General features: G+C 45.6%; 1 protein-coding gene across 8 annotated transcripts; it reads left to right on the top strand.

The window, feature by feature from the left end:
• The first annotated feature begins 20,229 nt into the window (after positions 1-20,229).
• LOC139559104 (alpha-tubulin N-acetyltransferase 1-like) lies at positions 20,230-69,878 on the top strand. Of its 8 annotated transcripts, none has more exons than XM_071374821.1 (13): positions 20,230-20,609; positions 30,972-31,032; positions 31,132-31,223; positions 32,115-32,172; positions 39,667-39,780; positions 41,542-41,643; positions 53,641-53,686; positions 57,993-58,038; positions 60,905-60,979; positions 65,197-65,416; positions 67,737-67,840; positions 68,105-68,177; positions 68,807-69,878. In XM_071374821.1, exons 1-12 carry the CDS (start codon positions 20,518-20,520, stop codon positions 68,136-68,138), a joined length of 1,044 nt encoding a protein of 347 aa, XP_071230922.1. In that variant the 5' UTR covers positions 20,230-20,517; the 3' UTR covers positions 68,139-68,177; positions 68,807-69,878. The 8 variants fall into 8 exon arrangements, with proteins under 8 accessions (XP_071230922.1, XP_071230921.1, XP_071230923.1 ...); XM_071374820.1 differs by lacking the exon at positions 57,993-58,038 and adding an exon at positions 68,485-68,501 and having other exon boundaries at positions 68,807-68,968; XM_071374822.1 differs by lacking the exon at positions 68,807-69,878 and adding an exon at positions 68,485-68,501.
• Positions 69,879-72,089: the final 2,211 nt, after the last annotated feature.

The raw sequence follows: 72,089 nt of genomic DNA, 5'->3' as shown, positions 1-72,089 counted from the left end.
CCTTATCACACAGTTGTCCGGCACAGCTGGTGCTCTCATGCATGCTTCAGTGTTGCTTGCCTCAAAGCGAGCATAAAATGCTTGTCTGGTAGTCCCGTGTCACTGGGCAGCTCACGGCTGGGTTTCCCTTTGTAGTCCATGATAGTTTTCAAGCCCTGCCACATCCGGCGAGCGTCAGAGCCGGTGTAGTAGGATTCAATCTTAATCCTGTATTGACACTTTGCCTGTTTGATGGTTCGTCTGAGGGCATACATACAAATTGTATCCAAACCATTTTTTTTTTTAAATAACTTTATTTTGTACCCTCTTCGTCATATCCAATTGTCTTGTCCAATCGCTGAAACTCTCGTATGGCCTCGGGAGAGGCGAAGGTCGAAAGCTGTGCGTCCTCCGAAACACAACCCTGCCAAGCCTCACTGCTTCTTGACACAATGCACGCTTAACCCGGAAACCAGCCGGACAAGGACATCCCGGCCGGCCAAACCCTTCCCTAACCCAGGCGACACTGGGCCAATTGTGCGTCACATCATGGATCTCCCGGTCGTGGACGGCACTGCGATGCAGTGTCTTAGACCGCTGCGCCTATCGGGAGGCCCCAGTTTTTAATGCTTCAATGCTTCAATTTGCACCAAGTATCAAAATACAAAAATTCTACTTAAACAGGACTATTAAAGAATTTAATTTAAATGTTAAATTGTATTTTTTAATCACAGAAACAATGAGAAAATATGGTCAAATAATGAAATGTTAATTATATAAAGCAGCCCGTGTAATCATCTGCCAGAGAGTAGCCACAATCGGCCCGAGCCCCAAGTAATACATTTGGGCAAGATAACTCACACCGGAATCGGCCCGAGCCCCAAGTGATACATTTGGGCCAGATAACTCACACCGGAATCGGCCCGAGCACCAAGTAATACATTTGGTCCAGATAACTCACACCGGAATCGGCCCGAGCACCATGTGATACATTTGGGCCAGATAACTCACACCGGAATCGGCCCGAGCACCATGTGATACATTTGGGCCAGATAACTCACACCGGAATCGGCCCGAGCACCATGTGATACATTTGGGCCAGATAACTCACACCGGAATCGGCCCGAGCACCATGTGATACATTTGGGCCAGATAACTCACACCGGAACCGGCCCGAGCACCATGTGATACATTTGGGCCAGATAACTCACACCGGAATCGGCCCGAGCACCATGTGATACATTTGGGCCAGATAACTCTCACCAGAATCGGCCTGAGCTCAATCCCCGCATCCTAGCCATTAGTAATACTGCTGAAGGCGGCCGGGACACGGGTCACATGACGTCGGCCGAGTCTGACTCTCAGCCGAGTGCCCCGACTCTCACTCAGCCGGAAACGGCCCAGATCCACTGTGCTAGTTGGGACACCCCCGCCCCTTGTTTAATGTTTCTTCTCTTTCCTGTCGATGCATGGAAAATCCTGCCAGCTCTATATTATCCGTGTCGTCGTTCAGCCACGACTCTGTGAAACATAAGATATTACAGCTTTTAATGTCCCATCGGTAGGATAGTCTTGATCGAATATCATCCAGTTTATTCTCCAACGATTGCACGTTGGCCAATAGTACGGATGGAGTGGAGGTTTACTCACTCGCCTACAAATTCTCAGAAGGCAGCCCGACCTCCGGCCCCTTTATCTCCGTCTTTTCTTCATGCAAATTACAGGGATTTGGGCACGTTCCTGAGAAAGCAGTATATCTTTCGCGTCAGACTGGTTAAAGACAAAAATCTTTGTCCAGTTGGAGGTGAGTAATCGTTGTTCTGATGTCCAGAAGTTATTTTCGGTCATAAGAGACAGTAGCAGCAACGTTATGTACAAAACAAGTTTAAAAAAAACGAGTTACAAACAATGCGAAAAAGCGAACTAAAATAGCACAGTTGGTTAGGAGCCCGTAAAATGGCAGCCATACCCTCCGCCTCCATTCTCAGATGCTTTTGCCTCAACATTGAAAACAGAAATAAAAATGACCCAAAAAATCCCATATCAAATGCAACAGTAGTCATATGATATTAAAAAGGTACTTCAACAGAAAGTTTTATTCAATGTCACGTGAAAGTCACTTTAGCTGGAAAAGCCCATGAAGGAGAGTTGACAGGGAAGTAAAACCTAAAACCGCATTAAATCAAAAGGGGAATTGAAAGATAGAAGTCCATTCTAGGCAGTAAGATACAACACTGTGAAATCACAGCAGGAAGGAACAGACATTATTGTGGAGTATTGGTGTTTCCTTTTTCCCCCCATTTCTATTTTTATTGGTCTTGGTATTGGCCTGAAGGTGACGCGGTACGCCCTTCCTGTCCTAAAGCACAGTATTATGGGACTGTTTACATGACTGTGTCTTGAGAAAGAGTAGAATGAATTGTACCTTTATTTAACTAGGCAAATGAGTTAAGAACAAATTCTTATTTACAATGACGGCCTAGACCGGCCAAGCCCGGACGACACTGGAACAATTTTGTGCCGCCCTATGGGACTCCCAATCACAGCCGGTTGTGATACAGCCTGGAATCGAACCAGGATGTCTGTAGTGACGCCTCAAGCGCTGAGATTCAGTGCCTTAGACCGCTGCGCCACTTGGGAGTGAGAGAGAATGGAAGGAGTGAGAGAGAATGGAAGGAGTGAGAGAGAATGGAAGGAGTGAGAGAGAATGGAAGGAGTGAGAGGAACGTGATCACAGGTGTAATGGTATGACACGTGAAACTGACAGAGAGAGGAGGATAGAGGGACATTCAGAACTCTGACTAAGTGGAACTCTGTGGCTTCCCTCCTTCCTCTCTTTAGTAACCGTTACGCTGCTGCTGGTGGTAGTGGAAGGTGTGAGTGGCAAATATTGGAAGGAGTGAGCTTAAGTTTGTGGAGACACTGCACAACACACTGGTTGTTAAAGTGTTGTGGAGAAACTGCACAACACACTGGATGTTGAAAACAATTTGTGCAGACAAACACTAGTATTCCACAAAAATATCGGATGTATCACAACCATTGTGTCAATTGTGTTGTAGGCCTACATTAGTTGTAGTACGAGATCAGTGAGATGCCAAATCTAGTGCAGACGCATGGTGTCATTTCATTTCCAGTTCAGTGGAATGTAGTAATACATGATTCTACCGTATGGTATTGCTACAGACCGACCACATCAAGGCCACCACTGGGCTGGAACACTGCAGAGGTGTTTACCCACTGAGGAGGTGGGCTTCACCAGAAAGGTAAAACGGGGATGAAAATGGGGCATTTCTAGGTGACTAATTTGACAACATGAAAGGCCAAAGAGAGAGCTTCACATACATTGGTTAAGTATTCAGACTCTTTGACTTTTTTTTGTTACGTTACAGCCTTATTTTAAAATGGATTAAAAAAATTTAAAAAGACTCTATTCTGCCCTGGAATTGCGTTCCCATGCAAAACTAGACAGATAGTTGTTATCTAAGTCTTCAATAAAACTCCCAAGGCATGACTTTTCTTGAATTAATATATTGAAAACGTTTGTTGTTTAACTGCAAAATACAGAAAATAATATACTTTAGTATTCAGTTCACATCGACATACTGTAGCTGTACATTATACATTTCAAATTGAAGTTGCATAAATATAAAAGAACGTGCCAAGGTACCATGTATCTGGCATGATGCCAAACCATATAGCTAATTGTTACTTATATGGTAATTGGCTAACTCCTTTCATTACTCTAATAATGTGCAACCACCTCTGTGCAAAAACATTGCATATTACACTAGCAGAGCTAAGTAGTAGCTGACGGCATACATGAAAGGCAAGGCAATTTGTGTCAGTAAATGCAACCAACTAACATTGATAAGTAAGCAATTCTATCAATAACAAGATTAACATCGCTAGCAATATGCTTGAATCGAATTTACAAACAAATATTTTCGAGTCTGAAGCGTGACAAGTAATAACTGCACTGAAAGACCTGCACCATAGCGTTGTTTTCAGCTGCTTCTCTGCGTGTCTCTTCCTGTTTCCTTACAGTCTAAGTACCAGAAAGCTCCACTAGGGGGCGATAAATACAATGGAACACAATGAAAATCCATTTTAACCACTGTAATAAAATAATCTGTTACCTTCTAACAGGATGGCAGAACACTCCCCGCTTGGTATAATGGAATTGTGCCATTATGAAATAAAACATGTATCAAGAAAACAAATAATGTCCTTTTTATTTTTTATCTTTTGTCTCTAGGATGGATTGGTCTCAGAAAACACCTTAGCAGCTCCTTGCTTGACAATTTTTAGTTCTACTTTCCTAACCTTTGTGTCAGTACTGGGAAAGGTTTTGACCACAAGCCCGACTGGCCAGTCATTTCTGTGCGCCTGACTGTCTTTCAATAAGATAACATCTCCCACCTTTACATTTGGCTTTTCTGCTGTCCATTTCCTGTCTCTGCAGCGTTGTCAGGTACTCCTGTCTCCACCTTTTCCAAACGGTGTCAGCGAGACACTGGACTTGCTTCCACTGTTTTCCATGAAGGTCGTTCATGCTGAAGTATCCAGAAGGGACTGAGGAAGCGCTGGTCTTTTGTGTCAGTAACATTGAGGGTGTGAGAATGGCAGGCATGTCAGGGTCGGTTGACACCGACACTAAGGGTCTCACATTGATTATTGCCATAACTTTAGACATAAGAGTGCTCAAGACCTCATGTGAGAGACGAGTGGAGCCCGTCTGAAACAGCATAGCATCTAGGATACGTCTGGCAACCCCAATGAGTCTCTCCCAAGAATCACCCATATGAGACGAGTGTGGGGGATTAAATATCCAAGTACATCCCTTGTCTGAGAGGCATTTAGTCAATTCTGAGTCATTTGTGTCGATACCCAGTTCCCTGCAGGCACCTATAAAGTTTGTACCTCGATCAGAGCGTAGCACTTTTGCTGGACCACGGATAGAGAAAAAACGCCTCAGCGCGTTGATGAAGCTGGATGTGGACATGGATTCGATGAGCTCGATATGGACTGCTCTAGTAGACATACATGTAAAGATCACCGCCCAGCGCTTGGAGTCTGCACTACCACCTCTAGTGCGACGAGTTATGACATTCCATGGTCCAAACACATCAAGTCCAACGCTGGTGAATGGTGGTTCAGATGTGAGTCTGTCTACAGGTGAGTCTGTCTACAGGCAAGTCAGCCATCTTTTGGTCAACTAACCTTCCTCTAACCTTGCAGCAGGTGACACACTTGTGAATGATACCAGAGACCAGACGTTTGCTCCCAATAATCCAGAAGCCTGCTGCTCGATTGGCTCCATCTGAAAGACGACGGCCCTGGTGAGCCACTTGCTCGTGATAATGTCTTACCAGCAGGGTGGCGACATGATGTGTCCGTGGGATAATGAGAGGATGTTTTTTGTCTTGTGACGTGTCGGCGGAGGATAAGCGGCCTCCCACCCTCAGCAACCCATCCTCATCAATCACTGGGTTTAGCTTTTTGAGTGTACTTTGTTTTGGGAACTCTTTTCCTTTTTCAAGGCATTTGAATTCCTCTCTAAAGGCTTCATGTTGCACACAGTGAATGATTGCTGTTTTGGCTTGTGACAACTCACTTGTAGCGCATGATTTATTACAGTCATGCCGGCCTCTGCAGTTGGTGTTGTCCGCACCTTCATGGAAGGATCTGGCAACATGAATGAGTCGTGCTGTGACTCGATTGAGAGCTTTCCAGCTTGAGAACCTCTCAAAGCGATGAGAGCCGAGTTGAGCTCCAGAAACCTTAGTGGCGAAGACAGTGACGTCTGATCGAATCTCTGCGTCTGCGTGAGGCTCTACAAAAAGGTCAAAATATATGGTCTCAGGCTCTTGTGGATGGTAAACACCAAATATGGGCAGATACCAGCGTTCTTTTTCTCCCTCTAGTGTAAAAGGTTCGGCTCGGTTGTTATCCAGCATCTTTTGCATGAAGTCAATAAAATGACGCTTCATGTCAGTCTTTTTGTCTAAAGTCCTGCGACGTGATGTGAGACGGTTCATGGCCTGCTCCCTGTTATTAGGAAGGCGACGTAGAGTGGGGCGAAAGGGTAGTGGAGCCACCCAGTTGTTTCCATCCTCCTGGAAAACCTGTTCGTCCATAATGTCCAATAAGGCTTTGTCCTCCACTGATGGTGCAGGTTTATCATCGTCTTGTGTTTTGTCGAACACGGAACATCCCAGGCTGTCTGTGTTCACAGTTGTGCTTGGATCTCTCGAGTGTAGAGGGAGAGATGTGTTTCTGAGCTATGCTGCTGTAGTTCTCTTTCCCCTGGATGATGTCAGGGCAAGGGCTTTGTTCGGTAAAGTTCATATTTATATAAAAATCTCAGTATACATTGGCGTGTTATGTTTTTTATGCGACCATTTTTGAAGTATGTTTGTCCTGAACACGTTGACACTGGCTGGGTCGGTGAGCCGTTCCCAGACAGACCTCACCCACGATGACCCACCCGAGGTCGAGTCGCTGTGCATAAGGAGTCTCGTGGGGCCCATTAATTTGCTCTCGTACCTTGTGTAACCTTAAAACTTCTTATGGCTGAGATCCCGCTAACGGGATCGATATGACATCAGCCAGTGAAAGTGCAGGGCGCCAAATTCAAACAACAGAAATCTCATAATTTAAATACCTCAAACATACAAGTATCTTATACAATTTTAAAGGTAATCTTGTTGTTAGTCCTTCCACAGTGTCCGATTTCAAAAAGGCTTTACAGCGAAAGCACCACAAATTATTATGTTAGGTCACCGCCAAGTCACAGAAAAACACAGCCATTTTTCCAAGCCAAAGACAGGCGTCACAAAAAGCAGAAATAGAGATAAAATGAATCACTAATCTTTGATGATCTTCATCAGATGACACTCATAGGACTTCATGTTACACAATACATGTATGTTTTGTTCGGTAAAGTTCATAGTTATATAAAAAAAATCTCAGTATACATTGGCGCGTTATGTTCAGTAGTTCCAAAAACATCCGGGGATTTTGCAGAGAGCCACATCAATTTCCAGAAATACTCATAATAAACGTTGATCAAAGATACACGTGTTATACATGGAATTTTAGATTTTAGAAGCTTTTTTGAAATCTGACACAGCGGTTGCATTAAGGAGAAGTGGCCTTAATGCAACCGCTGTGTCAGATTTAAAAAAAGCTTTACGGAAAAAGCAAGCCATGCAATAATCCGAGTACGGCGCTCAGAGCCCAAACCAGCCAAAAAGATATCCGCCATATTGTGCAGTCAACAGAAGTCAGAAATAACATTATAAACATTCACTTACCTTTGATGATCTTCATCAGAATGCACTCCCAGAATGCACTCAACATAGTTTTTCATGTTGTCTGTCTGTAATTTTTGTAATGACTTGGTGCTGCCTATCTTGGCCAGGACGCTCTTGAAAAATAGATTTTAAATCTCAATGAGCCCTTCCTGGTTAAATAAAGGTTAAATAAATAAAATAAAATAAAACTCCCAGGAATCCCAGTTCCAGAATAAATGTTTGTTTTGTTCGTTAATGTCCATCATTTATGTCCAAATAGCTACTTTTGTTAGCGCGTTTTCTAAACAAATCCAAAGTCACGAAGCGCGTTCACTAGGAGCAGAGGAAATGTCAAAAAGTTCCGTTACAGTCCGTAGAAACATGTCAAACGATGTATAGAATCAATCTTTAGGATGTTTTTAACATAAATCTTCAATAAATGTTCCAACCGGAGAATTCCTTTGTCTGTAGAAAAGCAAAGGAATGCGAGCTACCTCTCACGTGAACGAGCGTCAAGAGCCTGTGGCACTCTGCCAGACCACTGACTCAAAGAGCCCTTATGAGCCCCTCCTTTACAGTAGAAGCCTCAAACAAGTTTCTAAAGACTGTTGGCATCTAGTGGAAGCCTTAGGAAGTGCAACATGACCAATATCCCACTGCATCTTCAATAGGGAATGAGATGAAAATCGACCAGCCTCAGATTTCCCACTTCCTGGTTGGATTTTTTCTCAGGTTTTTGCCTGCCATATGAGTTCTGTTATACTAACAGACATCATTCAAACAGTTTTAGAAACTTCAGAGTGTTTTCTATCCAAATATACTAATAATATGCATATATTGGCAACTGGGACTGAGTAGCAGGCCGTTTACTCTGGGCACCTCTGGGCACCTTATTCATCCAAGCTACTCAATACTGCCCCCAGCAATAAGAAGTTAAGATGTCTCGTCCTAAGAGCAGGAGGATAGGAGCGTCTGGGTCCACAGCTGGAATTTTGTCCGTCATTGGTTGCAGATGATGATACGCAATGTCGGGGGAGGGAATCTCCATCCTATCATCTGGCATCATATCACACTCTATCAGAGTAGGGAGAGTGAGCTGCATGTGTTCATCTATAGACTCCACCATGAAGTTGACGGCTCTCCTGCCTGAAGTCTCTGTTACCCCAGAACAGGTCTTCATGGTGTATGGAGCAGAGTTGTCATTGATGTTGAAGAGATTGAAAAACTCTGTCTTGGCCAGAGATTTGTTTCTCTATTCATCAAGCACTACATACATTTTGACAGCTTTCTCTCTTTTCCCAGCCGGATAAGCTTTGACTAGGCATATTTCTGAACATGATCTTGGATTGACTGCCTCACCACAGATCTCCGTACACTTTGAGATGACAGATAGAAGAGCATCGTCACCTTGCTCCCCGCCATGCTCTTTCTCTGCGGTAGCGGTGTCTGTATTTGAAGGGGCTGGGCCTGGATGCAGAGCAGCCAGATGTCTGTCGCTGTCGCACTCAGAGCACTTGACACCTTACAGTCTTTAGCTCTGTGCTGAGTTGACCCACAACATCGGAAACAAATGCTATTCTCTTTTGAGATATGATTTGCGCTCATCTAGAGTTTTGTATCTAAACCGACAACACTTTTTAAGAGGATGAGGCTTGTTATGTATTGGGCAGTGATGGTCAGGGCTTTCAACCTTTGTCTTACTGGGTTTGGTTTGGTGGTCTGAGGGCTCAGATGACACATCGGTTTTGTATACAGTCACAGGTGTCTTGCTGCTGTACCTGGCAGGTTTCTCACTTTTCATAGACACCTGGTTAGTTGAGGTGTAGAGGGTGAAACTGGGGTCGTTTCTAGTTTTCGCCTGGTTCCTGATGAATCTCGAGAAGAACGAGAATGGTGGGAATGCTACCCGATAGTCCTCCTTGTATTTGGATCCCTGTGCAATCCATTTTTCTTGTAAACTGAATGGAAGTTTCTCTACTATAGGGTTTACCCCTGAGATGTGTCCAGATAAGCGAGGCCTGTAAGGTACCCTTCTACTTTAGCACACTCCAGTTCGAGAAGAATGTCACCTAGTTCTCTTAGTTTGTGATTGTCTTTGTTAGCCAGTTTTGGAAAATCATACATTTTCTTCAACAGTGCATTCTCGATCACTTCGGGTGTACCATAGCACTCTTCTAGTCGTTGCCAGACCATGTTAAGCTCTGCTGTTGCGTTGAAAATATGGACAGATCTAATTCTGTTTGCTTGCTCAGACGACTCTGCCCCTAGCCACTTGGTAATTAGATCTAACTCTTCCCTGGCTGATAAATTCAAGTCTCTGGTCGCATTGAGAAAGGATGCTTTCCATGTCCAATAATTTTCAGGGCGATCAACAAACTTCAAGAGTCCGGAACTCACCATTTCACAGCGTAGGAGGTACTTGATAAGGTCTGGTGCCACTTGTGACTCAGGGAAGCTTTGTGTGTGTGACTGGAAGTGGGCTTGTTTTCCATTTACACCATGCTGCTGTTCATTTCTTTTGAACGGAGAGTCTCTGCTCATGCTCCGTTGTTTGCTACTTTCTAGATTATGGCATACAGCTGGGTCAACACTAAGCTCTTGTTTCTCCACTTCAAATGGACGTTCAGCAAAGTAGGGCCTAGCATGTTGTTGCACATAAGTCCAGTCCAAAGTACTTGTGAGTAAGGGCTGTGTCCCTGTGTCTAGTTCTTTGCGAAGCTCTCTGCGTTCTGATCCTACAGCTTCTTCAAAGGCTGCAGCTCCAGCCAATGCAGCAGCAGCTGTTCTCTCAACTTGGAGAACATATAAACTTGCCTTGAGGTCAGTTTTTTGCTTCAACAAGCTGGCCTCTATTTCTGCCTTTTGTTTCATCACAGCAGCTTCCTTCTCAGAATAGGAGACTTGGAGCACGCGCTGCGTCTGCCTTGGCACGTGCTTTGACGGCTACAGAACTCGCCATTGAGGATCTGCTTGACTGTTTTGATGACCTTGATCTTGTAGACTGAAACTTGGTCCCAATGTGCAGAAGAGGCTCCTCCATCTCTCTCTGTCGAACACTTGGCTCTGATTGTTGCATGGTAGGCTGCTGGTCTTCCCTAGGATCAGAAGCTTTGTTGGCTGATGAACGTAGAAACATAACCACCGGTTATTCTTGTGCTTGAGCCCGCCGTGGTGATTTTATTCACTAATCTGTCCTGGAATTGCGTTCCCATGCAAAACTAGACAACTAAGTTTCCAATAAACCTCCCAAGTGTAACGGCTTTCTTCTTCCTCCTCTGATGAGGAGTAGTAGGAAGGATCGGAAGACCAAAATGCAGCGTGGTACGTATCCATAATGACTTTTAACGCAGACTCGGTCTCAACCTTTAAGTCTTTACTGAAGACTTATCTCTTCAGTAGGTCATATGATTGAGTGTAGTCTGGCCCAGGAGTGTGAAGGTGAACGGAAAGGCTCTGGAGCAACGAACCGCCCTTGCTGTCTCTGCCAGGCCGGTTCCCCTCTCTCCACTGGGATTCTCTGCCTCTAACCCTGTTACAGGGGCTGAGTCACTGGCTTGCTGGTGCTCTTTCATGCCGTCCCTAGGAGGGGTGCGTCACTTGAGTGGGTTGAGTTACTGACGTGATCTTCCTGTCTGGGTTGGCGCCCCCCCTTGGTTTGTGCTGTGGTGGAGACCTTTGTGGGCTATACTCGGCCTTGTCTCAGGATTGTAAGTTGGTGGTTGAGGATTTCCCTCTAGTGGTGCGGGGGCTGTGCTTTGGCAAAGTGGGTGGGGTTATATCCTTCCTATTTGGCCCTGTCCGGGGGTTTCTTCGGATGGGGCCACAGTGTCTCCTGACCGCTCCTGTCTCAGCCTCCAGTATTTATGCTGCAGTAGTTTGTGTCGGGGGGCTAGGGTCAGTTGGTTACCTGGAGTACTTCTCCTGTCTTATCCAGTGTCCTGTGTGAATTTAAGTATGCTCTCTCTAATTCTCTCGTTCTCTCTTTCTCTCTGAGAACCTGAGCCCTAGGACCATACGTCAGGACTACCGGGCATGATGACACCTTGCTGTCCCCAGTCCGCCTGGCCTTGCTGCTATTCCAGTTTCAACTGTTCTGCCTGCGGTTACGGAACCACTACCTGTCCCAGACCTGCTGTTTTCAACTCTTAATGATCGGCTATGAAAAGCCAACTGAGATTTATTCCTGATTATTATTTGACCATGCTTGTCATTTATGAACATTTTGAAAATCTTGGCTCTCTCTAATTTTCTCCTTCTCTCTTTCTTTCTCTCGGAGGACCTGAGCCCTAGGACCATACGTCGGGACTACCGGCCGTGGTGACTCCTTGCTGTCCCCAGTCCGCCTGGCCTTGCTGCTATTCCAGTTTCAACTGTTCTGCCTGCGGTTATGGAACCCCTACCTGTCCCAGACCTGCTGTTTTCAACTCTTAATGATCGGCTATGAAAAGCCAACTGAGATTTATTCCTGATTATTATTTGACCATGCTTGTCATTTATGGAAATTTTGAAAATCTTGGCTCTCTCTAATTTTCTCCTTCTCTCTTTCTTTCTCTCGGAGGACCTGGGCCCTAGGACCATGCGTCGGGACTGCCGCCCGTGGTGACTCCTTGCTGTCCCCAGTCCGCCTGGCCTTGCTGCTATTCCAGTTTCAGCTGTTCTGCCTGCGGTTATGGAACCGCCACCTGTCCCAGACCTGTTGTTTTTCAACTCTTGATGATCGGCTATGAAAAGCCAACTGAAAATTATTCATGATTATTATTTGACCATGCTTGTCACTTATGAACATTTTTGAACATCTTGGCATAGTTCTGTTATAATCTCCACCCGGCACAGCCAGAAGAGGACTGGCCACCCCTCATAGCCTGGTTCCTCTCTAGGTTTCTTCCTAGGTTTTGGCCTTTCTAGGGAGTTTTTCCTAGCCACCGTGCTTCTACACCTGCATTACTAGCTGTTTGGGGTTTTAGGCTGGGTGTCTGTACAGCACTTTGAGATATTAGCTGATGTACGAAGGGCTATATAAAATAAAATTGATTGATTGATTGATTGAGAATGAATACAACAAAAATATAAAACTAACAAAGTGAAACAAAATGAAAACCGAAACAGTCCCGTAACGTGAAACACACAAACACTAAACAGGAAATAACCACCCACAAAACCCAACAGAAAACAGGCTACCTATATATGGTTCCCAATCAGAGACAATGACTAACACCTGCCTCTGATTGAGAACCATATCAGGCCAAACGAGAAACCCAACATAGAAACACAAAACATAGAACCCACCCACATCACGTCCTGACCAACACTAAAACAAAGAAAATACAAAAGAACTAGGGTCAGAACGTGACACCAAGGCGTGACTTTTCTTGAATGAATATATTGAAAATGTTTCTTGTGAAAAAACAAATATTTTCAGAGGCTGCAGCGTGACAAGTAATAACTGCACTGAAAGACCAGCTGCTTTTCTGCGTGTCTCTTCCTGTTTCCTTACAGTCTTTCTAAGTACCAGAAAGCTCCATGAAAATCCATCTTAACCACTGTAATAAAATAATCTCTTACCTTCTAACAGGATGGCAGCACATCCTCATTAATCTAAACACAATACCCCAAATTACAAAGCGAAACAGGTTTTTAGAAATGTTTACAAATCTATTACAAACAAAAAACAGAAACACCTTATTTCCAAAAGTATTCTGATCCTTTGCTATGAGACCCGAAATTGAGCTCAGGTGCATCCTGTTTCCCTTGATCATCCTTGAGATGTTTCTACAACTTGATTAGAGTCCACCTGTGGTAAATTCCATTGATTGGTCATGATTTGGAAAAGGCACACACCTGTCTATATAAGGTCCCAGAGATGACAATACATGTCAGAGCAAAAACCAAGCCATGAGGTGGAAGGAACTGTCCGTAGAACTCCGAGACAGGATTTTGTCGAGGCACAGATCTGAGGAAGGGTACCAAAACATTTCTGCAGCATGGAAGGTCCCCTAGAACACAGTGGCTTCTATCATTCTTAAAAGGAAGCAGTTTGAAACCACCAAGACTCTTCCTAGAGTTGGCCGCCCGGACAAACTGAGTAATCGGCGGAGAAAGGCCTTGGTCAGGGAGGGGAGGGGATTAAGAAACCGATGGTCACTCTGACAGAGTTCCAAAGTTCCTCTGTGAAGATGGGAGAACCTTCCAGAAAGACAACCATCTCTACAGTACTCCACCAATCAGGCCTTTATGTTAGAGTGGCCAGATGGAAGCCACTACTCAGTAAAAGGCACATGACAGCCCGCTTGGAGTTTGCCAAAAGGCACCTAAAGACTCTCAGACCATGAGAAACAAGATTCTCTGGTCTGATGAAACCAAGATTGAACTCTTTGGCCTGAATGCCATGTGTCACGTCTGGAGGAAACCTGGCACCATCCGTACAATGAAGCATGGTGGTGGCAGCATCATGCTGTGGGGATGTTTTTCAGCGGCAATGACCGAGGGAAAGATGAACGGCGCAAAGTACAGAGAGAGATCCTTGATGAAAACCTGCTCCAGAGCGCTCAGGACCTCAGACTGGAGCAAAGGTTCACCCTCCAAAAGGACAACGACCCTACTTCCAATGACCTAAGAAAGTTTTATTCAAAGTGACAGTCACTTTTGCTGTAAAAGCCCATGAAGGAGAGTTGACAGGGAAGTAAAACCTAAAACCGCATTAAATCAAAAGGGGAATTGAAAGATAGAAGTCCATTCTAGGCAGTAAGATACAACACTGTGAAATCACAGCAGGAAGGAACAGACATTATTGTGGAGTATTGGTGTTTCCTTTTTCCCCCCATTTCTATTTTTATTGGTCTTGGTATTGGCCTGAAGGTGACGCGGTACGCCCTTCCTGTCCTAAAGCACAGTATTATGGGACTGTTTACATGACTGTGTCTTGAGAAAGAGTAGAATGAAGGAGTGGGATAGAATGGAAGGAGTAAGAGGAAGGTGATCACAGGTGTAATGGTATGACAAGTGAAACTGACAGAGAGGAAGATAGAGGGGGATTCAGAACTCTGACTAAGTGAAACTCTGTGGCTTCCCTCCTTCCTCTCTTTAGTAACCGTTACGCTGCTGGTGGTGGTAGTGGAAGGTGTGAGTGGCAAGTTTTGGTCCACTAGGGGTTTAAGGTTAGGCCTCCCGAGCTGCGCAGCGTTCTAAGATCCGGGTTTGATCCCAGGCTGTGTCACAACCGGCCGTGACCGGGAGGCCCATATGGGTAAGGTGACTATATACAGGGTCAGTTCTATTACCATATTAACAATGTGTAGGGATACTGGAGTGATGGAGGTAGATATGTAATCATACTATATACAGGGTCAGTTCTATTACCATATTAACAATGTGTAGGGATACTGGAGTGATGGAGGTAGATATGTATAGGGGTAATCATACTATATACAGGGTCAGTTCCAATACCATATTAAAACCTCTTATGGCTGAGATCGGCTAAGATCCCGTTAACAGGATCAATTTGACAACAGCCAGTGAAAGTGCAGGGCGCCAAATTCAAACAGAAATCTCATAATTAAAATTCCTCAAACATACAAGTATTTCACACCATTTTAAAGATAAACTTGTTGTTAATCCCACCACAGTGTCCGATTTCAAAAAGGCTTTACGACGAAAGCACACCAAACGATTATGTTAGGTCAGTACCTAGTCACAGAAATACACAGCCATTTTTCCAGCCAAAGAGAGGATTCACAAAAAGCAGAAATAGAGATAAAATGAATCACCAGCCTTTGATGATCTTCATCAGATGATACTCGTAGGACTTCATGTTACACAATACATGTATGTTTTGTTCGATAAAGTTCATATTTATATCCAAAAATGTTGAGTTCACAAATCCAAACTCACGACGTCCAGGCGAAAGTTCAGACGAAAAGTTCAAAAAAGTTATATTACAGTTCGTAGAAACATGTCAAACGATGTATAGAATCAATCTTTAGGATGTTTTTAACATAAATCTTCAATAATGTTCCAACCGGAGATTTCCTTTGTCTTTAGAATTGCAATGGAACGCAGGTCGCTCTCACATGAGCGTGCGGGATCATCTCATGCCACTCTGGGAGACCTGTTACACAATCAGCTATCATTCACCCCCACTTCCCAGTAGAAGCATCAAACAAGGTTCTAAAGACTGTTGACATCTAGTGGAAGCCTTAGGATGTGCAATATGACCCCATAGACACTGTATATTCGATAGGCAATTACTTGAAAAACTACAAACCTCAGATTTTCCACTTCCTGGTTGGATTCTTTCTCAGGTTTTTGCCTACCATATGAGTTCTGTAATACTCACAGACATCATTCAAACAGTTTTAGAAACTTCACTGTTTTCTATCCAAATCTACTAATAATATGCACACATTAGCAACTGGGCCTGAGTAGCAGGGAGTTTACGCTGTGCACCTTATTCATCCAAGCTACTCAATACTGCCCCCAGCCATAAGAAGTTAACAATGTGCCGGGATACTGGAGTGATGGAGGTAGATATGTATTGGGGTAAGGTGACTATATACAGGGTCAGTTCCAGTACCATATTAACAATGTGCAGGATACTGGAGTGATGGAGGTAGATATGTATAGGGGTAAGGTGACTATATACAGGGTCAGTACCATATTAACAATGTGCAGGATACTGGAGTGATGGAGGTAGATATGTACTGGGGTAAGGTGACTATATACAGGGTCAGTTCCAGTACCATATTAACAATGTGCAGGATACTGGAGTGATGGAGGTAGATATGTACTGGGGTAAGGTGACTATATACAGGGTCAGTTCCAGTACCATATTAACAATGTGCAGGATACTGGAGTGATGGAGGTAGATATGTACTGGGGTAAGGTGACTATATACAGGGTCAGTACCATATTAACAATGTGCAGGATACTGGCGTGATGGAGGTAGATATGTACTGGGGTAAGGTGACTATATACAGGGTCAGTACCATATTAACAATGTGCAGGATACTGGAGTGATGGAGGTAGATATGTACTGGGGTAAGGTGACTATATACAGGGTCAGTTCCAGTACCATATTAACAATGTGCAGGATACTGAAGTGATGGAGGTAGATATGTACTGGGGTAAGGTGACTATATACAGGGTCAGTTCCAGTACCATATTAACAATGTGCAGGATACTGGAGTGATGGAGGTAGATATGTACTGGGGTAAGGTGACTAGGGTGTACTGGGGTAAGGTGACTAGGCATATACAGTTGAAGTCGGAAGTCTACATACACTTCAGCCAAATACATTTCAACTCAGTTTTTCACAATTCCTGACATTTAATCCTAGTAAAAAATTCTCTGTTTTAGGTCAGTTAGGATCACCACTTTATTTTAAGAATGTGAAATGTCAGAATAATAGTAGAGTGATTTCTTTCTTTCATCACATTCCCAGTGGGTCAGAAGTTTACATACACTCAATTAGTACTTGGTAGCATTGCCTTTAAATTGTTTAAACTTGGGTCAAACGTTTCGGGTAGCCTTCCACAAGCTTCCCACAATAAGTTGGGTGAATTTTGGCCCATTCTTCCTGACAGAGCTGGTGTAACTGAGTCAGGTTTGTAGACCTCCTTGCTCGCACATGCTTTTTCAGTTCTGCCCACACATTTTCTATAGGATTGAGGACAGGGCTTTGTGATGGCCACTCCAATACCTTGACTTTGTTGTCCTTAAGCCATTTTGCCACAACTTTGGAAGTATGCTTGTGGTCATTGTGCAATTGGAAGACCCATTTGAGACCAAGCTTTAACTTCCTGACTGATGTCTTGAGATGTTGCTTCAATATATCCACCTATTTTCCCTGCCTCATGATGCCATCTATTTTGTGAAGTGAACCAGTCCCTCTTGCAGCAAAGCAGCCCCACAACATGATGCTGCCACCCCCGTGCTTCACGGTTGGGAGGGTGTTCTTCGGCTTGCAAGTCTCTACCTATTTCTTACAAACATAATGATGGTCATTATGGTCAAATAGTTATATTTTTGTTTCATCAGACCAGAGGACATTTCTCCAAATAGTACGATCTTTGTCGCCATGTGCAGTTGCAAACTGTAGTCTGGATTTTTTTATGGTGGTTTTGGAGCAGTGGCTTCTTCCTTGCTGAGCGGCCGTTCAGGTTATGTCGATATAGGACTCGTTTTACTGTGGATATAGATACTTTTTCACCTGTTTCCTCCAGCGTCTTCACAAGGTCCTTTGCTGTTGTTCTGGGATTGATTCACACTTTTCACACCAAAGTACGTTCATCTCTAGGAGACAGAATGCGTCTCTTTCCTGAGCGGTATGGCGGCTGCGTGGTCCCATGGTGTTTATGCTTGCGTACTATTGTTTGTACAGATGAACGTGGTACCTTCAGGCATTTGTAAATTGCTCTCAAGGATGAACCAGACTTGTGGAGGTCTACATGGTGTTTATGCTTGCGTACTATTGTTTGTACAGATGAACGTGGTACCTTCAGGCATTTGTAAATTGCTCTCAAGGATGAACCAGACTTGTGGAGGTCTACATGGTGTTTATGCTTGCGTACTATTGTTTGTACAGATGAACGTGGTACCTTCAGGCATTTGTAAATTGCTCTCAAGGATGAACCAGACTTGTGGAGGTCTACAATTTTTTTCTGAGGTCTTGGCTGATTTCTTTTGATTTTCCCATGATGTCAAGCAAAGAGGCACTGCGTTTGAAGGTAGGCCTTGAAATACATCCACAGGTACACCTCCAATTGACTCAAATGATGTCAATTAGCCTATCAGAAGCTTCTAAAGCCATGGCATCATTTTCTGGAATTTTCCAAGCTGTTTAAAGGCACAGTCAACTTAGTGCATGTAAATTCCAGTGAGTCATAAATTGTGATACAATGAATTATAAGTGAAATAATCTGTCTGTAAACAATTGTTGGAAAAATGACTTGTGTCATGCACAAGAAATGTCATGAAATTTGTGGAGTGGTTGAAAAACGAGTTTTAATGACTCCAACCTAAGTGTATGTAAACTTCCGACTTCAACTGTATATAGCCCGTGTAGCCATTTTGCTTGCAAACTGATATGTGACACGTATTAATGCCAAAATAACATGCATAACAGAATATATATATATATATATTTATTTCACCACTATACTACATTGTTATTGATTACTGCATTGTTGGGCTTAGAGCTGCAATAAAGGCCTTTCAGTGGACTTGTGCACCTAACTTTACAACCTGAAACTTAACTATTGCAATGCTGTGAAATCCAACATTTGGAAACAAATGACTTAATGTTTTTCTTTTTGTATGTGCAATTATTATAATTTTGTCCAAACCTGAGAATATTCTAGATATTTAGATTTTTTTTTTTATCTCTGTAGTCATCATCTGAATTATGCCAAATTGTGAGTTGACACTAACACACAATTTTGCACACTGACTAAGGAGGAACTAAGGAGGAAGTGAAAAGTTAGCACTACATGCTAAAAAGTTCCCCACCATGCATAAATTAATACATGTTATATTTTAACCTTCTACTGCAGTGGGCTAAATCATGGTCACACAGAGTGTTTCTTGGTAGTCTTAAACAAATCTACTTTGAAACAAAAGTATACACCTCAGACACATGGTTATGGGCTTAAAAAAAAAGAAGACACCTGTATCATGTCAGATATAGAGTTGAAATGTATTACATTGAGTTTGAATCCCAATATTACACTTTATATATATATCACAGAAGACTGAAATGGAACAAAACTGTTTGACAAAGAAACACTGGATCTCAGCGTTAAAAAAAAATAATCATGTTGATTAATTATTAAATTATGAAAAAAATTCATAACATTCCGACCATGAGGCAACTAGGTAATTTGACTGCAGGGAAGGGCTTCCTATGTGGGGGAGGTGAGGAGGCTGATCTTTTACAGTTTTAGATGTTCCAATTCTGGGTGAGTGGGCTATAATGATACCTTGACTCATCAGATGCGTCCCAAATGGCATCATTTTGCCTAAATGGTGCACTACCTATAGGGCTCTGATTAAAAGTAGTGCACTATATAGGGAATATAGTGTCACTTGGGACTCAGAAAATGAATAACTTTACTCATCAACTCTGTTATATTGACTGGTTTTGCCTGTTTGATGGTTTCTCTGAGGGCATAGTGGGATTTCTTATAAGTGTCTGGATTAGTGTCCCACTCCTTGAAAGCGGCAGGTGCGAATGTTGCCTGTAGTCCATGGCTTCGGGTTGGGAAATGTACGTACGGTCATTGTGGGGACAACGTCGTCGATGCACTTATTGATGAAGCCGGTGATTGAGGAGTATACCACCTCAAATTTCATTTTTTTTACTGACATGGCCAAGGGCTACTGGCACAATATAGAACAGAGTAATAACACGTTCTAGGTGCCTGCTCATCTGTAACAAGCAATATTATGATATCACCTTCCAAAGTCAGGCAGTTGCTGGTGCATTGGCTTGATACAGTAAGGCCTTTATCAATTATATTACATATCACTATATAATTAAATGATTTGGTCTCAGATTGACAAGACAATAACCCCTTAACCGACAGTCTATCAAAAAATAATAGTATCTTGCAGCGATCTTTGACGACAGAGAACAGGTGCCAACGTTAGAATGCTCTGGGCTTGTTCCTGAGACACATTGGCTTTCCTAACAACGATATCGAACTTGTACAATGAGAGACCGGATACATTTACCGTAGTGCAATGTATAAATGCACACGAATTAACTTCAGGCTGCGTCACACGAACTAATAACTGATTTTCAATCGAAGCATTTGAAAATTGTGTATGTTGCGATTGTTAATTTACTTGTTTGAATTTTGAACGTTTAGTAGACTACGTTTTCAGAAAATGGTGGGCCGTGTTTTTGGTTGTACTATGGTACTGGGTAACCTGGGAGTGGCTCCAGTCCACAACAGACACACAATGGATAGACAGACAGGCTTGATACTATATTACCACTGCTTGGTCGGCCTTTTGATACTGTAGCTCGTAGGCAATCGATAACATGGTTTAGTGACTGTAAATTCTTGCCATTGCAGTGTGTCTTCAGTGGCCAATGTTGCTAACGTCGTTAGCTAGCTTTGCTAACAGCAGTGGTATTGTTTTGCCGAAATCTCTAGCTGGCTAGCCTACCTCCACGTTAGCGAGTAGTAACACCTGAGGGAAAACTGCTTTTATACTACGAGATAGCTGCCTTTCAAAGAATATGGAAACCACTTTTGATATAAACCATCTTTTCCCTGAAACGATTACAGTTTTGGACCAAAACCTAATTGCAGGTGGAACATCGCTGGGAAGGTAACGTTAGGCTTATCGTTTTCAGCAGCCAGAACAGCTTTTCATTTAGCATAATTATTTTCATTTGGCATATTATATGCAAATATAATGTGTTTGAAGCAAAGTTTACGACCTCTGGCTACATGTGATGTTCTTTTCAACATGATTGCAGAGAGCATCCGCCCTGTCAGCCCAATACAGTTGTGCATGACGTCAATAGTGTATCGATATGCGGTGTTCATGTGCTAGTCTGAACTAGCGGAGCGTTAAAAACAACTGGGATTTAGGAAATCTCCGACTTTCGACTTCAGTGTGTTCAAGATAACTGTGAAAATCGTTTTTGAATTGTCAGCAATTCGGAATTCCAAGTCAGAAACTTTGGCATCTTTATAGAACTCGGACTTTCCCGACCCGAAGATACAATGTTGATTTGACTTCATTTTTTTCTCGAGTTCCCAGTTGTCTTGAAAGCACCACAAGAAAAGGACATTTCACACTCGCTGAACTGCTTGTAATACACATGCGGCATTCAAAAAGTTAGCAAGTCAGAAATGTCCGAATTTCTACTAATCATTCAACCCCTTCCCCAGCATGCTAATTCAAAGTGACAAACGGTCTATAAAGCCTATATGTAACCTACATTTATATTCTTACATTTTGACTGTTTTTGATAAAAGATCACTGAGCAGTATGAAACACTAGGCTACCATATTAGACCAATACTGTAAAATACACTTGTGATCAATAGAGCCCCACAGTGGAGGTGTCATAATGCCCATAAAACCTAGCGGTCAAACAGGGAAATGGTTCCAAGCGTTTTTCCACCATTCATTTTTTCCCATAGGGGATTATAGAAACACTTATAATAAGGGCTGTGTTTCGTGTAGGCTTACCCTGGAGTGACGTTTTGATAACCATGTAAATCTCTTGGCTCTATTTACTCTCTGATTCGAAAATGCTAATTATAATGAAAGTAGACATCATGCAAGACTAAAAATCCCTGCAAGCTCCTGCACGTCATCTCTGGCTGGCACCTTTACTAACAGGTATTGTCAATTTAAAACATGCACAAGACAGTTCACAGAATTGTCAATTTAAAGAAGTGTAGCCAATTTATTAATTACAAAATGTAGCTAACATTAGATAGTTAATCCAGAGATTCCAGAGAATCCAGAGATTCTTTACCTCAATTTTGCAGTCTCGTCCAGATCATCATGGCATTTGTAGTTCTTTATGAAAGCCACATGAGCAGCTAATTAGCATTTACATTTTTTTTTTTTGGGGGGGGGGGTAAATACAGGTGAAAGATATTGATTAAGGTCACCTTGTCCTAAGGAGATTTACACTTATCAAAACGTCACGCCAGGGTAAGACCACACCTTATTTTAAGTGTTTCTAAAGTCCCCTATGGGAAAAATCATTTCCTTGTTTTGACCGCTAGGTTTTATGGGTATCAATAACAAGTTACAACGAGCTACCACAAGGCAGCTTCTTGTCATTAGCTATCTGACTGTTCAGAATCATAACAAAGCACGGCTTCCGGCCACATCGATGAGCAAGCATCATTTTAGTGTCAGTCAACCCATCTATAGATCTCCAGGGCCCTGCCCCAGTATGCCTGAGAGAGAGTTTTTTCTCCTTTATTTAACTAGGCAAGTCAGTTAAGAACAAATTCTTATTATAATGACGGCCTATGAACAGTGGGTTAACTGCCTTGTTCAGGGGCAGAACGGCAGATTTGTACCTTGTCAGCTCGGGGATTCGATCTTGCAACCTTTCGGTTACTAGTACAACCATTAGGCTACCTGCCTCTCAGATGTCTCTAACGCCCAGGAAGCTCCAATTCAAACTCCCATTAGACGGCTCTGCAAGCGTTTTAATGTCGAAATATGTTTCTCACCAAATATGGAGTTTTGCTGAGCAACTATTTTCATTTACTGCCATTACGGCCAGTATTAATTTCCAAAAAAGGTATCAATTGGAAGTACATACCAGCCGTAACGGGGATAAATTAAGAAAGTTGCTCTGTGAAACTCCATATTTGGTGAGTGACAAACTTATTTTGACATTATTAAAACGCTTGCAAAGCTGTCTAATTGGAATTTGAATCTGAGCTTCCTGGGCGTTACGCCTCAATCACACCGACAGCGGCACAAAATAGTACGCAGCGTCATCTGGATATGTGTGCAACAAAAGTTTAACATCCACCTTCTGCTACCATTTCTGTCAAGCCGTCTATGCATACAGTTTGATGCATACGTTCCATAAATCCAACATGTGCACCACCCAGAACGCACTGCAACTGCCTCTGCAACGTAACGCTGCAAGGCAAACGCAGCGTTTCATTGGAAATGAATGTAATTCTGGTGTACCAAAATGCAATGATGCTGTCGGTGTGATCGAGGCATTCGAGAGCAGACCCGTCATACTCATCGTCAACATCTCTAACGCACAGATACTGAGGCACAGGGCCTGGTTTCCCAAAATCATCTTAGCGCTGAGTTAATCGTTAAAACCTTCACAGGAGCATTGTTGAATCTCAGAGCTGTTTTTTCCGAAACCGTCATTACTAAAATTGTACTTGAAAATGCTTGTTATTTACCGACTGCCACAGACCACTCATAGAACAGCTATGTGCGTTGTTGGATGTCCCCCCCCCTCTACCGAGTCACTTTATACACAGAAGATCTCCGCTAAACATAGAATCAAGATGTTTATCTCTCTCTGTGACCGCAGATAACTTCACAAGGAAGTTGACTACAAATACAAAGTTGCCAATGTCTTTGCAATTATTACAAACAAGCGAAGGTTAAAAAGATGCTTCAAATGAAGACCGAAATGAAAATTAAATTAAAAGATAAATACCAACAATGCTTTCGGAAAGTATTCAGACCACTTGACTTTTTTCACATTTTGTTACGTTACAGCCTTATTCTAAAATTGATTAAATAAAAAAAGAAATCCTCAGCAATCTGCACACAATACCCCATAATGGCATTTATTAAAAATAAAAAACAGAAATACCCTTATTTACATAAGTATTCAGACCCTTTGCTATGAGACAGGAAATTGAGCTCACGTGCATCCTGTTTCCATTGAACATCCTTGATGTTTCTACAACTTAATTGGAGTGTGCCTTTCCATGATTTGGAAAGGCACACACCTGTCTTTATAAGGTCCCACAGTTGACAGTGCATGTCAGAGCAAAAACCAAGCCATGAGGTCGAAGGAATTGTCGATAGACCTCCGAAACAGGATTGTGTCGAGGCACAGATCTGGGGAAGGGTACCAAAACATTTATACAGCATTGAAGTTCTCCAAGAACACAGTGGCCTCCATCATTCTTAAATGGAAGAAGTTTGGAACCAACAAGACTCTTCTTAGAGCTGGGCGCCCGGCCAAACTGAGCAATCGGGGGAGAAGAGCCTTGGTCAGGGAGGCAACCAAGAACCTGATGGTCACTCTGACAGAGCTCTAGAGTTCCTCTGTGGAGATGGGAGAACCTTCCAGAAGGACAACCATCTCTGCAGAACTCCACCAATCAGGCCTTTATGGTAGAGTGGCCAGGCAGAAGCCACTTCTCAGTAAAAGGCACATGACGGCCCGCTTGGAGTTTTCCAAAAGGCACCTAAAGGATTCTCAGAACATGAGAAACAAGATTCTGTGGTCTGATGAAACCAAGATTGAACTCTTTGGCCTGAAGGCCAAGTGTCACGCCTGGAGGAAACCTGGCACCATCCCTACGGTGAAGCATGGTGGTGGCAGCATCATGCTGTAAGAATGCTTTTCAGCGGCAGGGACTGGGAGACTAGTCAGGATCGAGGGAAAGATGAACGGAGCAAAGTACAGAGCGATCCTTGATGAAAACCTGCTCCAGAGCGCTCAGGACCTCAGACTAGGGCGAAGGTTCACCTTCCAACAGGACAACGACCCTAAGCACACAGCCAAGACAACGCAGGAGTGGCTTCGGGACAAGTCTCTGAATGTCCTTGAGTGGCACAGCCAGAGCCTGGACTTGAACCCAATCAAACATCTATGAAGAGACCTGAAAATATCTGTGCAGAAACGTTCCCCATCCAACCTAACAGAGCTTGAGAGGATCTGCAGAGAAGAATAGGAGAAACTCCCAAAATACAGGCGTGCCAAGCTTGTAAGGTCATACCCAAGAAGACTCGAGGCTGTAATCACTGCCAAAGGTGCTTCTACAAAATACTGTGCAAAGGGTCTGAATACTTATATAAATGTGATATTTCAGTTTTTGTATTTTTAATGAATTAGAAAAAAAATAAACTGTTTATGCTTTGTCATTATAGGGTATTGTGTGGATTGATGGGGGAATAAAACTATTTAATCAATTTTAGAATAAGGCTGTAACGTAACAAAATGTGAAAAAAAGTAACGGGGTGAATACTTTCCGAAAGCACTGTATCTATACTGAACAAGAATATAAAAGCAACATGCAACAATTTCAACGATTTTACTGAGTTACAGTTCATATATGAAATCAGTTAATTGAAATATATTCATTAGACCCTAATCTATGGATTTCACATGACTGAGCAGGGGCACAGTCAAGGGTGGCCCTGGGAGGGCATAGGCCCACCCACTTGGGAGCCAGGCACAGCCATTCAAAATGAGTTTTCCCCCACAAAAAGGCTTTATTACAGACAAAAATATTCCTCAGTTTAATCATCTGTCCGGGTGGCTGGTCTCAGGCGATCCCGCAGGTGAAGAAGCCAAATTTCGAGGTCCTGGGGTGGCGTGGTTACACATGGTCTGTGGTTGTGAGGCCGGTTGGACGTACTGCGAAATTCTCTAAAACGACATTGGAGGCGGCTAATGGTAGAGAAATGAACATTAATTTCTCTGGCTACAGCAACATTCCTGTACTCAGCATGCCAATTGCACGCTCCCTCAGAACTTAAGACATCTGTGGCATTGTGTTGTGTGACAAAACTGCATATTTTTTAGAGTGGTCTTTTATTGCCCCCCAGCACAAGGTGCACCTGTGTAATGATCATGCTGTTTAATCAGCTTCTTGATATGCCACATCTGTTAGGTGGATGGATTATCTTGGCAGAGGATAAATGCTCACTAACAGGGATGTAAACAATTTTGTCCACAAAATTTGAGAGATATTAGCTTTTTGTGCAGTATGGAACATTTCTGGGATCTTTTGAAACATGGGACCAAAAATGTACATGTTGTGTTTAAGGTTTTATTAGTATATTTCAATGATATTCAAATCAATTTCATGTTCATCCAATTTAGTTTTATTTGACTACTGTCTGTAATTTTTGCCTCATATTTCATGACGTGTTGCTTAACAGTAGCCCTAGATCTCTTTTACATTACATTACACATCAGAGTCATTTGACGAAGGCGTCTTCTCTAGGGAAGAGTTTTGTTAACATCCCCGACATTCAACCTAAACATTAACACGTGATGCTCAGTCTCAACATTAACACGTGATGCTCGGTCTCAACATTAACACGTGATGCTCAGTCTCAACATTAACACGTGATGCTCAGTCTCAACATTAACACGTGATGCTTGGTCTCAACATTAACACGTGATGCTCAGTCTCAACATTAACACGTGATGCTTGGTCTCAACATTAACACGTGATGCTCAGTCTCGACATTAACACGTGATGCTCAGTCTCAACATTAACACGTGATGCTCGGTCTCAACATTAACACGTGATGCTCGGTCTCAACATTAACACGTGATGCTCGGTCTCAACATTAACACGTGATGCTCGGTCTCAACATTAACACATGATGCTCAGTCTCAACATTAACACGTGATGCTCGGTCTCAACATTAACACGTGATGCTCAGTCTCGACATTAACACGTGATGCTCAGTCTCAACATTAACACGTGATGCTCAGTCTCAACATTAACACGTGATGCTCAGTCTCAACATTAACACGTGATGCTCAGTCTCAACATTAACACGTGATGCTCAGTCTCGACATTAACACGTGATGCTCAGTCTCAACATTAACACGTGATGCTTGGTCTCAACATTAACACGTGATGCTTGGTATCAACATTAACACGTGATGCTCAGTCTCAACATTAACACGTGATGCTCGGTCTCAACATTAACACGTGATGCTCGGTCTCAACATTAACACGTGATGCTCAGTCTCGACATTAACACGTGATGCTCAGTCTCAACATTAACACGTGATGCTTGGTCTCAACATTAACACGTGATGCTTGGTCTCAACATTAACACGTGATGCTCAGTCTCAACATTAACACGTGATGCTCAGTCTCAACATTAACACGTGATGCTCAGTCTCAACATTAACACGTGATGCTCAGTCTCGACATTAACACGTGATGCTCAGTCTCGACATTAACACGTGATGCTCAGTCTCAACATTAACACGTGATGCTCAGTCTCAACATTAACACGTGATGCTTGGTCTAAACATTAACACGTGATGCTTGGTCTCAACATTAACACGTGATGCTTGGTTTAAACATTAACACGTGATGCTCGGTCTCAACATTAACACGTGATGCTTGGTCTCAACATTAACACGTGATGCTCGGTCTCAACATTAACACGTGATGCTTGGTTTAAACATTAACACGTGATGCTTGGTTTAAACATTAACACGTGATGCTTGGTCTCAACATTAACACGTGATGCTTGGTCTCAACATTAACACGTGATGCTTGGTTTAAACATTAACACGTGATGCTTGGTTTAAACATTAACACGTGATGCTCGGTCTCAACATTAACACGTGATGCTCGGTCTCAACATTAACACGTGATGCTCGGTCTCAACATTAACACGTGATGCTTGGTTTAAACATTAACACGTGATGCTCGGTCTCAACATTAACACGTGATGCTCGGTCTCAACATTAACACGTGATGCTCGGTCTCAACATTAACACGTGATGCTCGGTCTCAACATTAACACGTGATGCTCAGTCTCGACATTAACACGTGATGCTTGGTCTCAACATTAACACGTGATGCTCAGTCTCAACATTAACACGTGATGCTCGGTCTCAACATTAACACGTGATGCTTGGTTTAAACATTAACACGTGATGCTTGGTTTAAACATTAACACGTGATGCTTGGTTTAAACATTAACACGTGATGCTTGGTCTCAACATTAACACGTGATGCTTGGTCTCAACATTAACACGTGATGCTTGGTCTCAACATTAACACGTGATGCTTGGTCTCAACATTAACACGTGATGCTTGGTCTCAACATTAACACGTGATGCTTGGTCTCAACATTAACACGTGATGCTTGGTCTCAACATTAACACGTGATGCTCGGTCTCAACATTAACACGTGATGCTTGGTCTCAACATTAACACGTGATGCTTGGTTTAAACATTAACACGTGATGCTTGGTTTAAACATTAACACGTGATGCTTGGTCTCAACATTAACACGTGATGCTTGGTATCAACATTAACACGTGATGCTTGGTTTCAACATTAACACGTGATGCTTGGTCTCAACATTAACACGTGATGCTTGGTTTAAACATTAACACGTGATGCTTGGTTTAAACATTAACACGTGATGCTTGGTCTCAACATTAACACGTGATGCTTGGTCTCAACATTAACACGTGATGCTTGGTTTAAACATTAACACGTGATGCTTGGTTTAAACATTAACACGTGCCGCTTGGTCTCGACATTAACACGTGATGCTTGGTCTCAACATTAACACGTGATGCTTGGTCTCAACATTAACACGTGATGCTTGGTCTCAACATTAACACGCATCGCTTGCTCTCAACATTAACACGTGATGCTCAGTCTCAACATTAACACGCAGCGCTTGCGGTACGGTTTTAGAAGCATAAGAACCTTTATCTTTCATATCAGCGAGTAATAATTTCCACAAGACAAAGTTTAAATTGATACACACCTTGATAGGGTTCGTGTTCCCACACAGCCATATCTCCGTGTTGCAGCGCTTGTTTACAGAAAACAGATGGAAGACGAGGCGACAACCTGTGCTAATTAGCTATCTAACATGTTTCCTGAACACCTGTGTGTAAGTGTAACTCAGGAAGTGTAGTTTAGTAGGATGGAGACTCCATAGCTGTATGGATCTGTAACTACTACAGTGCAGTTTAGTAGGATGGAGGCTCCATAGCTGTATGGATCTGTAACTACTACAGTGTAGTTTAGTAGGATGGAGACTCCATAGCTGTATGGATCTGTAACTGCTACAGTGTAGTTTAGTAGGATGGAGACTCCATAGCTGTATGGATCTGTAACTGCTACAGTGTAGTTTAGTAGGACGGAGGCTCCGTAGCTGTATGGATCTGTAACTGCTACAGTGTAGTTTAGTAGGATGGAGGCTCCATAGCTGTATGGATCTGTAACTGCTACAGTGTATTTTAGTAGGATGGAGACTCCATAGCTGTATGGATCTGTAACTGCTACAGTGTAGTTTAGTAGGATGGAGGCTGTATGGATCTGTAACTGCTACAGTGTAGTTTAGTAGGATGGAGGCTCCATAGCTGTATGGATCTGTAACTACTACAGTGTAGTTTAGTAGGATGGAGACTCCATAGCTGTATGGATCTGTAACTACTACAGTGTAGTTTAGTAGGATGGAGGCTGTATGGATCTGTAACTGCTACAGTGTAGTTTAGTAGGATGGAGGCTCCATAGCTGTATGGATCTGTAACTACTACAGTGTAGTTTAGTAGGATGGAGACTCCATAGCTGTATGGATCTGTAACTGCTACAGTGTAGTTTAGTAGGATGGAGGCTCCATAGCTGTATGGATCTGTAACTGCTACAGTGTAGTTTAGTAGGATGGAGGCTGTATGGATCTGTAACTGCTACAGTGTAGTTTAGTAGGATGGAGACTCCATAGCTGTATGGATCTGTAACTGCTACAGTGTATTTTAGTAGGATGGAGACTCCATAGCTGTATGGATCTGTAACTGCTACAGTGTAGTTTAGTAGGATGGAGGCTCTATAGCTGTATTGATCTGTAACTGCTACAGTGTAGTTTAGTAGGATGGAGGCTCCATAGCTGTATGGATCTGTAACTGCTACAGTGTAGTTTAGTAGGATGGAGGCTCCATACACATAGCTGTATGGATCTGTAACTGCTACCGTGTAGTTTAGTAGGATGTAGGCTGTATGGATCTGTAACTGCTACAGTGTAGTTTAGTAGGATGGAGGCTCCATAGCTGTATGGATCTGTAACTACTACAGTGTAGTTTAGTAGGATGGAGGCTCCATAGCTGTATGGATCTGTAACTACTACAGTGTAGTTTAGTAGGATGGAGGCTCCATAGCTGTATGGATCTGTAACTGCTACAGTGTAGTTTAGTAGGATGGAGGCTCCATAGCTGTATGGATCTGTAACTACTACAGTGTAGTTTAGTAGGATGGAGGCTCCATAGCTGTATTGATCTGTAACTACTACAGTGTAGTTTAGTAGGATGGAGGCTCCATAGCTGTATTGATCTGTAACTACTACAGTGTAGTTTAGTAGGACGGAGACTCCATAGCTGTATGGATCTGTAACTACTACAGTGTAGTTTAGTAGGACGGAGGCTCCATACACATAGCTGTATGGATCTGTAACTGCTACAGTGTAGTTTAGTAGGATGGAGGCTCCAAGGCAGAATGGCTGACGGCTGTAGGGAGAAGGCAGAATGGCTGACATGGCTGACGGCTGTAGGGAGAAGGCAGAATGGCTGACGGCTGTAGGGAGAAGGCAGAATGGCTGACGGCTGTAGGGAGAAGGCAGAATGGCTGACATGGCTGACGGCTGTAGGGAGAAGGCAGAATGGCTGACGGCTGTAGGGAGAAGGCAGAATGGCTGACGGCTGTAGGGAGAAGGCAGAATGGCTGACGGCTGTAGGGAGAAGGCAGAATGGCTGACGGCTGTAGCGAGAAGGCAGAATTTCACCTAGAGTTTTGGAGGAGCTGCTCTAACAGCTGGTGTATTATTGTTGGATAAGCATTTTAATAACCCGACCTCGATATTTGCAGCCATTAGGTGATAATAACTCTCTAGGAGCTGATTCGTCGTCAGTATTGTGGAATAATTCTAATGGAAAGGTAATACTTTGAATGGTGAAAGCTGATCCGAGAGCAGCTCTGCCTTTTTCCTTTCCATCCTATCAGTATCAACACAACGACACAGTGACTGTTCTCTCTGCTTGGTGTTACATCTTCGGCCGTTGTAGGAAAGATGCGTGTTAAAGCACTCGGAAGCCTTAAGTTCCATCGCTACGTGTGAACCTGTCCCTGATTGGTTTGCTGTTACAGTATGAAATGAATCCAACCTCCCCATCTCCTCTCTTCACATTTCTCCTCTTTCTCTTTTTGAAAATTCTTTATTATAGGTCAGATCCTCAACCCCAAATTGCAGCAGTCATTGATGAACTTGGAAGAGCCTCAGCCAAGGTGTGTAGCCAAGCTACTGTGGGTGGTTGGGTTCAGGCTGTGTCCTATTTGTTTTTAGCCGTAGGCTCTAGTTTCATTCACTCTATTGTCTTTCCCCAGGCCCAATACTTGACAGCACCAATCACAAGTGCATCCAAGCTGCAGACCAACAAGCACCATCTCTACCTGCTGAAGGACGGAGAAAGCAATGGGTACCGCTACCTACCTACCTACCTACCTACCTACCTACCTACCTACCTACCTACCTACCTACCTACCTACCTACCTACCTACCTACCTACCTACCTACCTACCCACCTACCCACCTACCCACCTACCCACCTACCCACCTACCCTCCCTCCCTCCCTCCCTCCCTCCCTCCCTCCCTCCCTCCCTCCCTCCCTCCCTCATCACAGAACATGCATGACCAGCTCTCTGTTTCTATCCTCCTCTGGAACATAGAAATAGTATTACTAGAACGAGGGAGCCTCCTAACGCCTCGCTCCCCATCACAGATTTTCATTGGAAAACGTAATCATCTACTATTGAGGACATTTTGTACAGCGTCAAACAGAAACCGACAACAGAACATGCACGTCTGTTTCTGTTCAGACCTCTCTTCTGGAAGTCGTTCAAGAAATAGCTGATGTTCAATGTACAGTAGCAAGAGCTTCTCAAGGCCACCTTGGCATGTCCACTACTGTCACAGAATGTTGTTTTCTTTCCGTCCTTGTTTCTGTAATGAGTTGTGAGGTGATGAAGGGGGTGCAGTTAGTGGATAAACGGTAGGTTGCTGAAACCAACACTACTGTTTACTACTTCTGGTTTCTCTCACTGGAATTCACTCCAATGGAAATCAAAGTGAGTCATTTTATGACTTCTGCCTTCCCCTTGCTTCCAATATAGCAGCTTGACTCTCTCTCTCTCTCTACCCCCCCTTCTCTCTCTCTCTCTCTCTCTCTCTCTCTCTCTCTCTCTCTCTCTCTCTCTCTCTCTTTCTCTTTCTCTCTCTTTCTCTCTCTGTGTCTCTCTCTGTGTCTCTCTCTGTGTCTCTCTCTGTGTCTCTCTATGTCTCTCTCTCTCTCTCCTCCCACGCACACAGAGGAAGGGGACTTGCGGTGGGGTTTCTGAAGGTTGGCTATAAGAAGTTATTTCTGCTTGTGAGTCCCACTTTCTTAATTCGTTTTTTCCACAATGTATTTGATGCAACATAGGCAAAAGTTTGTTTCTATTAATACAAAAGTGTGTTTCCTGTTTTGCAACACTTATTCAGTAAGAGGGAGTGATCAGTTCAGTCAAGTGTAGGGCTGTGACAGTCTTGGAATTTTGGACAATTGGCCAGCCAAATGACCTCGGTCACCGTAATAACTGATCGAATAGCAAAACGAATAAGCATATGTCCTCCACTCCTGTCTGCATGTGCTGCCATAGAAATATAATGAATAGAACGGGCGTCCCCATTCAAGTCAATGATGGCATAATGGGTGGACTGGCGGTCATTGCAAGTACACTCATAGGAACAAAACAGGAAGTAAAATATGCGCTGTGATTTGTTGATTCAACTCAACTGAAGTGCATTCCATTGCATGATCATTTTAAATGAACATTCTACATTACCATGGAAATTATTGCATCACAATAGCAGGCGGCAATAGATCTAGGTTAATAATATACAGGTTAACCCTTTGTGCCACTATTCAACAAGGGACTCTTTTTACAGTCTCTGATCTTTTACAGTCGTTCAGTCAAAATAACAAATCTTTTGACTCATTTAGTACATTTGAGGCTGTGATTTGAGTCAGTAATGCCTGGAACACGCAGGACTCCCTACCGGCGAACGATCAACTGAAAACTTGAAAGAGTCATGATTCTACAAGCCTCTCATTCACGTCTCGTTCTCCATAGGGGACTTATTGCAGCTCTCAGAAATGAGACTTGTGAACGTGTGCTTTAAACAATGTACATTTGTTAATTGCCAAGCATACAACTATGTCTGCTTTGGACTGACCAGCAGGTCAAACGGATGTTCAACAATAACAAATCGTTCGCACATCCCTACGAGGGACAAGCTTACGCATTTGGAATGACTGGGAGTGAATTGTAGCACTACAGAACGTTTGCCTTCAAAGTGAAAAATAAACACAATCATAGTGAATGTTAGCTAAATACTCAGCAAACACATAACCATAGCCCTAGTAGACTCCGCCAGCAATATTATCATCATTGGTCAAATAATTGTATTATTTTAGGTGCCTTTAATAAGAATTGGCTAGATAAATCCTCTGCTAAGGATAGAAAAACGACTGAAAATATGTATTTTACTCAATTAATTGTAGAAGCAACGAGAATCAACCCACACATTTATAATGGGACTTTGCTGGGTTGGCTCTTGGTGACATGTCCTGTCAGGGTTCTAAGTTCAGGTGTTCTTCCAGACTGCTTCAGTGATCATTCCATCATCTATTGTGTTTGGAAGAGGAACATACTTAAAGCACCACCTAAATTATTGATTTATTTAAGACAATGTAAAAATGTAAATATTGATGACTTGATATCCATAAACTGGCAAAGATAATGTAGTGGTGATTGTTCTATGAAAAGCCACTGGCACAGGAGAGAGCTGTCCATAACACGTCCACAAGAATCAGCTTTCCAAACGTTACTCTTTTCAGGTGAACTTCCCATTTTATTGCGTGTATATAAAATTGTAAATTGCTCCAAAACACATATTCCTATAGAAAAGGTGCAGAGAGATGCATTCTATAAGCGGTATCTGTGATACAGTAACAACTGCACGTGCTCTCCTCTCACCTGTGCTTAATCCTTCCTATATACACACGACCAGTGACCTATGACCTCAACATATAGCGCCCTCTAGTGTACAAAGCAAGTAAAAACAACCCTTGACAGACAACATACACACAACACAAACAGGCAAAAACAGCTCCTATAGATAGTCTGACAAGTAATAACAAAAAAAATCCACAGTAGTTCTGGAAATACACAAATAACTTTTAAATAGGTCAAATAATATAAATGAAGATATAAATGACACGGTCGGCAGCATAATAGCTGATGTTTTAGTCTATTAGCTCATCTGTTACATCAGATCATCATTTCACCCACAATTCCATCAATGCTGGGTATACAGTGCCTTCAGGAAGTATTCACACCCCTTGGCTTTACACACATTTTGTAGTGTTATGGCCTGAATTTAAATGGATTCAATTACAATTTGGAGTCACTGACCTACACACAATGCCCCATAATGTAAAAGAGGAATTATGTTATTATTATTTATTTTTTATTTTTTTACAAATGAATTACAAATGAAAAGATGAAATGTCTTGAGTCAATAAGTATTCAACCACTTGGTTATGACAAGCCTGAATAAGTTCAGGAGTAAAAATTTCACATAAGTTGCATGGACTCTCTGTGCAATAATAGTGTTAAACATGATTTTTGAATGACTACCTCATCTCTGTACCCCACACATACAATTATATGTAAGGTTCCTCAGTCGAGCAGTGAATTTCAAACGCAGATTCAACCACAAAGACCAGGGAGGTTTTCTAATGCCTCGTAAAGAATGGAACCTATTGGTATATGGGTAAACATTTTTTTTTAAAGCAGACGTTGAATATCTCTTTGAGCATGGTGAAGTTATTAATTACACTTTGGATGGTGTATCAACACACCCAGTCATAGTGCTGAGCGATTAGTGCTTTTCTAGGTTGTTTTGGTTAGATTATTTAAAAACAATCACGTTTTTACATTTTTTTTTTTTTTTTTTAAACATTCAATGCATTACGAAAAAATGACATAAATAATTTGAGTTTTTTAATGGAAATTCCAAATCCCAAAATTGTGAACATTCAATTGCCAAAACATAGAAAATATTCCATTGTCTCTGTCAGGTGTAACGGCTTTCGTCTTCCTCCTCGTCTGAGGAGGAGAAATTAGAAGGATGGGAGGACCAATGTGCAGCGTGGTAATTGTTCATCTTGATTTAATAAAAGTGAACACTCAAAATACAAAAAACAACAAATGTGAAAAAACCGAAACAGTTCTGTCTGGTGCAGACACACGAAGACTGAAGACAACCACCCACCAAACCCAACACAAAACAGGCTACCTAAATATGGTTCCCAATCAGAGACAACGACAAATACCTGCCTCTGATTGAGAACCATATCAGGCCAAACACAGAAATAGGAAAACATAGAAATATAAACATAGACTGCCCACCACAACTCACGCCCTGACCATACTAAATAAAGACAAAACAAAGGAAATAAAGGTCAGAACGTGACATCAGGTCCACATTGAGTAAACATCAATAGAAATAACTATGAAATTATAAAATATATCAATTAAATCAATCAAATTTATTTATGTATTTATATATCCCTTCTTACATCAGTTGATATCTCACAGTGCTGTACAGAAACCCAGCCTAAAACCCCAAACAGCAAGCAATGCAGGTGTAGAAGCACGGTGGCTAGGGAAAAACTCCCTAGAAAGGCCAAAACCTAGGAAGAAACCTAGAGAGGAACCAGGCTATGAGGGGTGGCCAGTCCTCTTCTGGCTGTGCCGGGTGGCGTTTATAACAGAACATGGCCAAGATGTTCAAATGTTCATAAATGACCAGCATGGTCAAATAATAATAATCACAGTGGTTGTCGAGGGTGCAACAGGTCAGCACCTCAGGAGTAAATGTCAGTTGACTTTTCATAGCCGATCATTGAGAGTATCTCTACCGCTCCTGCTGTCTCTAGACAGGTGGTACGTCCGGTGAACAGGTCAGGGTTACATAGCCGCAGGCAGAACAGTTGAAACTGGAGCAGCAGCACGGCCAGGTGGACTGGGGACAGCAAGGAGTCATCATGCCAGGTAGTCCTGAGGCATGGTCCTAGGGCTCAGGTCCTCCGAAAGAGAGAATTAGAGAGAGCATACTTAAATTCACACAGGACAGGAGAATACTCCAGATATAACAGACTGACCCTAGCCCCCCGACACAAACTACTGCAGCATAAATACTGGAGGCTGAGACAGGAGGGTTCAGGAGACACTGTGGCCCCATCCGATGATACCCCCGGACAGGGCCAAACAGGCAGGATATAACCCCACCCACTTTGCCAAAGCACAGCCCCCACACCACTAGAGGGATACCTTCAACCACCAACTTACCATCCTGAGACAAGGCCGAGTATAGCCCACAAAGATCTCCGCCTCGGCACAACCCAAGGGGGGGCGCCAACCCAGACAGGAAGACCACGTCAGTGACTCAACCCACTCAAGTGATGTACCCCTCCTAGGGACGGCATGGAAGAGCACCAGTAAGCCAGTGACTCAGCCCCTGTAATAGGGTCAGAGGCAGAGAATCCCAGTGGAGAGAGGGGAACCGGCCAGGCAGAGACAGCAAGGGCGGTTCGTTGCTCCAGTGCCTTTCCGTTCACCTTCACACTCCTGGGCCAGACTACACTCAATCATAGGACCTACTGAAGAGATGAGTCTTCAGTAGAGACTTAAAGGTTGAGACCGAGTCTGCGTCTCTCACATGGGTAGGCAGACCATTCCATAAAAATGGAGCTCTATAGGAGAAAGCCCTGCCTCCAGCTGTTTGCTTAGAAATTCTAGGGACAATTAGGAAGCCTGCATCTTGTGACCGTAGCGTACGTGTAGGTATGTACGGCAGGACCAAATCGGAAAGATAGGTAGGAGCAAGCCCATGTAATGCTTTGTAGGTTAGCAGTAAAACCTTGAAATCAGCCCTTGCCTTAACAGGAAGCCAGTGTAGGGAGGCTAGCACTGGAGTAATATGATCACATTTTTTGGTTCTAGTCAGGATTCTAGCAGCCGTAATTTAGCACTAACTGAAGTTTATTTAGTGCTTTATCCATGACAACCCCAACACATGTTCATGCCATCGTCACCAATCAACAGCATTACAGACTACCACCACAGCAAACGGGAGTTAGCACTTCTTCAAAAACCTGAAAAAGGGACAACTTCTAAATGTTATGCAGCAAAAACAACCAAATATTTTAAAATCTGACTTTAGTAACCACATTATGGGGCCTACAATACATCAATCATTACAGGACTGTTACAATACATCAGTCATTACTAGACTGTTACAATACATCAATCATTACAGGACTGTTACAATACATCAATCATTACTAGACTGTTACAATACATCAATCATTACAGACTGTTACTATACATCAGTCATTACTAGACTGTTACAATACATCAATCATTACTAGACTGTTACAATACATCAATCATTACTAGACTGTTACAATACATCAATCATTACTAGACTGTTACAATACATCAGTCATTACAGGACTGTTACAATACATCAATCATTACAGGACTGTTACAATACATCAGTCATTACTAGACTGTTACAATACATCAGTCATTACTAGACTGTTACAATACATCAATCATTACTAGACTGTTACAATACATCAATCATTACTAGACTGTTACAATACATCAGTCATTACAGGACTGTTACAATACATCAATCATTACAGGACTGTTACAATACATCAATCATTACTAGACTGTTACAATACATCAATCATTACTAGACTGTTACAATACATCAGTCATTACAGGACTGTTACAATACATCAATCATTACTAGACTGTTACAATACATCAGTCATTACTAGACTGTTACAATACATCAATCATTACTAGACTGTTACAATACATCAGTCATTACTAGACTGTTACAATACATCAATCATTACTAGACTGTTACAATACATCAGTCATTACTAGACTGTTACAATACATCAATCATTACTAGACTGTTACAATACATCAATCATTACTAGACTGTTACAATACATCAATCATTACTAGACTGTTACAATACATCAATCATTACTAGACTGTTACAATACATCAATCATTACTAGACTGTTACAATACATCAGTCATTACTAGACTGTTACAATACATCAATCATTACTAGACTGTTACAATACATCAATCATTACTAGACTGTTACAATACATCAATCATTACTAGACTGTTACAATACATCAATCATTACTAGACTGTTATAATACATCAGTCATTACTAGACTGTTACAATACATCAATCATTACTAGACTGTTACAATACATCAGTCATTACTAGACTGTTACAATACATCAATCATTACTAGACTGTTACAATACATCAATCATTACTAGACTGTTATAATACATCAGTCATTACTAGACTGTTACAATACATCAATCATTACTAGACTGTTACAATACATCAATCATTACTAGACTGTTACAATACATCAATCATTACTAGACTGTTATAATACATCAGTCATTACTAGACTGTTACAATACATCAATCATTACTAGACTGTTACAATACATCAGTCATTACTAGACTGTTACAATACATCAATCATTACTAGACTGTTACAATACATCAGTCATTACAGGACTGTTACAATACATCAGTCATTACTAGACTGTTACAATACATCAATCATTACTAGACTGTTACAATACATCAGTCATTACTAGACTGTTACAATACATCAATCATTACTAGACTGTTACAATACATCAATCATTACTAGACTGTTACAATACATCAATCATTACTAGACTGTTACAATACATCAGTCATTACTAGACTGTTACAATACATCAATCATTACTAGACTGTTACAATACATCAATCATTACAGGACTGTTACAATACATCAATCATTACTAGACTGTTACAATACATCAATCATTACTAGACTGTTACAATACATCAATCATTACAGGACTGTTACAATACATCAATCATTACTAGACTGTTACAATACATCAGTCATTACAGGACTGTTACAATACATCAATCATTACTGGACTGTTACAATACATCAGTCATTACTAGACTGTTACAATACATCAGTCATTACTAGACTGTTACAATACATCAATCATTACTAGACTGTTACAATACATCAATCATTACTAGACTGTTACAATACATCAATCATTACTAGACTGTTACAATACATCAATCATTACTAGACTGTTACAATACATCAGTCATTACAGCCTGTTCTATTCATTCTATTTACCAGTCATATTACCAGGGTTAGAGGTTCCAAGCCTGTTCTATTCATTCTATTTACCAGTCATATTACCAGGGTTAGAGGTTCCAAGCCTGTTCTATTCATTCTATTTACCAGGGTTAGAGGTTCCAAGCCTGTTCTATTCATTCTATTTACCAGTCATATTACCAGGGTTAGAGGTTCCAAGCCTGTTCTATTCATTCTATTTACCAGTCATATTACCAGGGTTAGAGGTTCCAAGCCTGTTCTATTCATTCTATTTTTATGTCTGCTGCTTTGTGGTCATTCAGTCAACAAAACAAATATAAAGATATATTTTAACCTGTTATGGTGGTTATTTTATTCTCATGACAGTCTTCATCCAGAACCGTAATTGTGCCAGGCCTATTCAAATGTAGTAGTTTCCCTATGTATAATGCTTTTGATTCCTCCTAATTGCCCCTGAAGGGATTAATCAAAGCTGAATTAGATTCAGTTGAGAATTGACTTGAATTATGAATTGCATTACATTGCGTTACAACCAAATTCATTGTAATGTCTCCCTAGGACCAGCAGGGGGCGCATGTCGAGACAGAGCCTCTGTGCGTCTTGGATTTCTTTGTGAAAGAGAACCTTCAGAGGCACGGCTACGGACTGGAGCTGTTTAGCTTCATGCTGCAGGTGAGACAGACGTGACCACGCCTTTACCTGGGATGGAAGCAGGGTTAGGGTTTACCTGGGATGGAAGCATGGTTGGGGTTTACCTGGGATGGAAGCAGGGTTAGGGTTTACCTGGGACGGAAGCAGGGTTGGGGTTTACCTGGGACGGAAGCAGGGTTAGGGTTTACCTGGGACGGAAGCAGGGTTGGGGTTTACCTGGGACGGAAGCAGGGTTAGGGTTTACCTGGGACGGAAGCAGGGTTAGGGTTTACCTGGGATGGAAGCAGGGTTGGGGTTTACCTAGGACGGAAGCAGGGTTGGGGTTTACCTGGGACGGAAGCAGGGTTGGGGTTTACCTGGGACGGAAGCAGGGTTAGGGTTTACCTGGGACGGAAGCAGGGTTGGGGTTTACCTGGGACGGAAGCAGGGTTTACCTGGGACGGAAGCAGGGTTAGGGTTTACCTGGGACGGAAGCAGGGTTGGGGTTTACCTGGGACGGAAGCAGGGTTTACCTGGGACGGAAGCAGGGTTAGGGTTTACCTGGGACGGAAGCAGGGTTGGGGTTTACCTGGGACGGAAGCAGGGTTGGGGTTTACCTGGGACGGAAGCAGGGTTGGGGTTTACCTGGGACGGAAGCAGGGTTGGGGTTTACCTGGGATGGAAGCAGGGTTGGGGTTTACCTGGGACGGAAGCAGGGTTGGGGTTTACCTGGGACGGAAGCAGGGTTGGGGTTTACCTGGGACGGAAGCAGGGTTAGGGTTTACCTGGGACGGAAGCAGGGTTGGGGTTTACCTGTCACGGGGTCAATTTGAATTGGAGTAAACTGAAATCCAATTCAATAATTGAAAAATTGCATTTGTCAGTAATGATTTCTCAATAAACTGTGAAGGAAGTATTTATTTTAAATTTTTTAAAATTTGTCCATTGTAAATTCAAATCACTTCCTGAATTCAGATGCTTCAATTCTAATTGACTCCAACCCTGGTCAGAAGGAATGAACACTGAATGGTTACGCCTGACTGGATGCTGGGGTATATTCACTAGGAAGCAAACGGGAAGGGACCTACCTTAATTTGCCCGATAAGAAACTTGTTTTCGTTAGACGTTTTTTGTTACAAAGCTTTTTGCTACAGTTTGCACTAATGAATACACCCCTGCTCTCATGATAGTTGAGCGGAGCACTCAGTCTCGTTTGACCCGGGGTGTATTCATTACGCCGGTTCTGTTGCAAAACATTTTGCAACAGAAACCATTTAATCTAAACTCTGTTGAGTTCCGTTTTGTTCTTAAACGGAAGTTGTAGTTCAGTCGTGTCTCTCTTAAAAAAATAAAATAAGGGTCTGGAAGAAGTTGGAAGGAACCCCGCGGAAGAATCTATCATTTATAGATGTGCAACTTGTGCCAAGTACTTTATAGACTATTCAGATTGGAATGGCAACTTGTGGAAACCATACAATTAAAATTAAACTACAACTTCCATTTAAGAACTCAACAGCTTTTATGTCGTGTTGAAGAGCGTTTGGGAGTAAACGGTCTCAGTTGCAAAACGTTTTTTTTTGTTTTTGCAACAGATTACATTTTGTTTGCAATAGAATCAGTGTAATGAATGCACCCCAGGCTATGACAACTAGAGCACACAGACTGGAATGTGGTGTGAGTCGCTGCGCTAGAAGTGATATTGCTAGAGATTACAGAGTGTTGTCAAGAAGGTGTTTTCCCTAATGTCTGCTCGTTGAGACGTGTGGTAACTGCTTCGTTTGTTTTCTCCCCCTCCATGTTCAGAACAAAAAGGTGGAGCCAGTGCTGATGGCTTACGACAGGCCCTCCCCTAAGTTCCTCTCTTTTCTGGAGAAGCATTACTGTCTGAAAAACAGTGTACCTCAGGTATGATTTCATGGCGGTCTCTCCTCCCCAACACCGTATCGTCACTCTGGTAAATGATTATACAGGCCTGACACCCAACAGCCTAATATAATGCAAATAGCTATGAAAATATCATAAACAAACGGTTTCAGACTGAGATAAGACAGGAGGTGAAGGGGGTATGGGCTAAATATAGAAGGCATGACTGGTGCAATTAAGATATGATTTGATATTGATATGACGCAGGCAGGACGGTACTATTAGATAAAAGTACATGTAGATTTCCATGAGTCCCCTGGGCATATCAAACTGAGATACAGTCAGCCATTAAACTGAGATACAGTCAGCCATTAAACAGAGATACAGTCAGCCATTAAACTGAGATACAGTCAGCCATTAAACTGAGATACAGTCAGCCATTAAACTGAGATACAGTCAGCCATTAAACTGAGATACAGTCAGCCATTAAACTGAGATACAGTCAGCCATTAAACTGAGATACAGTCAGCCATCAAACTGAGATACAGTCAGCCATTAAACTGAGATACAGTCAGCCATTAAACTCAGATAGTCAGCCATCAAACTGAGTCAGCCATCAAACTGAGATACAGTCAGCCATTAAACTGAGATACAGTCAGCCATTAAACTGAGATACAGTCAGCCATCAAACTGAGATACAGTCAGCCATTAAACTGAGATACAGTCAGCCATTAAACTGAGATACAGTCAGCCATCAAACTGAGATAGTCAGCCATCAAACTGAGATACAGTCAGCCATTAAACTGAGATACAGTCAGCCATCAAACTGAGATACAGTCAGCCATTAAACTGAGATACAGTCAGCCATTAAACTCAGATACAGTCAGCCATCAAACTGAGTCAGCCATCAAACTGAGATACAGTCAGCCATTAAACTGAGATACAGTCAGCCATTAAACTGAGATACAGTCAGCCATCAAACTGAGATACAGTCAGCCATTAAACTGAGATACAGTCAGCCATTAAACTGAGATACAGTCAGCCATCAAACTGAGATACAGTCAGCCATCAAACTGAGATACAGTCAGCCATCAAACTGAGATACAGTCAGCCATCAAACTGAGATACAGTCAGCCATTAAACTGAGATACAGTCAGCCATCAAACTGAGATACAGTCAGCCATTAAACTGAGATACAGTCAGCCATCAAACTGAGATACAGTCAGCCATCAAACTGAGATACAGTCAGCCATCAAACTGAGATACAGTCAGCCATTAAACTGAGATACAGTCAGCCATCAAACTGAGATACAGTCAGCCATTAAACTGAGATACAGTCAGCCATCAAACTGAGATACAGTCAGCCATCAAACTGAGATACAGTCAGCCATCAAACTGAGTCAGCCATCATCAGTCATGTGACTCGTCACCTCCAGACGACTAAAGCAAAGTAGATAAATTAAATAGTCCTATTTCAAGAAAAAAACTTTTTGTAAGCAGAGATGGAATTATACAGTACCAACAACATTTTAGGAGTATTCAATCAATAAATCAGTTGAACACATTTAAACCCGTTTATAAAAATGTATAATTTCTTATAATTATAAAAGTTCAAGATTTAGCCTCATGTTTTCATGTTTTATCTGATGAGACAATATTTCACTTGAGATCAAAATAATCCCCCAGGTTGTTAAAAGGTAAATCTGAGGGTGTTAAAAGGGTGTTGTTGTGGAAAGGTGAGGATAGACAACAGCGTGTTGGTCTATGAGTGTGTCCCTAGGGGCCCTGGTCAGAAGTAGTGCACTACGTTACCCATAGGGCCCTGGTCAGAAGTAGTGCACTACGTTACCCATAGGGCTCTGGTCAGAAGTAGTGCACTACGTTACCCATAGGGCCCTGGTCAGAAGTAGTGCACTACGTTACCCATAGGGCCCTGGTCAGAAGTAGTGCACTACGTTACCCATAGGGCTCTGGTCAGAAGTAGTGCACTACGTTACCCATAGGGTCCTGGTCAGAAGTAGTGCACTACGTTACCCATAGGGTTCTGGTCAGAAGTAGTACACTACGTTACCCATAGGGCTTTGATCAGAAGTAGTGCACTACGTTACCCATAGGGCCCTGGTCAGAAGTAGTGCACTACGTTACCCATAGGGCTTTGATCAGAAGTAGTGCACTACGTTACCCATAGGGCTCTGGTCAGAAGTAGTGCACTACGTTACCCATAGGGCTCTGGTCAGAAGTAGTGCACTACGTTACCCATAGGGCCCTGGTCAGAAGTAGTGCACTACGTTACCCATAGGGCTCTGGTCAGAAGTAGTGCACTACGTTACCCATAGGGCCCTGGTCAGAAGTAGTGCACTACGTTACCCATAGGGCTCTGGTCAGAAGTAGTACACTACGTTACCCATAGGGCTCTGATCAGAAGTAGTGCACTACGTTACCCATAGGGTCCTGGTCAGAAGTAGTGCACTACGTTACCCATAGGGTTCTGGTCAGAAGTAGTACACTACGTTACCCATAGGGCTCTGGTCAGAAGTAGTACACTACGTTACCCATAGGGCTCTGGTCAGAAGTAGTGCACTACGTTACCCATAGGGCTCTGATCAGAAGTAGTACACTACGTTACCCATAGGGCTCTGGTCAGAAGTAGTGCACTACGTTACCCATAGGGCTCTGGTCAGAAGTAGTACACTACGTTACCCATAGGGCTCTGGTCAGAAGTAGTGCACTACGTTACCCATAGGGCTCTGATCAGAAGTAATGCACTACGTTACCCATAGGGCCCTGGTCAGAAGTAGTGCACTACGTTACCCATAGGGCTCTGGTCAGAAGTAGTGCACTACGTTACCCATAGGGCCCTGGTCAGAAGTAGTGCACTACGTTACCCATAGGGCCCTGGTCAGAAGTAGTGCACTACGTTACCCATAGGGCTCTGGTCAGAAGTAGTGCACTACGTTACCCATAGGGTCCTGGTCAGAAGTAGTGCACTACGTTACCCATAGGGTTCTGGTCAGAAGTAGTACACTACGTTACCCATAGGGCTCTGGTCAGAAGTAGTACACTACGTTACCCATAGGGCTTTGATCAGAAGTAGTGCACTACGTTACCCATAGGGCCCTGGTCAGAAGTAGTGCACTACGTTACCCATAGGGCTCTGGTCAGAAGTAGTGCACTACGTTACCCATAGGGCTCTGGTCAGAAGTAGTACACTACGTTACCCATAGGGCTCTGGTCAGAAGTAGTGCACTACGTTACCCATAGGGCTCTGGTCAGAAGTAGTGCACTACGTTACCCATAGGGCTCTGGTCAGAAGTAGTGCACTACGTTACCCATAGGGCCCTGGTCAGAAGTAGTGCACTACGTTACCCATAGGGCTCTGGTCAGAAGTAGTGCACTACGTTACCCATAGGGCCCTGGTCAGAAGTAGTGCACTACGTTACCCATAGGGCTCTGGTCAGAAGTAGTACACTACGTTACCCATAGGGCTCTGATCAGAAGTAGTGCACTACGTTACCCATAGGGTCCTGGTCAGAAGTAGTGCACTACGTTACCCATAGGGTTCTGGTCAGAAGTAGTACACTACGTTACCCATAGGGCTCTGGTCAGAAGTAGTACACTACGTTACCCATAGGGCTCTGGTCAGAAGTAGTGCACTACGTTACCCATAGGGCTCTGATCAGAAGTAGTACACTACGTTACCCATAGGGCTCTGGTCAGAAGTAGTGCACTACGTTACCCATAGGGCTCTGATCAGAAGTAGTGCACTACGTTACCCATAGGGTCCTGGTCAGAAGTAGTGCACTACGTTACCCATAGGGCTCTGGTCAGAAGTAGTACACTACGTTACCCATAGGGCTCTGGTCAGAAGTAGTGCACTACGTTACCCATAGGGCCCTGGTCAGAAGTAGTGCACTACGTTACCCATAGGGCTCTGGTCAGAAGTAGTGCACTACGTTACCCATAGGGCTCTGGTCAGAAGTAGTGCACTACGTTACCCATAGGGCTCTGGTCAGAAGTAGTGCACTACGTTACCCATAGGGCCCTGGTCAGAAGTAGTGCACTACGTTACCCATAGGGCTCTGGTCAGAAGTAGTGCACTACGTTACCCATAGGGCTCTGGTCAGAAGTAGTGCACTACGTTACCCATAGGGCTCTGGTCAGAAGTAGTGCACTACGTTACCCATAGGGCTCTGGTCAGAAGTAGTGCACTACGTTACCCATAGGGCCCTGGTCAGAAGTAGTACACTACGTTACCCATAGGGCTCTGGTCAGAAGTAGTACACTACGTTACCCATAGGGCTCTGATCAGAAGTAGTGCACTACGTTACCCATAGGGTCCTGGTCAGAAGTAGTGCACTACGTTACCCATAGGGTTCTGGTCAGAAGTAGTACACTACGTTACCCATAGGGCTCTGGTCAGAAGTAGTACACTACGTTACCCATAGGGCTCTGGTCAGAAGTAGTGCACTACGTTACCCATAGGGCTCTGATCAGAAGTAGTACACTACGTTACCCATAGGGCTCTGGTCAGAAGTAGTGCACTACGTTACCCATAGGGCTCTGGTCAGAAGTAGTACACTACGTTACCCATAGGGCTCTGGTCAGAAGTAGTGCACTACGTTACCCATAGGGCTCTGATCAGAAGTAATGCACTACGTTACCCATAGGGCCCTGGTCAGAAGTAGTGCACTACGTTACCCATAGGGCTCTGGTCAGAAGTAGTGCACTACGTTACCCATAGGGCCCTGGTCAGAAGTAGTGCACTACGTTACCCATAGGGCCCTGGTCAGAAGTAGTGCACTACGTTACCCATAGGGCTCTGGTCAGAAGTAGTGCACTACGTTACCCATAGGGTCCTGGTCAGAAGTAGTGCACTACGTTACCCATAGGGTTCTGGTCAGAAGTAGTACACTACGTTACCCATAGGGCTCTGGTCAGAAGTAGTACACTACGTTACCCATAGGGCTTTGATCAGAAGTAGTGCACTACGTTACCCATAGGGCCCTGGTCAGAAGTAGTGCACTACGTTACCCATAGGGCTCTGGTCAGAAGTAGTGCACTACGTTACCCATAGGGCTCTGGTCAGAAGTAGTACACTACGTTACCCATAGGGCTCTGGTCAGAAGTAGTGCACTACGTTACCCATAGGGCTCTGGTCAGAAGTAGTGCACTACGTTACCCATAGGGCTCTGGTCAGAAGTAGTGCACTACGTTACCCATAGGGCCCTGGTCAGAAGTAGTGCACTACGTTACCCATAGGGCTCTGGTCAGAAGTAGTGCACTACGTTACCCATAGGGCCCTGGTCAGAAGTAGTGCACTACGTTACCCATAGGGCTCTGGTCAGAAGTAGTACACTACGTTACCCATAGGGCTCTGATCAGAAGTAGTGCACTACGTTACCCATAGGGTCCTGGTCAGAAGTAGTGCACTACGTTACCCATAGGGTTCTGGTCAGAAGTAGTACACTACGTTACCCATAGGGCTCTGGTCAGAAGTAGTACACTACGTTACCCATAGGGCTCTGGTCAGAAGTAGTGCACTACGTTACCCATAGGGCTCTGATCAGAAGTAGTACACTACGTTACCCATAGGGCTCTGGTCAGAAGTAGTGCACTACGTTACCCATAGGGCTCTGATCAGAAGTAGTGCACTACGTTACCCATAGGGTCCTGGTCAGAAGTAGTGCACTACGTTACCCATAGGGCTCTGGTCAGAAGTAGTACACTACGTTACCCATAGGGCTCTGGTCAGAAGTAGTGCACTACGTTACCCATAGGGCCCTGGTCAGAAGTAGTGCACTACGTTACCCATAGGGCTCTGGTCAGAAGTAGTGCACTACGTTACCCATAGGGCTCTGGTCAGAAGTAGTGCACTACGTTACCCATAGGGCTCTGGTCAGAAGTAGTGCACTACGTTACCCATAGGGCCCTGGTCAGAAGTAGTGCACTACGTTACCCATAGGGCTCTGGTCAGAAGTAGTGCACTACGTTACCCATAGGGCTCTGGTCAGAAGTAGTGCACTACGTTACCCATAGGGCTCTGGTCAGAAGTAGTGCACTACGTTACCCATAGGGCTCTGGTCAGAAGTAGTGCACTACGTTACCCATAGGGCCCTGGTCAGAAGTAGTACACTACGTTACCCATAGGGCCCTGGTCAGAAGTAGTGCACTACGTTACCCATAGGGCTCTGGTCAGAAGTAGTGCACTACGTTACCCATAGGGCTCTGGTCAGAAGTAGTGCACTACGTTACCCATAGGGCTCTGGTCAGAAGTAGTGCACTACGTTACCCATAGGGCTCTGGTCAGAAGTAGTGCACTACGTTACCCATAGGGCTCTGGTCAGAAGTAGTGCACTACGTTACCCATAGGGCCCTGGTCAGAAGTAGTACACTACGTTACCCATAGGGCTCTGGTCAGAAGTAGTGCACTACGTTACCCATAGGGCCCTGGTCAGAAGTAATGCACTACATTACCCATAGGGCCCTGGTCAGAAGTAGTACACTACATTACCCATAGGGCCCTGGTCAGAAGTAGTGCACTACGTTACCCATAGGGCTCTGGTCAGAAGTAGTGCACTACGTTACCCATAGGGCCCTGGTCAGAAGTAGTGCACTACGTTACCCATAGGGCTCTGGTCAGAAGTAGTGCACTACGTTACCCATAGGGCTCTGGTCAGAAGTAGTGCACTACGTTACCCATAGGGTCCTGGTCAGAAGTAGTGCACTACGTTACCCATAGGGCTCTGGTCAGAAGTAGTGCACTACGTTACCCATAGGGCCCTGGTCAGGAGTAGTGCACTACGTTACCCATAGGGCTCTGGTCAGAAGTAGTACACTACGTTACCCATAGGGCTCTGGTCAGAAGTAGTACACTACGTTACCCATAGGGCTCTGGTCAGAAGTAGTGCACTACGTTACCCATAGGGCTCTGGCCAGAAGTAGTACACTATAAAGAGAATAGGGTGACATTTGGGATGCACTCGATGAGTCACTTCCTGTTTGTGATTACACCACAGTGTGTCCTCCAGACTGAAATAACCTCCAAAGCCTTACTCATCATGCTGGCCCTATGGTTTATGATTCTGTTAATAACCTCCAAAGCCTTACTCATCATGCTGGCCCTATGGTTTATGATTCTGTTAATAACCTCCAAAGCCTTACTCATCATGCTGGCCCTATGGTTATGATTCTGTTAATAACCTCCAAAGCCTTATTCATCATGCTGGCCCTATGGTTTATGATTCTGTTAATAACCTCCAAAGCCTTATTCATCATGCTGGCCCTATGGTTTATGATTCTGTTAATAACCTCCAAAGCCTTACTCATCATGCTGGCCCTATGGTTATGATTCTGTTAATAACCTCCAAAGCCTTATTTATCATGCTGGCCCTATGGTTTATGATTCTGTTAAACAGACTAAATACATTACCTGGATGTCATGTATCTATCATCTACCTGGTGATTTAGTGTCATCACTCTTTCTCTCTCTCTCTCTCTTCCTGACCCTGTCCCCTTCTTTCTCTCTCTCTCTTCCTGACCCTGTCCCCTTCTTTCTCTCTCTCTCTCTTCCTGACCCTGTCCCCTACTTTCTCTCTTCCTTACCCTGTCCCCTACTTTCTCTCTTCCTGACCCTGTCCCCTTCTTTCTCTCTCTCTCTCTTCCTGACCCTGTCCCCTACTTTCTCTCTTCCTGACCCTGTCCCCTTCTTTCTCTCTCTCTCTCTTCCTGACCCTGTCCCCTACTTTCTCTCTTCCTTACCCTGTCCCCTTCTTTCTCTCTCTCTCTCTTCCTGACCCTGTCCCCTTCTCTCTCTCTTCCTCACCCTGTCCCCTTCTTTCTCTCTCTCTCTTCCTTACCCTGTCCCCTTCTTTCTCTCTCTCTCTCTCTCTTCCTTACCCTGTCCCCTTCTTTCTCTCTCTCTCTCTTCCTGACCCTGTCCCCTTCTTTCTCTCTCTCTCTCTTCCTGACCCTGTCCCCTACTTTCTCTCTTCCTTACCCTGTCCCCTTCTTTCTCTCTCTCTCTCTTCCTGACCCTGTCCCCTTCTTTCTCTCTTCCTTACCCTGTCCCCTCCTTTCTCCCTCTCTCTTCCTGACCCCCCTCCTCCCTCTCTCTCTCTTCCTGACCCCCCCTCCTTTCTCTCTCTCTCTCTTCCTGACCCCCCCTCCTCCCTCTCTCTCTCTTCCTGACCCCCCCTCCTTTCTCTCTCTCTCTTCCTGACCCCCCCTCCTTTCTCTCTCTCTCTTTCTGACCCCCCCTCCTCCCTCTCTCTCTCTCTTCCTGACACCCCCTCCTTTCTCTCTCTCTCTTCCTGACCCCCCCTCCTCCCTCTCTCTCTCTCTTCCTGACCCCCCTCCTTTCTCTCTCTCTCTTCCTGACGCCCCCTCCTTCCTCTCTCTCTCTCTTCCTGACCCCCCCTCCTTTCTCTCTCTCTCTTCCTGACCCCCCTCCTTTCTCTCTCTCTCTTCCTGACCCCCCTCCTCCCTCTCTCTCTCTTCCTGACCCCCCTCCTCCCTCTCTCTCTCTCTCTCTTCCTGACCCCCCCCTATTTTCTCTCTCTCTCTCTCTCTTCCTGACCCCCCCCCTTTCTCTCTCTCTCTTCCTGACCCCCCTTCTTTCTCTCTCTCTCTTCCTGACCCCCCTCCTCACTCTCTCTCTCTCTTCCTGACCCCCCTCCTCTCTCTCTCTCTCTTCCTGACCCCCCCTCCTTTCTCTCTCTCTCTTCCTGACCCCCCTCCTTTCTCTCTCTCTCTTCCTGACCCCCCTCCTTTCTCTCTCTCTCTTCCTGACCCCCCCTCCTTTCTCTCTCTTTCTTCCTGACCCCCCTCCTCTCTCTCTCTCTCTTCATGACCCCCCCTCCTTTCTCTCTCTCTCTTCCTGACCCCCCCTCCTTTCTCTCTCTCTCTTCCTGACCCCCCCTCCTTTCTCTCTCTCTCTTCCTGACCCCCCTCCTCCCTCTCTCTCTCTCTTCCTGACCCCCCTCCTTTCTCTCTCTCTCTTCCTGACCCCCGTCCTCCTTCTCTCTCTCTCTTCCTGACCCCCCCTCCTTTCTCTCTCTCTCTTCCTGACCCCCCTCCTCCCTCTCTCTCTCTTCCTGACCCCCCCTCCTCTCCCTCTCTCTTCCTGACCTCCCCTCCTCTCCCTCTCTCTTCCTGACCCCCCTCCTTTCTCTCTCTCTCTTCCTGACCCCCCCTCCTCCCTCTCTCTCTCTCTTCCTGACCCCCCCTCCTTTCTCTCTCTCTCTTCCTGACCCCCCTCCTCCCTCTCTCTCTCTCTTCCTGACCCCCCTCCTTTCTCTCTCTCTCTTCCTGACCCCCCTCCTTTCTCTCTCTCTCTTCCTGACCCCCCTCCTCTCTCTCTCTCTCTTCCTGACCCCCCCTCCTTTCTCTCTCTCTCTTCCTGACCCCCCCTCCTTTCTCTCTCTCTCTTCCTGACCCCCCCTCTTTTCTCTCTCTCTCTTCCTGACCCCCCTCCTCTCTCTCTCTCTCTTCCTGACCCCCCCTCCTTTCTCTCTCTCTCTTCCTGACCCCCCCTCCTTTCTCTCTCTCTCTTCCTGACCCCCCCTCCTTTCTCTCTCTCTCTTCCTGACCCCCCTCCTCCCTCTCTCTCTCTCTTCCTGAACCCCTCCTTTCTCTCTCTCTCTTCCTGACCCCCGTCCTCCTTCTCTCTCTCTCTTCCTGACCCCCCCTCCTTTCTCTCTCTCTCTTCCTGACCCCCGTCCTCCTTCTCTCTCTCTCTTCCTGACCCCCCCTCCTTTCTCTCTCTCTCTTCCTGACCCCCCCTCTTCCCTCTCTCTCTCTTCCTGACCCCCCTCCTCCCTCTCTCTCTCTTCCTGACCCCCCCTCCTCCCTCTCTCTCTCTTCCTGACCCCCCCTCCTTTCTCTCTCTCTCTTCCTGACCCCCCCTCCTCCCTCTCTCTCTCTCTTCCTGACCCCCCCTCCTCCCTCTCTCTCTCTCTTCCTGACCCCCCCTCCTTTCTCTCTCTCTCTTCCTGACCCCCCTCCTCCCTCTCTCTCTCTCTTCCTGACCCCCCTCCTTTCTCTCTCTCTCTTCCTGACCCCCCTCCTCCCTCTCTCTCTCTCTTCCTGACCCCCCCTCCTTTCTCTCTCTCTCTTCCTGACCCCCCTCCTCCCTCTCTCTCTCTCTCCTCCTCCTCCCTCCCTTCCTGACCCCCCTCCTTTCTCTCTCTCTCTTCCTGACCCCCCTCCTTTCTCTCTCTCTCTTCCTGACCCCCCTCCTCTCTCTCTCTCTCTTCCTGACCCCCCCTCCTTTCTCTCTCTCTCTTCCTGACCCCCCCTCCTTTCTCTCTCTCTCTTCCTGACCCCCCCTCTTTTCTCTCTCTCTCTTCCTGACCCCCCTCCTCTCTCTCTCTCTCTTCCTGACCCCCCCTCCTTTCTCTCTCTCTCTTCCTGACCCCCCCTCCTTTCTCTCTCTCTCTTCCTGACCCCCCCTCCTTTCTCTCTCTCTCTTCCTGACCCCCCTCCTCCCTCTCTCTCTCTCTTCCTGACCCCCCTCCTTTCTCTCTCTCTCTCTTCCTGACCCCCGTCCTCCTTCTCTCTCTCTCTTCCTGACCCCCCCTCCTTTCTCTCTCTCTCTTCCTGACCCCCGTCCTCCTTCTCTCTCTCTCTTCCTGACCCCCCCTCCTTTCTCTCTCTCTCTTCCTGACCCCCCCTCCTCCCTCTCTCTCTCTATCTGACCCCCCCTCCTCCCTCTCTCTCTCTTCCTGACCCCCCTCCTCCCTCTCTCTCTCTTCCTGACCCCCCCTCCTTTCTCTCTCTCTCTTCCTGACCCCCCCTCCTCCCTCTCTCTCTCTCTTCCTGACCCCCCCTCCTTTCTCTCTCTCTCTTCCTGACCCCCCTCCTCCCTCTCTCTCTCTCTTCCTGACCCCCCTCCTTTCTCTCTCTCTCTTCCTGACCCCCCTCCTCCCTCTCTCTCTCTCTTCCTGACCCCCCCTCCTCCCTCTCTCTCTCTTCCTGACCCCCCCTCCTCCCTCTCTCTCTCTTCCTCACCCCCCCCCTCTCTCTCTCTCTTCCTGACCCCCCCTCCTTTCTCTCTCTCTCTTCCTGACCCCCCCCTCCCTCTCTCTCTCTCATCCTGACCCCCCCTCCTTTCTCTCTCTCTCTTCCTGACCCCCCCTCCTCCCTCTCTCTCTCTCTTCCTGACCCCCCTCCTCTCTCTCTTCCTGACCCCCCCTCCTCCCTCTCTCTCTCTTCCTGACCCCCCTCTCTCTCTCTCTTCCTGACCCCCCCTCCTTTCTCTCTCTCTCTCTTCCTGACCCCCCCTCCTTTCTCTCTCTCTCTTCCTGACCCCCCCTCCTTTCTCTCTCTCTCTTCCTGACCACCCTCCTTTCTCTCTCTCTCTCTCTCCTCCTGACCCCCCTCCTCCCTCTCTCTCTCTCTTCCTGACCCCCCTCCTTTCTCTCTCTCTCTTCCTGACCCCCCTCCTTTCACTCTCTCTCTTCCTGACCCCCCTCCTTTCTCTCTCTCTCTCTTCCTGACCCCCCTCCTCCCTCTCTCTCTCTCTCTCTCTCTTCCTGACCCCCTCCTCCCTCTCTCTCTCTCTTCCTGACCCCCCCCTCCTCCCTCTCTCTCTCTTCCTGACCCCCCTCCTCTCTCTCTCTCTCTTCCTGACCCCCCTCCTTTCTCTCTCTCCCTGACCCCCCTCCTCTCTCTCTTTCTGACCCCCCCTCCTTTCTCTCTCTCTCTTCCTGACCCCCCTCCTCCCTCTCTCTCTCTTCCTGACCCCCGTCCTCCCTCTCTCTCTCTTCCTGACCCCCCCTCCTTTCTCTCTCTCTCTTCCTGACCCCCCTCCTCCCTCTCTCTCTCTTCCTGACCCCCCTCCTTTCTCTCTCTCTTCCTGACCCCCCCCCTCCTTTCTCTCTCTCTTCCTGACCCCCCCTCCTTTCTCTCTCTCTCTTCCTAACCCCCCCTCCTCCCTCTCTCTCTCTTCCTGACCCCCCCTCCTCCCTCTCTCTCTCTTCCTGACCCCCCCTCCTCCCTCTCTCTCTCTTCCTGACCCCCCTCCTCCCTCTCTCTTTCTAGGTCAATAACTTTGTGGTGTTTGACGGTTTCTTCGCCAAAAGATCAGGTAATATTCCAGAATATATCTTAATTCTATCTGTGTTGTTTTGGATGAATAGTGTTGTGTAACTGGGTTGTGTCTCAAATGTTTCTCTTTTCTCTATATAGTGCACTACTTTATACTAGAGCCCTGTGGGTCCTGGTCAAGAGTAGTGCACTAAATAGGAAATAGAGTGCCATTTGGCCGCACCAACAGTCGTCTCCTCATGCCTGTGGTGGTGTGGTAATAGGAGTATGGTTTGAACTAGCGTGGGCATCCACACCCTCACAGGTGCCTTCTAGTGTCACGTCTAACGTGGAGTAGGCTGCCTCTCTCTGTTCCCACTAAAACAGACACCCTAGTGTTTGCAGCTGACTCATGGTGTCTCGATTCTTCCTAGCTAAAACAGTTCAGAAGAGTTTGCATGTATTATGATGCCATTTTGTCACGTCTTTTTGCCTTTTTTCGGCTGTTCGGGCACACAAAATATTTTCTGGAGGCAAGCCCAAGTCTCCGCCCCTTCGTTGGTGATTGGTCAACAGTAGGGATTCTTCAATAAAGTCTTTGTTGTCATTCAACGAGAGACGACTCGTTTTCATGCATATTTTTTCATTGAGAAATACTGCACCAAACATCTTAGTTAATGTAAAATTACGCACCTAATATCTCCTCTGCAAAAACGTCAAAATTATTGACAGATTTCTGACTATTTTGAGGAAGTGGCGTCTAGCTATGGCGTCTCAAAATGGACAAACAGTATATTTCCGTTTTTTTTTCTTGTTTTTCAAGCGAAGGTCTTTTAAGGGAGAATGCGAGAGCAGACTCGTTCGGTTCATCTAGCCGAGTTTGGCTAGGTGCCAGACTTACTGAAGCATGCCGAGGCCTTTATACCCCCTTGACTTTTTACAGCCTGAATTCAAAATGTATTAAATATTTTTTGTTCTTCTCCCATCTACATAACTACCCCATAATGACAGGTGAAACAGGTTTTTAGAAATGAAAATGAAATAGCTAATTTACATAAGTGTTCATACCCCTGAATCAATACTTTGTAGAAGCACATTTGGCAGCAATTACAGCTTTGAGTCGTCTTGGGTATGTCTGTATCAGCTTTGAGCCTCTTGGGTATGTCTGTATCAGCTTTGAGCCGTCTTGGGTATGTCTGTATCAGCTTTGAGCCTCTTGGGTATGTCTGTATCAGCTTTGAGCCGTCTTGGGTATGTCTGTATCAGCTTTGAGTCGTCTTGGGTATGTCTGTATCAGCTTTGAGCCGTCTTGGGTATGTCTGTATTAGCTTTGAGTCGTCTTGGGTATGTCTGTATTAGCTTTGAGTCGTCTTGGGTATGTCTGTATCAGCTTTGGACATCTGGATTTGAGGATTTTCTCCCATTCTTCCTTGCATATTTTCTCAAGCTCTGTTAAAATTAGATGGGGAGTTGCGGTGAACAGCAATCTTCAAGTCTTTCCATATATTTTCAATGGTATTCAAGTCTGGGTTTTGGCTGTTCTGAAGCCATTCCAGTATTGCTTTGGCCCAATTTAAGGTTGTTTGAACTCTGAAGCAGGTTCTCATGATGGATTTGCCTGTATTTGGCTCCATTCATTGTTCCCTCTATCCTTACCAGTCTCCCAGTCCCTGGCACTGAAAAGCATCCCCATAGCATGATGCTGCCACCACCATGCTTCACGGTAGGGATGGTGTTAGACGGGTGATGAGCTGTGCCCGGTTTTCTCCAGACATAGCACAACATAGTTAAATGTTTGTCTCATCAGGCAACAGAATATTTTCAAATGGCTTTTTGCAAACTGCAGGTGTGCTGTCATGTGCCTTTTTCTCAGGAGTGCCTTCCGTCTGGCCACTCCTTAAAGCCCATATTGGTGAAGTGCTGTAGAGGCTGTGTCCTTCAAAGCAGGTTCTACCATCTCAGCCAAGGAACTCTGTAGTTCTGTCAGAGTGGTCATTGGTTTATTGGTCACCTCTCTGACCAAGGTCCTTCTTGCTCAGTTTGGTCGCACGGCCAGCTCTAGGCAGTCTGGGTAGTTCCATATTTTTTTAAATTTCCCAATAATGGAGACGACTGTGATCTTGGAACCACACACAAAATAGTTTTATACCCTTCCCCAGATATATGACTCATCACAATTCTATCTCTGAGATGTACAGACAGTTCCTTGGACTTCATGGTGTAGTTTCTGCACTGACAGAAACGTCCCCCTGTGGTAAATTCAATTGATTAGACATGATTTGGAAAGGCACACACCTGTCTATATAAGGTCCCATAGTTGACAGTGCATGTCAGAGCAAAAACCATACCACGATGAAGGAATTGTCCGTAGAGCTATGAGACAAGATTTTGTCGAGGCACAGATCTGGGGAAGGGTACCAAAACATTTCTGCAGCATTGAAGGTCCCCAAGAACACAGTGGCCTCCATCATTCTTAAATGGAAGCAGTTTGGAACCACCAATACTCTTCCTCGAACTGGCCGCTCGGCCAAACTGAGCAATCGGGGGAGTAGGTCCTTGGTCAGGAAGGTGACCAAGAACCCGATGGTCATTCTGACAGAGCTCCAGAGGTCCTCTGTGGAGATGGGAGAACCTTCCAGAAGGACAACCATCTCTGCAGCACTCCACCAATCAGGCCTTTATGGTAAAGTAGCCAGACAGAAGCCACACATGACAGCCCACTTGGAGTTTGCCAAATGGCACCTAAAGACTCAGACCATGAGAAACAAGATTCTCTGGTCTGATGAAACCAAGATTGAAAACATTGGCCTGCATACCAAGTTTCACATCTGGAGGAAACCTGGCACCATCCCTACGGTGAAGCATGGTGGTGGCAGCATCATGCTGTGGGGATGGTTTTCAGCAGCAGGGACTGGGAGACTAGTCAGGATCGAGGCAAAGATCAACGGAACAAAGTACAGAAAGATCCTTGATGAAAACCTGCTCCAGAGCGCCCAGGACCTCAGACTGGGATGAAGGTTCACCTTCCAACAGGACAACACAGGAGTGGCTTCGGGACAAGTCTCTGAATGTCTTTGAGTGGCCCAGCCAGAGCCCGGACTTGAACCCGATCGAACATCTCTGGAGAGACCTGAAAATAGCTGTGCAGCGACACTCCCCATCCGACCTGACAGAACTTGAGAGGATCTGCAGAGAAGAATGGGAGAAACTCCCCAAATACAGGTGTGCCAAGCTTGTAGCGTCATACTCAAGAAGACTCGAGGCTGTAATCGTTGCCAAAGGTGCTTCACTGAGTAAAGGGTCTGAATACTTATGTAAATGTGATATACATTTTATTTCTATAAAATAGCAAACATTTCTAAACTTGTTTTTGCTTTGTAATTATAGGGTTTTGTGTGTAGATTGAGGATATATATTTTTTTTTTAATCAATTTTAGAATCAGGCTGTAACGTAACAAAGTCAATGGATCTGAATACTTAGGCACTGTAGATAGATAGATTTGACATCATCCTGTCAATGCATGTATTTGGTCTTAAACCACTCAAAGGTTTCATACCAGACCCAAATCTGTAGCAGCGTGTTTATGATTTGATAATACTGTCTGTAGAGACACATTGCCAATACAAGTATGTAGCAGAAATGTACACTGTGTTCAGTCCCAAGAAGTCAATCTGAACTCCAAGAGAAGCTGAAAAAACACTTTTTGAGATGTACTATATTGTAATATTTTCATTAAATGAACACAAGTTCAACAACAAAAAAGTCCCAATTCCCCGTTATTTTACCAGGTAAGTTGACTGAAAACACATTCTCATTTACAGCAACGACCTGGGGAATAGTTACAGGGGAGAGGAGGGGTATGAATTAGCCAATTGTTACCTGGGGATGATTAGGTGACCGTGATGGTTTGAGGGACAGCTTGGGAACTTAGCCAAGACACCGGGGTTAACTTACGATAAGTGCCATGGGATCTTTAATGACCTCAGAGAGTCAGGACACCCGTTTAACGTCCCATCCGAAAGACGGCACCCTACACAGGGCTGTGTCAATCACTGCCCTGGGGGATTGGGATATTTTTTAGACCAGAGGAAAGAGTGCCTCCTACTGGCCCTCCAACACCACTTCCAGCAGCATCTGGCCTCCCATCCAGGGACCGACCAGGACCGACCCTGCTTAGCTTCAGAAGCAAGCCAGCAGTGATATGCAGGGTGGTATGCTGCTGGTATTTGCACCCTCCTCCAGGATAATGTACATTTTTGGAGAGTCACCACCCCTGGAAAGGGCTGTTCTGTGACACTACTTCCCAGTTGAATTTTCTGTTATTCCGGTTTCCAAACGCAGCTTTTGTTTCACCAAACTTTCACAGGCTCGACTCCCTCTCCTCTGACGGATCAGGGAATGTACGGCTTTTTGTAAGGAACTCTCAATCTCTTTCTTTTCTTCTTCTCCTACCTCCTTTCTCGCATCCACTCCCCCTTTACTTCCTGGTTTAGCTGCTCTATCCCTTTGTTTCTCCTCTGTCTCTCTCTTGTCCTCTCTCTCTCTCTCTCTCTCTCTCTCTCTCTCTCTCTCTCTCTCTCTCTCTCTCTCTCTTTCTCTCTCTTTCTCTCTCTCTCTTGTCCTCTCTCTCTCTCTCTCTCTCTCTCTCTCTCTCTCTCTCTCTCTTGTCCTCTCTCTCGTTCTATCTCTCTTGTCTTCTCTCTCTTTCTCTCTCTCTCTCTCTCTTTCTCTCTCTCTCTCTCTTGTCTCTCTTTGTTTTCTCGTGTATCACTACCCTGCTTCTCTCCCAGGCTTGGTCCAATATATGACACAATCTACAATATACTGTAGATATATGATCATATACTGGAGCTAGTCTCCCAGGTACCAGGCTGCTATGGTTACCCTGAGATCAGATAGATACACCACCCCTAACACGTCCCTGGCTGCCTTCCCCACACCACTGATAATAATAGACCTGTTTGTAGTCCCACACACTACCAGAGCCATATACACACATATGAGACAAGTAGAGATATGTGTGTATATATGGCTCTACCTGTGCGTGTGTGTGTATATGGATCTACCTTTGTGTGTGTGTGTGTATATATGGCTCTATGTGTGTGTGTGTGTGTGTGTGTGTGTGTGTGTGTGTGTGTGTGTGTGTGGCTCTACCTGTGTGTGTGTGTGTGTGTATGTATGGCTCTACCTGTGTGTGTGTGTGTGTGTGTGTGTGTGTGGCTCTACCTGTGTGTGTGTGTGTGTGTGTGTGTGTGTGTGTGTGTGTGTGTGTGTGTGTGTGTGTGTGTGTGTGTGTGTGTGTGTGTGTGTGTGTGTGTGTGGCTCTATCTGTGTGTGTGTGTGTGTGTGTGTGTGTGGCTCTACCTGTGTGTGTGTGTGTGTGTGTGTGTGTGTGTGTGTGTGTGTGTGTGTGTGTGTGTGTGTGTGTGTGTGTGTGGCTCTACCTGTGTGTGTGTGTGTGTGTGGCTCTACCTGTGTGTGTGTGGCTCTACCTGTGTGTGTGTGTGTGTGTGTGTGTGGCTCTACCTACCTGTGTGTATATATAGCTCTACCCACTACAATTCAATGTCTCCTCAAAATGTCTACCATAATGCTCTTGGACAAAGACATTTGCTCAGGATTATAGTAAACTCAGCAAAAAAAGAAACGTCCCTTTTTCAGGACCCTGTCTTTCAAAGATAATTCGTAAAAATCCAAATAACTTCACAGATCTTCATTGTAAAGAGTTTAAACACTGTTTCCCATGCTTGTTCAATGAACCATAAACAATTAATGAACATGCACCTGTGGAACTGTCGGTAAGACACTAACAGCTTACAGATGGTAGGCAATTAAGGTCAGTTATGAACACTTAGGACACTAAACAGGCCTTTCTACTGACTCTGAAAAACACCAAAAGAAAGATGCCCAGGTTCCCTGCTCATCTGTGTGAACGTGCCTTAGGCATGCTGCAAGGAGGCATGCTGCAAGGAGGCATGAGGACTGCAGATGTAGCCAGGGCAATAAATTGCAATGTTCGTACTGTGAGACGCCCAAGACAGCGCTACAGAGACAGGACGGACAGCTGATCGTCCTCGTAGTGGCAGACCACGTGTAACAACACCTGCACAGGATCGGTACATCCGAACATCACACCGGGTACAGGATGGCAACAACAACTGCCCGAGTTACACCAGGAACACACAATCCCTCCATCAGTGCTCAGACTGTCCGCAATAGGCTGAGAGAGGCTGGACTGAGGGCTTGTAGGCCTGTTGTAAGGCAGGTCCTCACCAGACATCACCGGCAACAACGTCGCCTATGGGCACAAACCCACCATCGCCGGACCAGACAGGACTGGCAAAAAGTGCTCTTCACTGACGAGTCGCGGTTTTGTTTCACCAGGGGTGATGGTCGGATTCGCGTTTATTTGTCGAAGGAATGAGCGTTACACCGAGGCCTGTACTCTGGAGCGGGATCGATTTGAAGGTGGAGGGTCCGTCATGGTCTGGGGCGGTGTGTCACAGCATCATCGGACTGAGCTTGTTGTCATTGCAGGCAATCTCAACGTTGTGCGTTACAGGGAAGACATCCTCCTCCCTCATGTGGTACCCTTCCTGCAGGCTCATCCTGACATGACCCTCCAGCATGACAATGCCACCAGCCATACTGCTCGTTCTGTGAGTGATTTCCTGCAAGACAGGAATGTCAGTGTTCTGCCATGGCCAGCGAAGAGCCCGGATCTCAATCCCATTAAGCACGTCTGGGACCTGTTGGATCGGAAGGTGAGGGCTAGGGCCATTCCCCCCCAGAAATGTCCGGGAACTTGCAGGTGCCTTGGTGGAAGAGTGGGGTAACATCTCACAGCAAGAACTGGCAAATCTGGTGCAGTCCATGAGGAGGAGAAGCACTGCAGTACTTAATGCAGCTGGTGGCCACATCAGATACTGACTGTTACTTTTTATTTTGACCCTCCCTTTGTTCAGGGACACATTTCAATTTCTGTCACATGTCTGTGGAACTTGTTCAGTTTATATCTCAGTTGTTGAATCTTATGTTCATACAAATATTTACACATGTTAAGTTTGCTGAAAATAAACGCAGTTGACAGTGAGAGGACGTTTCTTTTTTTGCTGAGTTTAGGTATAGTGTACGTCCAGTAGGATGCTTGTTTGTATGAAGGTAAGACGGCATGTTTAGGTCTACTCACTTTGTACCCTGGCCTGCCATAAGGTTGCCATAAGGTTGCCATAAGGTTGCCATAATGTTTTCCCCATTGCTGACTGTATTCTTCAACAGCGGCCCAGTTGAGAAAGGTTCCCCCCAAAAAGCCGGACGGAGAGATCAAGCCCTACTCACTGATGGAGAGAGAAGGTAGGCCACCGTTGACCTATGGACAGAACACATACAGGCTAAACCCTAATGGGCCAGTTTCCCAGTCCCAGATTAAGGCTAGTCCTCTTCTTATTCCAGGACTAGGCTTAACCTGTGTCCAGGAAAAACCAGGAAACCAGCCCATGTAGTAGTAGTTGGAACATACACTACATGACCAAAAGTATGTGGACACCTGCTCGTCAAACATCTCATTCTAAAATCATGAGCATTAATATGGAGTTGGTCCCCCATTTACTGCTGTAACAGCCTCCACTCTTCTGGGAAGGCTTTCCACTGCCAGATGGTGAAGCGTGATTCATCACTCCAGATAATGCGTTTCCACTCCTCCAGAGTGACGCTTGGCATTGCGCATGGTGATCTTATGCTTGTGTGCGGCTACTAGGCCATGGAAACCCATTTCATGAAGTTCCCAACAAACAGTTCTTGTGCTGACGTTGCTTCCAGAGGCAGTTTGGAATTCGGTAGTGAGTGTTACAACTGAGGACAGATGATTTTTATGCGCTACGCCACGTTGATGGCGCCACGCTGACGGCGCCACGCTGACGGCACCACGCTGACGGCACCACGCTGACGGCACCACGCTGACGGCACCACGCTGACGGTCCCACGCTGACGGTGCCACGCTGACGGTCCCACGCTGACGGCGCCACGCTGACGGCGCCACGCTGACGGCGCCACGCTGAGGGTCCCACGCTGACGGTCCCACGCTGACGGTCCCACGCTGACGGTCCCACGCTGACGGTGCCACGCTGACGGTGCCACGCTGACGGCGCAACGCTGACGGTCCCACGCTGACGGCGCCACGCTGACGGCGCCACGCTGACGGTCCCACGCTGACGGTGCCACGCTGACGGTGCCACGCTGACGGCGCCACGCTGACGGTCCCACGCTGACGGTCCCACGCTGACGGTGCCACGCTGACGGCGCCACGTTGACGGCGCCACGCTGACGGCCCCACGCTGACGGCGCCACGCTGACGGCCCCACGCTGACGGCGCCACGCTGACGGCGCCACGCTGACGGTGCCACGCTGACGGCGCCACGCTGACGGTCCCACGCTGACGGTACCACGCTGACGGTCCCACGCTGACGGTGCCACGTTGACGGTGCCACGCTGACGGTGCCACGCTGACGGTCCCACGCTGACGGAGCCACGTTGACGGTCCCACGCTGACGGTCCCACGCTGACGGTGCCACGTTGACGGCGCCACGCTGACGGCCCCACGCTGACGGCGCCACGCTGACGGCCCCACGCTGACGGCGCCACGCTGACGGCGCCACGCTGACGGCGCCACGCTGACGGCCCCACGCTGACGGTCCCACGCTGACGGTCCCACGCTGACGGTGCCACGCTGACGGTGCCACGCTGACGGTGCCACGCTGACGGTCCCACGCTGACGGAGCCACGTTGACGGAGCCACGTTGACGGTCCCACGCTGACGGTGCCACGCTGACGGTGCCACGCTGACGGTGCCACGCTGACGGTCCCACGCTGACGGAGCCACGTTGACGGAGCCACGTTGACGGTCCCACGCTGACGGTCCCACGCTGACGGTGCCACGTTGACGGTGCCACGTTGACGGTCCCACGCTGACGGTGCCACGCTGACGGTCCCACGCTGACGGTGACGGCCCCACGCTGACGGCGCCACGCTGACGGAGCCACGTTGACGGAGCCACGTTGACGGAGCCACGTTGACGGTGCCACGCTGACGGAGCCACGCTGACGGTGCCACGCTGACGGTGCCACGCTGACGGTGCCACGCTGACGGTGCCACGCTGACGGTGCCACGCTGACGGTCCCACGCTGACGGTGCCACGCTGACGGTGACACGCTGACGGTGCCACGCTGACGGCGCCACGTTGAAAGTCACTGAGCTCTTCAGTAAGGCCATTCTACTGCCAATGTTTCCGTATGGAGATTGCATGGCTGTGTGCTCGATTTTATTTTTTTATACGCCTGTCAGCAAACGGGTGTGGCTGAAATAGCCACTAATTTGAAGGGGTGTCCACATACTTTTGTATATATAGTGTAGCAGCGTTACATAATTTACGTTGTACTAAAATACAATACAGTACACTAAATACACTAAAATACAGTCACGACATCGTATGACAGCCCGATGAAGATACATAGTATTTTCTCTGGAGAGTAAACATCATTACTCTGAGAGATATTTCTCGCTTCGTTGCACCCGTTGTAAACACAGTGCTGTAGGGCGGTTGGCATCTGTGTGGCGTCTCTTCTGCCTGGTTAGGTCAGTTTAGTTTGAAAGCCACTGAGCCATTCACCAGGGGTAAGCATTGATAACAGCTCTGTAAACGTTAGGATGTACCGCTGATGATAAAATGTACTGTCGAACCTCTCTGTCCCAGTCACACTTCATAGTGTCTCTGTGCAGTTGATTGGTTTGTCTTCTGGCCTCAGTGAAATGTCAACATAGTTGGATAGAGTTTTATATAACCGTTGTTTATGAATGGAGCAGTGAGATTCACGAAGCCTTAATCAAAGATAGCCCTGTTTATGAGTGTCCGTCAGAGACACTAGTCAGGCTAGTGATGATGCACTGCACTGAGATCAGTTTGTGTTAGATTCTGAATAATGTGGTACTCTGTTTGACAGTCATCACTGTGTCTCCCCCTCTCCCTCGTGGTATTGTCTCCCCCTCTCCCTCGTGGTATTGTCTCCCCCATGGTATTGTCTCCCCCCTCTCCCTCGTGGTATTGTCTCCCCCTCTCCCTCATGGTATTGTCTCCCCCCTCTCCCTCGTGGTATTGTCTCTCCCTCATGGTATTGTCTCCCCCTCTCCCTCATGGTATTGTCTCCCCCTCTCCCTCGTGGTATTGTCTCTCCCTCATGGTATTGTCTCCCCCTCTCCCTCATGGTATTGTCTCCCTCATGGTATTGTCTCCCCCCTCTCCCTCATGGTATTGTCTCCCCCTCATGGTATTGTCTCCCCCTCTCCCTCATGGTATTGTCTCTCCCTCATGGTATTGTCTCTCCCTCGTGGTATTGTCTCTCCCTCATGGTATTGTCTCCCCCTCTCCCTCGTGGTATTGTCTCCCCCTCTCCCTCATGGTATTGTCTCTCCCTCGTGGTATTGTCTCCCCCCTCTCTCTCGTGGTATTGTCTCCCCCTCTCCCTCATGGTATTGTCTCTCCCTCATGGTATTGTCTCTCCCTCATGGTATTGTCTCCCCCTCATGGTATTGTCTCCCCCTCTCCCTCATGGTATTGTCTCCCCCTCTCCCTCGTGGTATTGTCTCCCCCATGGTATTGTCTCCCCCCTCTCCCTCGTGGTATTGTCTCCCCCTCTCCCTCATGGTATTGTCTCCCCCCTCTCCCTCGTGGTATTGTCTCTCCCTCATGGTATTGTCTCCCCCTCTCCCTCATGGTATTGTCTCCCCCTCTCCCTCGTGGTATTGTCTCTCCCTCATGGTATTGTCTCCCCCTCTCCCTCATGGTATTGTCTCCCTCATGGTATTGTCTCCCCCTCTCCCTCATGGTATTGTCTCCCCCTCATGGTATTGTCTCCCCCTCTCCCTCATGGTATTGTCTCTCCCTCATGGTATTGTCTCTCCCTCGTGGTATTGTCTCTCCCTCGTGGTATTGTCTCTCCCTCATGGTATTGTCTCCCCCTCTCCCTCGTGGTATTGTCTCCCCCTCTCCCTCATGGTATTGTCTCTCCCTCGTGGTATTGTCTCCCCCCTCTCTCTCGTGGTATTGTCTCCCCCTCTCCCTCATGGTATTGTCTCCCTCATGGTATTGTCTCTCCCTCTCCCTCATGGTATTGTCTCCCCCTCTCCCTCATGGTATTGTCTCCCCCTCTCCCTCATGGTATTGTCTCCCCCTCATGGTATTGTCTCCCCCTCATGGTATTGTCTCCCCCTCGTGGTATTGTCTCCCCCTCGTGGTATTGTCTCTCCCTCATGGTATTGTCTCCCCCTCATGGTATTGTCTCCCCCTCATGGTATTGTCTCTCCCTCGTGGTATTGTCTCCCCCCTCTCCCTCATGGTATTGTCTCTCCCTCATGGTATTGTCTCTCCCTCGTGGTATTGTCTCCCCCTCTCCCTCATGGTATTGTCTCCCCCTCATGGTATTGTCTCTCCCTCATGGTATTGTCTCTCCCTCGTGGTATTGTCTCCCCCTCTCCCTCATGGTATTGTCTCCCCCTCTCCCTCGTGGTTTTGTCTACAGCTGTGCGAGAGGAGCAGAGGGCTCTTCCCTGGCCTTTGTGTCGTCACGCGGCTCCTCCCCTTTCTCCCCCATTGTCGGTATCCTCCCCGTGCTCCCCAAGCAGGGGCCGCCAGCGTCCCGATCCGGCCCTGGCCCCGGCACCTGCCCCTGGGGGCAACAGGGGCCCGAACCCCCACCCTCCACTCATCAACAGCCTCAACTGCAGGGCAAAGCGCACCAGGTATGGTATTCCTGTGAATAGGTCCCGAAATATCCTGGTTTTCCAGGAATCTCGGTCGGAGTGATTCCTGATTCACGGGAATCAGGAGGGAATAAGCAGAGGGAATCATGCGACGTGGGAATTTTTGGGAACGTTGAGTGAAATTATCAACCCTACTTCTACTACTTGATTGAAAACTGTATGTAACTCAACCCAGGATTTGTGTGAGAGGTGTTACAGCAGTATAGCTGAATGCCAGTGTGTGTTCTATGCTGAGGGCCTGTCTGTGTCTCTGCCAGGGTTCGAAGGCTTGGCAGCGGGACACAGCATTCCTCTCTTTAAGAGTGTTGTTCCATGCTAAAGAGCCAGCCTCAGTGCACTGTGGTTGCATCCCAAATGGCACACTATTCTCGTTCTGCTATATAGGGAATAGTGTGTCATTTGGGACAGGACCCCTGGGTAAAGTGCCTTCTCTCTGATTCCAAGCCTCCTGCTCTCTCTCTCTCCTATCTAATTGTCCTGCGTGACCAGCTCTGCTCTCTCTGATTCCAAGCCTCCTGCTCTCTCTCCTATCTAATTGTCCTGCGTGACCAGCTCTGCTCTCTCTGATTCCAAGCCTCCTGCTCTCTCTCTCTCCTATCTAATTGTCCTGCGTGACCAGCTCTGCTCTCTCTGATTCCAAGCCTCCTGCTCTCTCTCCTATCTAATTGTCCTGCGTGACCAGCTCTGCTCTCTCTGATTCCAAGCCTCCTGCTCTCTCTCTCTCCTATCTAATTGAACTGCGTGACCAGCTCTGCTCTCTCTGATTCCAAGCCTCCTGCTCTCTCTCTCCTATCTAATTGTCCTGCGTGACCAGCTCTGCTCTCTCTGATTCCAAGCCTCCTGCTCTCTCTCTCTCCTATCTAATTGTCCTGCGTGACCAGCTCTGCTCTCTCTGATTCCAAGCCTCCTGCTCTCTCTCTCTCCTATCTAATTGTCCTGCGTGACCAGCTCTGCTCTCTCTCTCTGTGACCTGTCTTTCTAAACACTGTTTCTCTCCGTCTGTCTTTCTTTCTCTTGTTCTCTCGTTTGTGTACACCACCCCCTTTTATTTGATTTGTACACTCTCACAAATTCAATCATCTAATCCTTCTCCTTCCTCATCCCCCTCTCTCTGGCTCTGCCTCCTCCTCTCCATCCTTAACATGAGGACAGTTCCCTTAACCGATCACAGCTCAGCTTCCATTGACCACCTTTTGCTCCTTTTTAAAGGAAGGACTGTGGTTTTTAGCCTGTTAGCTAGCCTATGGCTGCATCCCAATTCTCCACCCTTCTCTTGAAGTGTGTACTTGCACACTTCCCGTCATGGATTTAACAATGGTGGAAACTCCACCCCCCCCTACCCCACCCGATGTTTACATCATTGTTAAATTCATGACGGGAAGTGTGCAAGTACACACTTAGTCAGAAGGGTTGACGATCAGGATGCAACCTACCAATCTGTCTGTCATGCCCAGGGAGTTTAGTATTATTTCAATAATTAATTTACTACGAAACAGAAGGGATATGACTCCCTATGTCTGTTAGAACTTGTTCAACCTTTCCTAGTTGTGCTGGTCGTCCCGTTGAGGGAGTTATGATGCTGCCTGTAACTTTTGCCTGCCGTTTTCTAGAAGAAGCTATTAAAACTTATCTCCCAACAAAATTAGAAAAGTGAGATTGATTTCTGTTCACCTGGTCCGCCATTTTAGAGCTTGTATTTCACTAATAGGTTGACCTTTAACCTACAATACTCTCATTAACAGTGTTACGAAGCCACTAAAATAATATGAACACTTTTGTCGTCATATTCATTATACAGCAGAATTTATTTATTATTATTATTTTTTTCTCACAATAGTCATTTTTTATATAAAACTTGACTTTTCACATTGTCATGAAAATATGTAGCCAATAAGAAACATGACCTATAATTTGATATTGACCAGAACATGGTTTTCCATCAGGCACTACTACTTCCCCTAACTCCTCCTCCATGACTCTAAGCATCTATTTTGGCATCACATGGTTATTGACCTTTTGTTATTGTTTGTATAATTTGTCAAGCATTATACATTTGTTTAGCTAATTATGTTTTCATTTTGTTATGTTGAATTCTGTTGCTTTTTCCTTTCAAACACAATTCTTCTCTTTGTCTTTTTCCTTGGCCCTATTTTACTACCCTGTTTCTGTCTCACTCCCTACCTCATTTCTCCCACATCATTCTCTGTGCCCTGTTCTCTCCTGTCACCTTGTCTTTTTTTCTTTACATTCCCTTGCTCTTCCTATCCTCTCTACCTTCCCTGCTCCATCGCCGTGGTAGCCAACAGGGCCTGGTTGCCAGGGACAACCTCTACAGCCGCCACGTCAACACCCGGGGATTTGGGCTGTTGTTGGCGCCACAGCCGAACACCTTCAAACTGCCAGGTAACCAGATTTGATTGGCTACGGGACGTGTGTAGTACACCGTAATAACACACCATTAAGAACTACGGTTGTATCTCAAAAGGCACCCTATTCCCGATATAGCACACTACTTTTGACCAGAGCCCTAGGGACCCTGGTTAAAAGTAGTGCACTACATAGGGAACAGGGTGCCATTTGGGACAAACTACATTACCCAGCATGCCCATGGGTGTACTGTGTGGTCCATTCTGACCTCTGACCTGTTAGTGTTGTGTTTCTCCTCAGGTTTGAGACCAGTGTTGAGAGACAGAGAGACTGACATAGGAGGACAGAGAGAGCCACCGAGACACAGAGACAGGTTTGACATCCAAGGAGTCCTGACTCACCCTCACATAGAAACACTGTTGGAAGGTTGTACATCTCACAAACTGTACATCATAAATGTATGTAGTGGATTGGAAAGGCATTGAATAGTGGGCGGATACAGATGAAAGCGTGACGTATAAACCTGAATTACAGAAGACCTGTGTTTGACAATTACCTTTTCTTTGTTCTCCCTCTCCGGCACACAAATGATTCATCTTCCTTCTTTACTCTCTCCGTTTCTCTATCGCCTCCATCATGGCTCTTCTTCTCTCTTCATCCCTCCGTCTCAACCTGTCCAGGTCCCTGCCTGTATACAGTGAGCTCCCTGAAGTATTGGGACAAATGACACATTTGTTGTTTTGCCTCTGTACTTCTGCACTTTGATTTGAAATGATATAATGACTATGAGGTTAAAGTGCAGACTGTCAGCTTCAATTTTATAGTATCTTCATCCATATCGGGTGAAATGTTTAGAAATTACAGCACTTTTTGAACAAAGTCCCCCCCCATTTTAGGTGACCAAAAGTATTGGGACAAATTCAGTTGTCTATTAATGTACAAAGTCAGTGTCCCAATCATTTTGGACCTCACCGTGTCTCTCCCACCTCCGCCCCTATCCAGGAAGGAGCCGCTCCGAGCCCAGAACACCATGATGACCACCAGAGAACCAGACAGACAGGCCGAGACGGAGACCAGGCTGCTGGAGAAGGGGCTCCGGATGGGGGTAGGGGGAGAGCCCTGGCCAGGGAGGGGTGGAGGAGAAGGAGGTGGGCCTCTGGAGGTGGCTGAGAGGGACAGAGGTAGAGGAGGAAGGTCCTGGGGAGGAGGACCCCTGGAGGTGGCTGAGAGGGACAGAGGTAGAGGAGGAAGGTCCTGGGGAGGAGGACCCCTGGAGGTGGCTGAGAGGGACAGAGGTAGAGGAGGAAGGTCCTGGGGAGGAGGACCCCTGGAGGTGGCTGAGAGGAACATGGGGACAGGAGGGTGGTCGTGGACGCTGGGAAAGAGCTGCTGTAACACAGCCCAGTGGGCCAGGCAGGAGTATAGAAACACCAGACCCTGGTGACGCAACATGGACAGACGGACAAACAGACGGATGATTAGGGATCAAGAGAAACTGGGGGAGAAAAGAGAGCCACAGATGAAGAGAATAGAGAGATAAAAGAGAAGAAAGCCAATCCTCCTCCACTTCCCTTCATCCCTCTTTCCTGATCACTAATTAGTGGTTGTATGTTTATAACAAGACAGAATGAGTGAGGGGTTTGGTTGGAACGCAACAATAGTCAGCCAGATGTCTCTTATCACTGAGTGTTTGGATCTGTCCCAAATGGCACCCTATTCCCTATTTAGTGCACTACTTTAGACCAGAGCCCAGGTCATAGGGTGCCATTTGGGATGGACATAGACAGTGTGAGAGTGTAACATGATGGGTTACAGCACAATGTTCAGAATGTAGCAGTGAATGGTGAAGCTTTACAGACCTCCTAAATCTGCAAAGGCAATGGAGCCATGCTTGAAATTCCATTAGACTTGAGTTTACCAGACATATTTTATGCCACTTTAATTCATTTTGTTTGAACTATTTCATTCAAATGTATTTTTTTTTTTTTTTTTTAATCTGAAGAGAAAGTATTATGCTATGAATGTCAATGTTTTTTTTCTATAAATAAATTGGCTACACAGACGATCACAGAAACGGACTTGTCCCTAATGTTGTTGGAATAGCATTCTGAGTTAGGTCTGTGTTATGTATTATAAATCACAATCAATGAACTGTTCAATCAAATCCCCGTCACAATAATAGTCTGTTGAACTAGCTGCAGCGCTCTCTACTGGCTGGGTCCAGTACTACCACTAAACCTCAGGCATGTCAGTACAAAACAGGGTTGTGTTCATTCGGCACAAAATGGAAGAACATTTTGAAAAACAGGGAATAACTACTTGGATTTATCCAATAAGAAATGGCGATTTTTGTTTTGTTTGAAAACGTTTTGCTACAGTGTGCCCTAATGACAGTAAACAGATTTCTATCATCACCAAAACATTGGTGCTCTGATGACATGTTAAACATGAAACTAGTCAGTACCCCGGTCAAGACAGGAACTCCTTTGAGATCTTTCATTTCTTCATCACTCCTAAATTACCAAATTGGAATGGCATGGCCCAATTAAAGTTCCCTTTTCTCGGGTTTGGAATTGCACGGCCCAATTAAAGTTCCCTTTCCTCGGGTTTGGAATGGCACGGCCCAATTAAAGTTCCCTTTCCCCGGGTTTGGAATGGCACAGCCCAATTAAAGTAACCTTTCCTCGGGTTTGGAATGGCACGGCCCAATTAAAGTTCCCTTTCCCCGGCTTTGAAATGGCACGGCCCAATTAAAGTTCCCTTTCCCCGGCATTGGAATGGCACGGCCCAATTAAAGTTCCCTTTCCCCGGCATTGGAATGGCACGGCCCAATTAAAGTTCCCTTTCCCCGGCTTTGGAATGGCACGGCCCAATTAAAGTTCCCTTTCCCCGGCATTGGAATGGCACAGCCCAATTAAAGTTCCCTTTCCCCGGCTTTGGAATGGCACAGCCCAATTAAAGTTCCCTTTCCCCGGCTTTGGAATGGCACGGCCCAATTAAAGTTCCCTTTCCCCGGCATTGGAATGGCACAGCCCAATTAAAGTTCCCTTTCCCCGGCTTTGGAATGGCACAGCCCAATTAAAGTTCCCTTTCCCCGGCTTTGGAATGGCAAAGCCCAATTAAAGTTCCCTTTCCCCGGCTTTGGAATGGCACGGCCCAATTAAAGTTCCCTTTCCCCGGCTTTGGAATGGCACGGCCCAATTAAAGTTCCCTTTCCCCGGCTTTGAAATGGCACGGCCCAATTAAAGTTCCCTTTCTCCGGCATTGGAATGGCACAGCCCAATTAAAGTTCCCTTTCCCCGGCTTTGGAATGGCACAGCCCAATTAAAGTTCCCTTTCCTCGGGTTTGGAATGGCACAGACCAATTAAAGTTCCCTTTCCTCGGGATTGGAAGTAGTTCACTGGGTTATAAAGGTGTTATTTAAAGGCTCTATTCCATCCGGAAAGCTGAAGCATTACAGATTTCACTATATACATTAAGGTAATTTCCAATTGAGTTGACATATGCAGCATTTACCGTGAATGTAGTCTCCGCTAAAGCAGGAATATTGCCGCTGAAATTTGGCAACGTGGATTGAAGAGCCCTTATCAGCCGTTTACACTATACAAGCAGCACTCTCCTAGCCACGCTAGCCTCGTCCTCATGTGAGTGCGAGCAAGCAAGCTAGTAGTGCTACGTATCAACAGTCCCGCCCTGTTCACCTCCCTCACCCATGCTCGCATCGCTCAACGTTCCCCCTGCCCACACGACTTCTCTCTCTTTCCTTCCATTGAAAGTGAATGGCTTTCTGATGTTTCTCCTCGAGATGCCGCTTCCCAGTGTAAACGGGGAAGGGTACCAAAAAATGTCTGCAACATTAAAGGTCCCCAAGAACAAAGTGACCGCCATCATTCTTAAATGGAAGAAGTTTGGAACCACCAATACTCTTCTTAGAGCTGGCCCAGCCAAACTGAAAAATCTGGGGTGAAGGGCATTGATCAGGGAGGTGACCAAGATCCTGATGGTGACTCTTGACAGAGCTCCAGTTTCTCTGGAGAGAACCTTCCAGAAGGACAACCATCTCTGCAGCACTCCACCAATCAGGCCTTTATGGTAGAGTGGCCAGACAGAAGCCACTTTTCAGTAAAAGGCACTTGACAGCCCTCTTGGAGTTTGCCAACAGGCACCTAAAGGACTCTCAGAGAAACAATATTCTCTGGTCTGATGAAACCAAGATTAAACTCTTTGGCCTGAATGCCAAACGTCACATCTGGATGTAAACTGGCACCATCCCTACGGTGAAGC

The sequence above is a fragment of the Salvelinus alpinus genome, chromosome 29 (assembly GCF_045679555.1).
Source record: "Salvelinus alpinus chromosome 29, SLU_Salpinus.1, whole genome shotgun sequence".
NCBI lineage: Eukaryota > Metazoa > Chordata > Actinopteri > Salmoniformes > Salmonidae > Salvelinus > Salvelinus alpinus.
The sequence above is the reverse complement of the archived record's forward strand: the minus strand, read 5'-3'. Positions and strand labels throughout refer to the sequence as shown.

What these genes read in the sequence shown, in the direction of transcription:
- LOC139559104 (XM_071374816.1), top strand. Translation starts at nt 20,518, where the DNA reads ATGGAAACCACTTTTGATATAAACCATCTTTTCCCTGAAACGATTACA. An exon ending in TTTCTTCGCCAAAAGATCAG is followed by an intron (nt 53,687 to 60,904) that starts GTAATATTCCAG and finishes ATTCTTCAACAG; the next exon opens with CGGCCCAGTTGAGAAAGGTT. An exon ending in CTCACTGATGGAGAGAGAAG is followed by an intron (nt 60,980 to 65,196) that starts GTAGGCCACCGT and finishes TTTTGTCTACAG; the next exon opens with CTGTGCGAGAGGAGCAGAGG.